Source organism: Semicossyphus pulcher, unplaced genomic scaffold (assembly GCF_022749685.1).
Source record: "Semicossyphus pulcher isolate SPU_LCO1_2020_fin unplaced genomic scaffold, fSemPul1.0.p SCAF_2, whole genome shotgun sequence".
NCBI classification, from domain to species: domain Eukaryota; kingdom Metazoa; phylum Chordata; class Actinopteri; order Labriformes; family Labridae; genus Semicossyphus; species Semicossyphus pulcher.
Genome location: NW_027211693.1, coordinates 29847535 through 29919623, shown reverse-complemented (window position 1 = coordinate 29919623; position 72089 = coordinate 29847535).

The following is a 72089-nucleotide window of genomic DNA, read 5'->3' as shown; positions in this document are numbered from 1 at the left end:
TGGTATCCAAAAACAATCCAAGGTCAAAGCAGAGGTCAAAACACACAAGGTCAAAAACACAAGAGAAAAAGGCTGGAAAGCTTGTTGTAAAAGAACGAAGACAATCTGGCACAACTGAAATGGTGGTGGTTTATATACTGAATGACAAATTGACAACAGGTGTGGCTGATTGCAAGGCAGGAAACTTACAGGAAATGATATAAGAAAATGAGGATGAAACTAAACTTAAAATAATAAAACAGGAAGTACATGTAAAAACAGAGTCCATGAAAACAGATGCTGTGTTCAAAATGCCATACTATACTAGCAGTACGTACTGATTTGGCCAAAATGGAGTATGTAGTATGGAAACACAAGCAAAATGTGCAGTATGCCAAAAATACCCAGATGTCGAACTGATTCGGAAAAAATCTCCATTATGCATCGAACAAGTCTACCTTGCCGACCATATCCCACAATGCAAAGCACTGGAACATCACAACAACAGTTAAAATAGCGGACAACAGCAGCATTCCAGCAGAAGAGGCCGCTGTAGATAAAGAAGCAGCGGTTTGCTTTTGTCCAAAACCGGAGACTGGGGCCTGGCAGCATACTGCAAAATGAATTAAAAAAACCTCCTCCATAATGCTACTGCCGAGCGCAGTATGCAGTATATAGTATGTAGTATGTAGTATATACTAAGTAATATGTAGTTTATAGTATGTAGTATAGAGTGTGTAGTATGTAGTATAGAGTATATAGTGTGTAGTATGTAGTTTAGAGTATAGAGTGTGTAGTATGTAGTATGTAGTAAATAGTACGTAGCATGTAGTATATAGTGTGTAGTATGTAGTATCGAGTGTGTAGTATGTACTATATAGTACGTAGTATGTAGTATATAGTGTGTAGTATATAGTACGTAGTATGTAATATATAGTACGTGGTATTTACTATATAGTACGTAGTATGTAGTTTGGCATTTTGTACACAGCCCAATCATGACAAATGTATCCTTTATTTCTAGATAAAGAAGTGCACCTTGAAGGTATTCCCTCCAACTTCAAGGAGAAAATCATAAAAGTCTTGGGTGCAGAGAATATTTAGAAATGTCAGTAACAGTGACAAACGTCTTATTTATTCAATTTAAGTTGTGTTGGATCAGAACAAATGCTAGCTAATCGACCAACAGTAGACCAGCAACTCCCTGGTCCTGGACGTCAAAATTGTTGTTTTTATCAATGGAGTCTGGTGTCTTTGAAGAGAGCCATGTAATGTCTCTTTCTGGTTAAAAAAACATCTTCCTCTTTAACAGTATGGCCTATCTCTATTATTCAGAGTGTCTAACAACATCACAGAAAGGATCCTTACAATCTGAGCCTGTCAGTGGAAAAAACAAACACATTTGTGGACAAGACCTTGATCAGGCACATTAACAACACCTTTTCCAGAAACACAAAATGCAGGCACTCTATCAGATACATAAAGAAAGCTGTAACTAAATCTTAAAGAGCTCATATATGCATTAGACTCTTGTGTGGGTTTCACAGAGGAAGAGAGGAGGTCTTCTTCACTGAATGATTCATGGATCAAAGGGGCCAAGATGAACACATTAACCTGAATCAGACCTTCAATAACTTAAGATCTGAAACAAGACTTTAAACAGCTGAACACAATAATAACACGCACTTTATCATGTAAAAGCTGCAGAGGAGAAACTCATCAAATCATCTGATGCTCCTCCACTCATCAAAGTAAATTTGTGTCGCCATGGCAACTGCAGGCGTAAATGGGAGGCGATGATTAGAGCGAGCGGGAGGGGAACGAGGCCCGCTCTGCTTTCAGCTCATTGCGTGGGGAATTTGCTGTGTTACGATGAACAATGTGCAGATGTTTCCTCAGCCGGGATCGCTTTCAATGTGTGGGCTGCTGCTTGTAGAACACGTCGGAAAGAAGCACAACTCAGGCTCATTTTGTTTGGCTGATTGGATTCCCCCGGCGACTAATGCACTGCTGCCGAGACATCACACAAGTTCGAAGTTTTGATGTGATCCTCCGATTTCAATATTTGCCCAATGACTGCTGCCGGTCCTCTCCCCTCTCCACAAAGCTCGCTCTTGTCTCAATTTAATTGGTTAAAAATCAAAGCGGGCGCAGAGAATGGGACGTGCTGGAGAAAAAGAAGCTTCGAGGAACGCTCTGCCTCTGATCCTGGGCTTGTAATTGTTTCAGACTTTTCGGAGGAGAAATAGAAAGAGGCCGCCGTTCCTTCAGTGATGCTTTTTAGGGGAAATCAGCGAGGGCGGCTGATAGGATTCTTTGGCATCTTTCTCTCTCCTCTCTTTGTTAATTCATTCTGGCTCCTCGGGCTGAATCTTGTTGTTTTAGGATTTGAACGCCTCTCCACCCACTGTTCATTAGGCCTCGCAGCGCTGTGGCATTAATCTGCTTTTTGTGAATAATGAAGGCCTCCATAATACACTCACTGTACTTTACATCCATCTGTCATTGTGACTAATGGCTTACAACATGCGGCAGCCATGCCTTACAGTGTACAGTGTAACGCACACATGGCAGTGACAAGTGTTGTTTGGACTCCAATTCCCACAAGGCCCTGGGAGAGTCGATGAGGCTGAACCAGGAACAAGACCACACATCATGGTGTCTGTTCTCCACCCGAGGCTGCAGAGACGATGTCCTACGAACATCGCATCGTCTGATTTACATAAGAAACCAAAGCACGAAAGTCTCCTGATGACATTTCAGAATCATCACCCCGCTTCACTTTACGCCAACATTTTTCTTTTCTGACATTCACTTTTTTTCCATTGAAGTGCAATCAAAAGATGGATGTTGAGTGGGAAATCTCCAGAGCCCGCCAGCTCGAGGGCAACTAACTCCACACTTTATGATGATACATGGCTTTAAAAGTTTGCAAGTGTGTTACAAATATGCAGAAACTGTTAGAGAACGAGAAACCTGCCACAATGCAGAGACTAACAAACTGCACAACTACTGAATGTTTGCTGAACATTTTGTCTTCTTTTAACTAATCAATATTTGATTTATAAAACGGATAGTTCAACATTTTGGGATGATTAGAAGATTCATACTGCTCTCATGTGTGTTAAATATGAAGCTTTGTCTGTTTAGCTTAACACAAAGACTGGAACGGGACTCCCTAATAACAATTAGGTTCAGTCTGAAATCAGTTTGCTGTGAAGACCACTGTGAAACTAAATACTGCGGGACGTATTATCTGAGCCCAAACAATTGTCCTCTCTTTAACCAAACCAAACTGTGATTTTATTACAAAAATAAACCGTCTCAGTTTGGTAAGTCTAAAACAATAACCGAGCAGACGAGACGCACACACACACACGGCCTGAGGTTGTGTGTGCTGGCAGGAAGGGGGAGACGGTGAGCTGATCGAGCTAGATTACATACCGTTGAAGTAACGCAACTGCAGCCCACAAGTTTGTGTTTATTTCATAAAGAAAGATGTCGCCCTTCTTGTTCTCTCTCTACATTTTCATGCAGGTGTGAGAGAGTCGTTGTCAGAGGGCTGAAACGAGTGTGGTAAAACAAGGAGGGGGTTTTGTTCTGTTGTAAGAAAATAGACTTAAAATGATACATCAAACATGTTATATATTCACAATCAATCATTGTAATTGTCTCAATAATTATCCCAGAACAAAAAGTTATCACAATGTCTTTATTTTTTTAAATATCGTGCAGGCCACTGTTGAGTTGTACACATTACCCAGGATAACGTTAGCAGTAGTTGGATAGTGAGTTTGAGAATTGCTCAACATAAATCATTGATGATAACATGATTCTAACGTGTAATGTGCAGCCAGCAGTTGGACTAATGTGGGTTTGTGAAGGCAGAAAAAACAAAAAAGATTTCAATCAAAATCTTTAAATATAATTATTTGCATACTAGCCGGGGTTTAACTGCTGCTCTAATTGCCTCTAATGTTATTTTTGGGCTCTGCAGAGGAACAACCGGTCCTGCCTTCATAAGAGACCGATTTTTTAAGGCATTCATCGAACAAAGCTGCAAGTTATTTCTTATAAGGCCGTCCTTCTTTACTCATAGCTTGAAATACCATTTGGAAATGGGAAAATGTTTGATCTGTATATTTCTTAATGTATAAATGCCAAAGTTGTTTTTCCTTGTACTACAACAGAGGTTCATAAACCCAGCGCTTTTAGCTGCATTCAATAACACTGTATTTCACCTGGATGGGCCTGGTTTTTCCATGACGAGCTTCATGTCAGTCAAAGCAAAACTCCAGGAAGTAACTGCCCCAGGCCAAAAAATAGTCTGGAACGTACTCTTTTCTTTATGTCGTGTTAAATCCATGAAAATAAAAGTGTTAGGTATTTAACTTTAGAGTTCCTAGCAGTCGGAATTTATCACCTTTAGATGCACTGTTTCATCCTATTTTCAGTCTTAATGCTAAGCTAAGCTTAGGTCAATATTTAGGCTCTACAGCACATTAGGGGTTTTGGTTCAGCCCTCTCGTTGCTGTTCTTGTTTTTATGACGAATCTAAATGACAAAAACATAACGGACACTTGTGACTGCACCTGTCTAATGACCTTAAGAAGCAGCTAATGTGACAGAGAGGCTGCAGCCGTACAGTCCGGGTCTTTCTGCTGGACGGGGCCGAGAGGATATTTGGTGCTTTGAGTGGGAGCTTTGGGACTGATCCACAGCGGAAGAGCCGGATTGTGAGGATCATCCACCCTCAGGCGAGGTGAAGATCCCCGCTGAGCCACCCAGAGCCTCAGCACACACACACACATACACACACACACACACACTGAGGAACTGATGTGGATATTATGCACTATCATGGGCATTGTTAGACATTCAAAGAGCAAAAGAGTCTCTGCAGGAAACAGACAAAACATAGATCAAAGAGCAGTTTGATTCATGAGACACCTTTAAGGAAAACACATTTATTAAGGCAACATTACAGACATTTTCTCACCACTCTGACTGTCTGCTGGTGTATTTTTTCATGTATTCAGACTACTACATACTATATACTACATACTGCGTTCGGTGGTAGTATTTAGTACGGAGCTGATCAAATTTATTTTGCAGTATGCAACACCAGGCGCCAGTTTCCGGTTTTGGAAAGCGGAAGTAAACAAAAGCCCGCCAATAGCATCCTATAGCGCCCCCTTCTGCTGCCGTCTGCCATTTCAACTGCCGTTGTGACGTCCCAGTGCTTTGCGTTGTGGGTTACAGTAGGCGGGGCAGACTGGTCCGATGCATACTGGAGATTTTTTACAACTCAGTACGACACCTTTTGCTTTTGTTTGCATACCACATACCAGAGATGTGGACTAGAGACTTGGTGACTTGGACTTGAGTTGGCTCGAGTCAGTGTTTTGAAGACCTGCGACTTGACTTGACAGACAGTTAATGACTAGAGACTCGACTTGGACTCGAGGCATGACTACTCGCATGACTTGAGTGTGTTCATAAGTTTGAATGTTAGCTGTTAAATATAAAATGATATAATTCAAAGTTTCTGTCTAACTATCAAGTACGTACGCAGCGCAAACTGGGGACCATGATTGGACGACTCAAAAAGCTCCCAGTATGTGATTGTCATGATTGGATGACTGGCTGTCAGTCAAACTCCTCGCTATGGCAACACGCAACATCAGGGCGCCGGTTTAGCTCAACGGTTAAATCGGCGAACATATACAGAGGCTACAGTCCTTGATGTGGCGGCCCCTTGCTCAACTCCTGCCCTCGGCCCTTTGCAGTGTGTCATCCCCCACTCTCTCTCTCTCTTCCCCTGTTTCCAACACTACCCACTCTCCTTTCTGTCAATAAAGGCATAGAAGGCCAAAAAAAAACAAATAAAAAAACACACAACATCAAAGCCCCCCGCTACCTGATGTTTTTTCCCCAAAGAGAAGCCTCATCAGTCGTACTCGTTACTACTCAATACGGTCTCAGACCAAACCATCATCATGGCTGCGTCTGTGCCAAGATAATACAGATACAATTCACTGTCATACTTTTTGAACAGGTTATATAAATTGGCCAATAATATCATTATTAGACGAGCTGCTAACACCTTGTGTTTTCTCTTTATAAAGGCCGGATACTACAGGTAAGAGTGCTGCATCTTGCGTGGAAAAAAAGTGACTTGACTCGGATTAACTAAGGACTTGACTTGACATGACTTGACTTGACTTGCCCAAGAAAAAATGACTCGAGATTTGCTTGGATGACTTGGTCACAACACTGCACATATGACATTTTGGCCAAATCAGTATGTACTGCTAGTATAGTATAGCATTTCCAACACAGCCATTGTTAAGGTCAAACGCTAGAGCTACCTTGGTTAGCAAGGTGAACCTGTTAACTTTGATAACTGTAATATTATTTGTGATGCAATTTTTGGTTAGAAAATAAATTAAACAAAATTTCAGTTTTTAGTTCAGCCAGTGCTAAAAAAGTCACAGCATAATTGTAGCGACTTGTCACTCACAGGTAGCCCCGCCCTAACTCCTCCCCTGCTTTATGGTCTCTGTGACTCTTAGTGGGAGCATCACTGACTAAATGAACATCATGCTGTATTGAAGAAGACTTGAAACTAGAGACTGAGACCATAAGGTCATTAGGAAAATGTTTACAGAGGGAATAAATCAAGAGAGAAGTAGGACCATTATTCAAACAGTGGAGTCGCCCCCTGCTGGATATTAGAAAGAATGCAGGTTGAAGACACTTCTGCACGGCTTCACATTTAACAACAGGAGATTATGTCCACCTGTCGTATACCGTCTCATATTTCTTTATATTAGTATTCCTACTGCACCTCTGATCAGCTGTATGTGTGTGTGTGTGTGTTTTCTTATTCATAATGGCCTCGTAGGCAGCTTCCTATAAAAACATACATCAAACCTGACATGGAATGCATGCAAACAAATCATGTCATGTGCAGCAAGGGAAAACCTCCTCCTGTTTACATACACACACACACGCACACACACACCCACACACAGGGCAGGAGGGCAGTACCATCTCATTTGCGATGGGCCCACTTGATCACTGGGGGGGGGGGGGGGGCTAACCCTGGTAACCTCCATCTTTATTATCAGCTGCATCATGGGAGCAGTAGAGGGGAAGGAAACACTGAAAGAATAAACACACAGGCACACACTGCCTAGTGAACAACAAATGGACTGGAATACACACACACACACACACACACACACACACAAATCGAGCAGACACTTAATCATTCGTAGATTTGGAGGCTTTTCTATTGGCTCAGTGTCCAGGCGGCGTTCTGCTGTTAAACAGGATAGATGCTACCGTCATAAATCAATAACCAAATATCAGCTTAGTGAGAGGAAGGGCACACACACACACACACACACACTTTGCGCAGCATCTTCTATCAGGAGGGAGATGGGGTTATTTGCTGGCTGCAGTTTCTCGGTGTCAGTGTAAATAACAAACACTGGGTCAGTCTGAGTCCGTGCATTAAAACAAAGACTGATTACTTACACGCCTGTTATTGGCCGGACAAAAGGTGGTGCTACAAAGACGTCAAATCACACGTGTTAAGTTACCGCTTCTTCTCATACAGAGAAAAAACATACTGTCACTGCAAAACAAATGTGGGTGGAGAATTTAAAGGGGTTGTTCCTGCTGTAACCCGTCCACTCAGGCCTCTGGAGGTCGGCGCTGACGGATGCCCAACCTCCTTCTTGCTCCTGCCCTGAACCTTTCGCATCTTCGACTTCTGAAGAAGCAGAGTTCTGGTTCTAGCTCCTATGCTAGCAATGTCGACACGAACACTCCCACCGAGTTCGGATGGAGCAGCTGGAAGACATCAGCTGTAGCTCATAAACTTTGACCTTCACCCGAAATCTGTGGAAAATCTGCGATGTGCTTTAACATTTTGTAACAAGATATGATGAGCAACAAATCAACAAATATAAAAGTTTTAACACAAGCTATAAAGCTTCTGTGTCTTTCTGTTCTTCATGTTTCACACACATCCTGTTTATGAGTTCAAATAGCAGAACTGCTTTCTGTTAAGGCAGGGGTCCCAAACTCATGGCCTGTGAGATAATATAATATGTCTATCATAACCGGCCCGCCGGTATACAGCACGCACCCCACTGACACTACAAATCCCAGAATGCACTGCAACAGCGGGCACGCTAATCAAGACCTGTGACCATCAGCTGTGTGAGTTGGCATTTCTGTGCGACGTAACGGAGCATCTCACTGTGCTAAACCTCCAGCTTCAGGGACCGTGTGATCACAGACCTGTGTGATACAGTGAGAGCTGAACAAGCCAAGCTGCACCTGTGGGAGACTCAGAGGCAGTAAGGAAAGTTGGGTCACTTTTCATGTTGCCAGACAAACCAGGTCTGTACTGCTGTGTTCACAACTGCGTGTTTTGCTGATAAACTGAGCGGACCTGGCAGAGTTCACACGGTGACCTGCCAAAGTTTAAATTTGAAGTGCTCAGTAATCTGTTTGTAGTTGACATGTAACGAGCACCTGTAAACATCCAAACGGAGCTGACAGAACTCTGAAACGATGCCCCAAGCTCCGCCCACAAGCTGCTTGAATGCTCTGCATGTTTGGAAGCACATACCTATGTAAGCAACTGATGCACACCTTCATTCCACCCTGAGAGCGTCCACAGCTCAGAACCTGACCCCAAACATGAATGAACCTGCAGCCAAGAAAAATCTGGCTCGGGCAAATAAGAGCAAATATATGTTTTTGCACCTTTCCCTGTAATCACAGGTAGACTGCTTATGGTAGAAATATTTACACATTTTTACCAGATTGATCACATTTTAAATGTTCTTTTTTTTCATGATGGTGATGTGATAAAAAACAGAATATTTTAGATTTTCTTGAGAAAAAAAAAATTGAAAAAACTGCTGATAGAGAGGGAGACATGAACAAATGAATGATGCTGATGAGTCTTATTTTAAATCAGTCCTTCATTTTTTGAGACCCTTGGTTTGTTCTGAACTCTATAAGATGTCTTCGGAGCAGTAAAGTTCATATTTCTGTATGACTCATTTGTCATTAAACCTCTGATAGAAGCGTGATTTGTTTATGTCTGTTAGGGTTACGGACCCTGTTCGGCCCTCGTCGTAGACCCAGTTTTACATTCCGGCCCCCTTTCTGATTTAACACCACTGACTTAAGGCCTTCGTGTTCCTCGCTCTTCTCTCCTTCATCAGCTGCCTTGCTCGCTAACCTCGCAGTCGCCTTGCATATCTGAGGTGAGCAGACAGCTAGTTTGGTCTTCATCTGATTGGATAATGGCGGCATGCTGAGAGTGAATGCACTGTGATTCAGGCAGTTTTTGTGATGTGTTGATCACATATTTTAATATGCTCTGAAAATAATTTATTCTGCAGCACTTACTTCATGAGAGAGCACCTGCCCAGGAGGATGAGGTTTGATCTTCAACTATCATGTGTCATAGTTTGGTTTGATATCAAACACTTAGAACACGTTGTGGCTTATCGACACTGTCAGGAGATGACTGAGAAAGGTGCGACTTTTTGAATCCCTGAGGCTCATTATGGAACTCTTTTAAGTGTCATCAGATAAACTTATACGTGCACTGGCCTCCAGCTTAAACATGGGAGGGAGATATGAGGTTTCCACCTGACAGCAGTGAAACGCTCGCCTGGAGGAGTCGGCGTTTCTCTCTGTGGCTCCATAAAGTTTGCGCTCACTTCTTCCTCTAAAGTATTTCAAAGGTGATGTGGAAAATCTTTTAGCGCTTCCTGATTTGGATTCGGCATCGAGATCAGAGCGTTGTCTCTCTCACACACGCTGTAGCCTCAGTCTATCTCAGCCCGCCTCTCTCTCTCTCTCTGTTTTCTTCATCTCTGGTTAAAGAATATCTCCGGTACAGAAGACGCGTTCCTGTTTTCGCACGCTGTGTGATGTAGGAGGCTGATAGCCTGCAGGAAGCTGCTCAGGACACACATCACAAACTTCTGTCAGAGCCTAAAAGAGACGAAACACAGATGTGGGTTTGGTGGGAGTTTACTGTACGGAGTGATTACACTGGGAAACACTTTATATCACTAAATACAGACAATTCCTTCAGCAAACTTCATCTCCTGCTTTGCCATAGAAGTTAACAGACATTAAACACAGACTGGAGAGGAGTAAAAATAGATGCTCTCTCTGGGTCTCCACTCACTTCACCTCTGCTCCCCTGTGTCTGCCGGCCACTCCTTCCTCATCAGATCACTCTGCTCACCTGGGCACACAGCTGCTCAGCCTCTCCTGCTCACTCACTCATTGATCTTCATTGTTCTTCGCCTTCATGCAGGACTCTCCAGCACTCTTCCTTGGAATGATTACATGTTGCCGACCTTGCCTCCCTGCGACCGCCGAACCTCGTCTCTATCCCGGTAAACGCCTGTCTCCGACCACAAGTTTTGTCTCTGCATCCTTGGCCTCCATCTGCCTCTCCCCTGGCTGGTTTGCTGTTTCACAGCGTCAGCTCTACAGTGTGTGTGTACTGACCTGTGGGTCCCTGTGGCTCTGTGACTCCTCCTCTGTTGCCATGTTTGCAACAGAATATGTATACCTACAAGCTGGCTTTCCGACCCTCCGCCTGGTTTGTTTCATTCAGCTGCTGTTTATTCATTAAAAGTTAAAGACTTAATGCGAGTGCTGACGCCTTTGTGCTTACAGTATTATCTTCGAGTCGGCACCGATAATCCTTTTGTAGTTTCTGAGTTGAGCACGCTAGCTTTTTTTCTTGGTTTTGGTTTGCTTGTACGGACTGCTGACCTGTAGCTGAACCTGCCGTCTCCTCCACCATGTCCCCTTCCCGTTACCTCCACGCCCCACTCGTCTGTTTCAGGGTTCGGTCTGCTCCGCCCAATCCCTCGGACAATTACAGAGACTTTAACGGCTTCTGCCTACAAGCAGAACTGAACTGTGTTGATAATTACCTGTGTGACTCAGTACCTTTGAAAGACATCACAAGCTCTGTGTTTACATGTGCTGTGTTAGTCTGTTCTTGCTCCAGACTTTTAACTAACTGTATTCTTAAAGATAGTTCCGGAAACCTAAGCCTTTACAGTATTTTTACTTTGGGGTCTAAATGACGAAGCAGTGAAACAGGCTGTAATGGCTGCAACATAATCCTTGATGGATCAAAGTGCGTCCACTAAAAGTTCTTGTTGTTTCCACTGACAGGCTCAGAGTGTTACTCTAACTGTCTGACAACATTACAGAAAGGATCCCTACAGAGAGAGACCTTTTTGTTACAGATGAAGATGATTTTTAACCACAAACAGACGCTACATCGCTCTCTTCAAATACACCAGACTCCATTGACAAAAACAGTGATTTTACCTCACAGAACACAGGAGCTGCTGGTCTACTGCTGTATTGAATTATTTTTTATGCGTTATTTTTTATATCAGAAATATTCTGTTTGATCCAAAATAACAGTTTAAGCCAACATCCATTCTATAAAAGTGTTGTAGTATCCGTACACTGTTTTGTATTGTTTTAAATTCCTACAAAAATGTAGTTATAAAAAATATGTACAAACATAAGACGCATTGACAAATCCTTAGCTTAGCTGAAATATCACTCATGAGAAGCGAGTTTAATATGAAATGAAGACTTCCTGTGAGGGGCAGAAACTCCTCCGGCAGTCTGCTCTTTGCTCTTTGAACTGGAGCACGGCTCTCTCAGCTACACCTGCGCTACACTTATTGAGGGTAAAGACCAGAAAATATATTAAAATCAATTCATTTTCCAACATTTATCCAGCAAACCGTGACAGAGCTTCACTTTTACTTTTTCAGCAGCACCTGCGTTTACACACTGACCCGTGTTGGCTGCTCAGTAACACCGCTGATTTGACTGCTGGGCTCTGGGCGCTGACCTGTGCATCCACAGTCTGCCTGAGGTCAGACAGCAGGTCTGCTGTGGTGGTTTGGGTTAAACGGACGGAGTCAGACTGAAAACAACACTGCGCTGAAGCTACTTAAGGGCCTGTGCTGGTGCATAGTGCCGCTTAGTGCATTAAACTGAGAAACCAAATGTGATCCAGGAAGTCCTGTCTGTCATTTTTACCCTTTATAGTTTAAGTCGACGACAACTCAAAACATTTTAGGCCATGTCTACATGTACACGGGTATTATTGAAGTCATTATTGTTGAATTTTTGCCTCTTTTGTTTCCAAAAAAACCCGCAAAAACAACAGAAATGCTGTCATGAGATCGCCACACCAACAGGCGGAGATTAACCCGGTCATGCAAAGAAGAAGAAGAAGAAGAATCGTGGGCAGTCAAATGTCTGAAAAAATCTATCCCGACGCCTCTGTTCCTCAATATAGTAGACGAGTAACTGTACATATATGTGTAAACATGTAAAAAGTCATGCATCATTGTTTTTGTCACATCCGTCATTTTGCAAGGAATGTGGCCTCATTAGTGATGCGTCACCATGGAAATAACAGCGCACAGCCTGACGTCACAAGCCAAAAACGCTGTTTACCCCGTCTACACATCTCCACGGAAACGGAGTTTCTAAAAGTCTTCACCCTGGCCGGAGTTTTACAAAAGATCAGTTTTCAGTGACCTGAAACGGCGTTTGTGTGGTTCTTTGTCTGTTTAATGTTTAGAGAAATTATTTACCGGTTGTAATTACAGTGCTGAAAATGAATATGTCATGAAATGCATTAAGCAATCAAATAATTTAATTTAATTCATTTATTTTTTACACTTTATTTAAAAGCATTTTCCTTGTTTAAAACAGAAGTTGAGCTTTATTATCCATGCATTTTATTTTAGTGTAAATTAAGCAGTCCAAGCTATAGGGTGACTGAGAGGTCTTTGTATTTTTCTTTTGACACGTACAGAGACACCAGCACAGCTCAAATTAAAGAACAACCACTAGCAGCGTGTGATCCGGATCCTTCCTTCAATCAGCACAACAGAACACAACGCAAATAACGCCCAAGTAACGGACCTGCATCCAGTAAGATCTAGACCTGCTACAGGCCAGGCACGCCCGTTACAGGATCGACAATAGTTTAACCCTCTGCCCTCCTACATTCTGTCTTGTTGCTTCATATATTCTTATTTTTATGAACCTTTTTATCCACCCAAGACTCACAGGATGACTTAGTGTAAATGGAGTTTCACTGGGACACTTGGATACAACACAGACATTGTTAATGTTATTTGTAGAGGTGGTGAGGTGCAGATACTTGTGTAAAAAAGACTTTTTCCCTGCTGTAACAGTTCAGCGTCCAGGCTGTGAAACGTCCTCACGGTATAAAGCAAGACGTGTTTACCTCCCGTTCTTTATGTGACGTCCGTCCTGTGTGAGATGACCTTATGGAGACTCAGAGGAATCAGCTTTTCTGTGTGTCATTTGTTCCATCCTTGTAGGTTTGAAATTGTCTTTATGTTTGAAGGAGACTGAAGTTTGATGTGTTTACCTAAATTTGACTTTTACAAACACACAAATCAAAATAACTTGTTAATTGCAAGTATTTAGTGGTTGGTTTGTATTGGAGGTAATTTGGGCGGCAATCCTGTGTATCTGCTGTCATTTGGAACACTTGGGTTTGGTGAAAGTTTGTTGCTTGAAGTCGTTTTACACACAAACATACAGTACTTCACACCTGCACAGGAGGAGCGCTGTGATCTGATGAGTTTAGATATGACTTGTTTCTGACAGCCTGTCACACAGTCAACTTCTGCACTCCTCTGCTGCTGACAGTACTGAGATCTGAGAGCATCACACACCTACACAAACACACCAAACACCAAACACACCCCGAGTCCTCAAACATCCATGTTAGTAACTAACCCACTGAATGTACAAATCTGGATGTACTTTCTGTACGTACAGGAGCAGACAACTATTATCGACTGTCTCCAATACTGTAAAGGTTTTTTACATTACACAAAAAGGTATAGTCTTTCTTACGCTGCGTCACCGAGAGCACACCTTGTCTCACCTTGCATTATTTGCCCCAGTTTGACCTCCTGATCATTTGTGTTATTCTGACTGGAAAACAAAAACCTCACATCATCTAAACATGATCCTACCTGGGTTAATCTCCCCTCCTCCTCCTGAACTGTGTCTGGATGAACTCTCCTGCTGCTTCCAGCTCCTTGAGGCTGACCAGTGCATAGAGTTACCTTAATAATACCCTGCAGAACACTGGAGCTGCTTGCCTACCGCTGCCTTGGTAAGTGTGTTTGTGTTATTGAATGTTACATAAATTGTGTTGGGTCTGAATGTTACCCAGTCAACTCATTCAGCGCTACAGGGTTCTTACGCACATGTTTTTTCTGCTCTATTCACAAATGTGTGAAATCGTCCTGACATTCAGACACTCTGTAACATCATATTGACAGTTCTGGATCACGGACTGTATAAATAATGGGCGTAGCCACCATGAGGTCACCCATTAGTTTCTCGACTTCCTAAATTAAGCTGAAATATGGCTGCTGCCATGTTAGCTTACTGGAGCCTGAAATGACCATATTTGGGCGAGAGGGTGGAGCTTAGAAAAGCGAGTGGTTAAAAAACAGCAAGTTATCAAAGCTAAACAGTCTGTCTGTGGCTGATCCATGAGCTGGTGAATGAGCTAGTTTAACTTTGTGTTTCCCACAGAGGAGAATCTGTTTGTGGCGCTGACTGACTGCAGCTGTTTATTTATTAGACGAGCGAAGTAGCAGACTCGTCGCTCGCTCACCCAGTGAGATAGTGGCGGATGAACGACACGTAACAGGAAACTTAGAATAACCAGTCTTCTCATCACTACGGTCCGCTGTAATTTCTCAGAGGAAACAACTGACCTCCTGGCTGCTGAAGAAAAAATAAAGTGAGTGCTGCACTGCGTCAAAAAAGTGTCCTAAATGATCTTGTAGTGAAAAATAACAGGTGCTCTACATGTTTTCCTCTAAAGGCTCCAACAACACCCACAGGTGAAGTTAAGCTCAGTGACTGTGTGTCTGTATTGACGTCTAGCAGACAGCAGGATCCACCTGTCAATCAGGTGATAATTCTATAATTTAAGGCTTAATATAATTAAAACGGGTGTGTTATAAAAAAATTCACCCCCCGTACAGTTATCTTGAACAATAAAATGAGCTATTTATAACACAACAGTTTTTTGTACCAGGCTGTAAACATGTTTATTTCTGCTGTAAAAATTGGCATCATCCCATCTGCTGTAATGTTATTTCTTGTTTTCTGGAGCTTCAAGTGGCCGCTCGAGGAACTGCAATTTTTTGCACTTCCGTATTGGCTTCATTTTTCAAAACCGGAGGTCGCCGCTTGTTCTGGATGAGTGTGATGATTGTTTTGCAGACAGTAAACCCTCAACAGGTGATTTAACCTCTCATAAATCAGCATGTAATATATTTCAACAGAGGGAAAGACATCAGGCTGGAAACGTGGCAGAGGCTGCAAAGACAGACGGGGCAGCGAGGTTTTTGATCTCATCACAATCAGGTTGAAATCAGTCCTGGAAATTGTTTGTCTTCTCCTCCTGTCAACCCTCCATCCATGTGTGTGTGTTTGTGAACACGCCGCCCGCTCAGCCTGCTGCTCCCTCAGCTCTGATTGAAATCATGTTGCATTCACTTCTCGTGGGGATTTCACTGTGGATAAAACCTCGACTCCAAGCAGCGGCTGGTGAGCTCATATGAGGCATTCAAGACCTACAGTTGCATCATCTTTTGACTTTTCACTGAGAACACACTCACACCTGAGTTCTTGTTTTACAGAAAACTTAAAGGTGTTTTCCACACATTTTACCCACACCGGTCAGTTCTCTTTGCATGGGGAGGGTTTCTCAGCCTGTGAGAATAGTGTGTGACGTCCTCTGGAGGAAAACTGCAGAACTTTACAACTTTTCTTACTGCATTGAAAAAACTAACTCTCCACCAGCAGGTCATGTTTGGACTGTAGACTCACTGGATAACTTTTAACCCCAAGAAAACATCTGGCGTTATGAGACAAACATTTTAATATGAAGTCCAACCCGATTAATAAAAGTCACAAATGATAATGTTTAGATTAATTCACATGGACACGAATTTCTGCGGCTCTTGTGATATCACGCATTAATTATTTCCTCTGCAGATGATCCAGAACACAGCAGCAAGACTGGTCTTCAATCAACCCAAAACACATATCCCTCCACTGCTTATATCCCTCCACTGCTCATATCCCTCCACAGCTCATATCCCTCCACTGGCTCCCAGTCACAACTCACATCAAATTCAAACCCTGTTGCTCGCTTACAAAACAGCAACAAAAACGTCTCCTGCCTACCTGAACGCCCTCATCCAGGTCTACACTCTGTCCCGCCCACTACGCTCTGCAAATGAAAGGCGCCTGGTGCTCCCATCACAACAGGGCCCTAAGTCTCTAACTAGACTCTTCTCCTCAGTTGTCCTCAGGTGGTGGAACGAGCTACCAAACTCCATTCGGTCCGCAGAGTCCCTTTGACCTTTAAGAAGAAGCTAAAGACCCAGCTCTTGAACACCTCTGACCTTAATGATATCGATGCTGTTGATGATGATGACATCGAGGATGTAGTTTATGCTGACTAGGATTTTCATGATGATGATGATGACAATAATGATCTTGTTGATGTTGCTGATGATGATTATTTAAAAAAAAACGCCCTATACACAGCCTGTTGGCACCAGTGTCCGATCGCACTTGAAGCCGTTTTTTGGCACTGACTCCGTTCCCTCCTGTCTTGATCATTGCTTGTACGTCACTTTGGACAAAAGCGTCTGCTAAATGAAATTGTAACATTGTGTAACATTGTAACATCCGAACCGGGATTCAAACCAGGAACCTTCTAGCTGTGAGGAGACAGCGCTAACAGCACCACCGTACAGCCATCCAAATCCATTTATTTAAAATCCATAAAGTTTTACAAAACCACCTTTAAAAATCAGCCTCAGTGAACACAGAGAGAAGTCACTGAGATGACCCAAAGCATGAACCTGCTGCTTGTGGATTTAAATGCACGGTGAGGAGATGGAGAGGCTGCCAGTCCGGGGTGAAGCCCGGGGGTCCCAGTCCGTCCTCCAAATGTCCCTCCAGGTGGACGATGTGCAGTTTTTTGGTTCCACTCATCTGTTGTTTTATTATCTGTTAGAAACAGCCCGATTACTGCACAGGCCTTGAGGGACACATGACCTTTCCTGAAGCACACACAGTTGTACAAACACACACACACAGATACACACACAGGGCTCATTAGAGGGATTGGCACAGCTGCCCGGAGGTCAACAGGGAGAGGGATTGGGGGAGCATCTCTTTTTTCCCCCCCTCTCGCTCTGCAGGGCAACTGCAGGTTCAAGTCTCATCCTGTGTTTGGGGGGGGGGGGATGCGGTCACTGAGGCAGGAAAGCACAAGTGAGAGGTAGCTTCAGCAACGTAAGAAAATGTACCAATGTAAAATAAATTAGCAGTCACAAGGCACCTGGAGGGCCACTGGTTAAATCATCGTGATACCTGGGTGCTGAACTTTCAACTCACACAAATGCTCCCTTAAACACAACAAACCTCCTGCCCGGAGAAACTACAGCAGTGAATTAGGTCGAAGAGACAAAAACATGGCCCAGCATCAAACAGCAATCTCAGGGCTGAGAAATGAAGCTAATGCAGAAGAGCCAGAAACTGCAGTTCCTCTCGTGTCCACTTCAGGCTGTCTCCAGCAGTGAGTCAGTCCCCATAGAGCCCCATGTTAAACTTTACAGCAGAAATAAACATGCCTGCTACAAAAAACTGTTGTCGGTGCCCCTGGTATGTTTGAGGATTATGATGAATGTACCGTTTTAGTTGCGTGTGTGTGTGTGTGTGTGTGTGTGTGTGTGTGTGTGTGTGTTTCTGCATGTATTAGAGAGAGTGCGCATCAGAATGAATGCACATGATGGAGTACTTGTTGTCCGTCTCCAGCCGAGGATCCACGCTCTGCAGCCACACTCGACACGTGAACTGTGCTGACAGTCTTTGCCAGCTTTGCGCACTCAGAGTAGATTACCCCAAAACCCGGATGATAGTTTCATAGGCCGCGGGGGAAATTCAACCAGCTATAGCCACGCAACGCTGTCATCATCGGCACTGCACCTGGCCGAGTACCGAGATGCAAATGACAGGTCGCACTGTGCCGTTGTTGTCTCCGCTTGTCCATCTCTCCGTGATTTAAGAGTGGAGGCAAAGGCTGCAGAAGTTTAATCTAAGTTCTCTTGGCAACACGTCTTTTAATTCCCTTTACAGGGGAGAACATTTTTCAAGGACCACTTCCTAATCGTCACACTGATTAAGCGTATGCTTACTACCATTTGCACTCTTAGAAGCCATTGCAACTATTTGTATTATGAAACTTATCAACATAAATACTTCAGACCTGTTTCATAGTGATAAACAGAAAAACATTTCATGTTAATATCGCTTATATACTTTAAAACAGAGGCTCATTTTATTCTCAACTCGACAGCATTTATACTTTTCAAGTGATCTTAAAGCTTTCAGAAGATTAACAGCAGCAAGACAGCAGCAGGAACGGTTTGCTGCGACCTGAGTGAGTTGAGTGATTCATGACAGAGTGACGTCATGTGTCACAAACATCAGTTTCCATTGGTCCAAAGCTAACGTAACGTGGGCGGGAGTAATGGACACAATATGCTAGTTGCATTGGCACAAATGGTCCTCATCTATAGACATGCAGTTTTAATGATACATCACACTTTTATGACTTATTATAAATGTAATATAATAATTTTGCCGACCCCCAGGAGTCCTAGGACTGCACTTTGAGAACCACTGTTTTAATTAACACAATAGCCTATTTAATACAGCATTACTCATGAATTCCCATATGACAGTTCAGACTCATGTCGCTTTGCAAAACATCAGACCTGTGCCTGATTTAGGACCACATATGGAAGTGTCCCAAATCAGATTTGAAAAGGTCAGAGTTCATGTGATTCGTGCTGCTCACACTGTCATGAGTCACACATGGACAAAAACGTCTTAGGGCCACATTTGCCTGCAGTGTGAACGTAGCTTTGGATTCTTTAGTCAAATAAAAAACTGAACTTCAACAGCTGCCACCACAAACAGCATCTCATTCTGTAGAGTGATAACTATCTAATTATCCATGAGACTAGACTTAATGACTTTGATAACTAAGCATTTCTACCCCCTCTCTCCTCTCGAGCTCCACTCTTTCATCCTAATACCCTCACTTCTGGCTCCATGAGTTTCCTCGTGTAGTGCTGCATCAGTAATGCTGATCCTGATTTCTCTGGCTCTCAGGCCATGTAACCACTGAAGGTCTGTTTGAACCTGTGTTTGCAGGCTGGTTTCCCCACCAGGACGTGCAGAGCGGAGCAGCCGACGCTGGGCTGTGCTCATGATTTAATCTCCATGGGGTGCACGCTTTGAAAGTGTGACCGAGCCACCGAGCACTCATCTTGCTCTAAATTTCATCAGGGTGTTTGTAATTTTAGGATTAAATGTTACACAATGTTCATTCAGAAGACACCTGAGAGATTTACCTGCTGCACATCCAGAAAGAGAAAATAAAATCATTTAATGCAACGGCAGGAAAAAGAAGAGAATAAGAAGTAAACGCTGCAGGTCCTGACACGGTGGATATACTGAGCATTTGGTTTTAATTTATTTTATCTTATTCTCAAGGACTGCTGCAAAAGAAGGAGCTGCACACACACACACACACACACACACGCACACACACGCACACACAAAGGCCTACAAACAGCTTTGACCGAGCCGAGGGAGAGTGGAGAAAAAATCCTTTCAAAGTTCCAGAAATGTCTTTCAGCGTGGAATCTGTACCGGTCATACACTCACAAAAACATTCATTACTGCACCCATGGGTGGGTCACAGTGTGGCCACAGTAACTATCTCCTCCACCTCTTCAGGGTGGCTCAACGTGTCCAAAACTGTGTGTGTGTGTGCATAATCACAGGGGCTGCTAACTTTGCAGTTTGGCTGTTGTTTGCAGAGCAGTGAAGCCCAGGGGTGTTTCACTATCTGTGTGTGTGTGTGTGTGTGTGTGTGTGTGTGTGTTTGTATGAAAAGTGTGTGTGTGCTGGTGGTTCACACACACAGACACTGATGCCTGTGAAGTGGAGGACTGGGCTGATCCCAGTGTCTGAGAAGGGCTCGCAATGTCAGATGATGCAAAGATGGAAATCAGAGAGAAATACCAGGAGAGCGCAGAGAGCCCTGTGGGAAGAGAGAGAGAGAGAGAGAGAAGGAGAGAGGGATAGAGAGAGAGGGATAGAGAGAGAGAGACAGAGAGATAGAGAGAGAGAGAGAGAAGGAGAGAGAGAGAAGGAGAGAGAGAGAGAGAGGGATAACACATCTGCTCTGATACATCAGCCTGAAACCACAGCAGCGTCTCCTCGTCTGCTCACACTCCTCCTCTACAACACAACACAGGTTTCTGAATTAGAGACTGACAATAAAACCAATATGATTAACTTTTTAAGGTGTGAACTCCTTTGACGGTGAAACCCTTTGATATTCTTCTTCTTACGTGAAGATTGCACATCATTTTCAAATGTCAGAATAAAATCAGGATTTTGCTGTCTTCATCTCTCTTCGTTCTGGGTTGTTTAAATTAACCTGATGGGATTACGGCTTTCAGATTGGATTGAATTAAAAAGAAAAACGTTGTATGACGAAATACAGAATTTTGTTGCCTTTCAATATCAAACAATCAAACACTGAAAAGGCCTTTAATGGTCACAAGCATGCTCAGAACCCAGGACCCCTGCAGGTCTGTGTTTAATGTCAGGTCCATTCTGTTACAACCGGTCATATTATTAACTGTTTGAGAGTTTCTTGTGCGTCCAATAGAGTCTTTAAAATGAAATAAAACATGGAGGAACAACTGAATGGTCCTAAAACTCAGTCCTGATGTTCAGAAAAAAATCAGACATGTTTCGGTAAGTATTTTTCTGTGAGTTAACCTGCACCAGGGGTCATAGGTTTGCAGTGTCATACAAGACCAGGGCCTTTGCACTTCAAAGCTCAGATGATCATTAAACTCTCCTGGTTGTTTTATGAGTACATAAGGTGTTAGAAAATGTTGGCTTTTAATAAATTGAAAAAGATTCACGTTCATCAGTGAGCTCTAAAGGTTTCAGACGGGTCAGTTTGACTGGACAGAACCAGGACAGCAGTTTGCCCTTGCTTCCAGATTTGATGCTATAGATGCTAAGCTAACCACATCCTGACTCCGGCTCTGTGCTGAACAGCAGCATCAGATAGATGTAACCCTCTCATCTCACTTTGGGAAAGTTTAGTGTCTTAACTATAGAAGTCTTCTTTAAGTGGAACCCTTTATCAGTTTGAACTTAAAGCCACAGAAAACACAAATCCACCACCTAACCTTCTAACTCGATCACTTATGGTTATAATTATAAGCATTTTAGAGTTTTAATCCAAATTGTTTGTGTGCGCATTTATTCTGTTTTAAATGTTCTCTTGACGTCATGCTCTCAGTGATTCCTCAAGATTTGAAATGAATGAATGACTAGTTAAATATAACAATAACTAACAGGATTCAGAGGAAGGAAATGTAAAGCTCTTAAACTCTCAGGTAGATACCTCAGATCACAATCAACCACCTGTTTGCTCACCTGAGATGAGCACACTTCCTGGACCAGGTGACACTTTAATAAAGTGACATTATCATCACCCTGGCCATTATAGAAGGAAAACCAAATAACCAGGAAGATTAAATGTGATGAAGCTGGAGGTACAGCGTGACCCTCAGCATCACCTCACAGATCAGAGTCGTCCTGCTCGTGTAATCAGCTCCCGCCCGTGCAGAGCAGCAGCAGCCTCGCCCGCCTGCTCACCGCGGCCTGTCAGAGCCCTGATGTGCTTGAAGTTCAAGCCTGTGGGAGACAGAGGCGGCTGTTGTTTGGTCTCGGTGTTGTTGATGGGCGAGAGACGGAGGGGAAAGGGCACCGAGACCCCAGGAGAGAGAGCGAATAAGAAAAGGCTGGAAGATGAAAAACATCATGTGATGGAAACAGGAGAGATGGAGGTAATGGAGACCTTTGAACAGCAGCACTCTGGGCCCTTGAAAGGTTTCTGGAGTCTCCAGAGTCCTCAGTGACACTCGGCTCACGCACACACACACACACACACACACACATACACACACACAATAAGACAGCAGTCTGATGCTAACAGAGAGAATCGGGGTGAAACCAGTGAATATCAAAGAAAGTCTTTGAAGTGGAGTGAATAAAACTTAAAGATTAAAGATGTTATTGCTTTTCATATCTCATATCGCACATTTTATTCTTTAGACTTTTCGTTTTCTGTTTACAAATCATTTGACTTTAATTACTCCACATTTTAAGTAAAGACCTCAGGGGAGAATAAACTGAGCTGAGAATAACCGACAGTTTAAAGGTCTCCGTCGTACATGTGCAGATGTTGGCGGGTCAGCACAGAAACAAACGTGGGTGTTAAACAGAGCAGCCTCTAATCCAGAGCAGACACGACAGAGGTCAGAGACGTCTGGTGTCCTCGTACAGTCAGCTGCTACTTCTCTCCATCTGAACGCCCCAATAAACACAGGAGTCTGCTTCTATGTTATGATCGCATTAGCATGGTAACAGCCATACATACTACAATTCCCATGAGCCTACACTGCTGTTGTCATGGAGAGAAGCCAGTCAGACCGGAGGGTGTGTCCCAACTATCGGGGTATAACACTACTCAGCCTCCCGGGTAAAGTTTATTCCAGGGTGCTGGAAAGGAGGCTCCGGCCGATTGTCGAACCTCGGATACAGGAGGAACAATGCGGATTCTGACCTGGCCGTGGAACAGTGGACCAGCTCTTTACCCTTGCAGGGCTGCTTAGGGGGGCATGGGAGTTTGCTCATCCAGTCTACATGTGCTTTGTGGACTTGGAGAAGGCTTATGATCGTGTCCCCCGGGTGGTCCTGTGGGGGGTACTGCGGGAGTATGGGGTACCGGGGCCGTTGATACGAGCCATCCGGTCGCTGTATAACCAAAGTGAGAGCTGTGTCCGCATCCTCGGCACAAAGTCAAACACGTTCCCGGTGTGTGTTGGCCTCCTCCAGGGCTATCCCTTGTCACCGATGCTGTTCGTGATTTTCATGGACAGGATCTCAAGGCGCAGCCGGGGGGAGGAGGGTTTCCAGTTTGGGGACCTCAGGATTTCATCTCTGCTTTTTGCAGATGATGTTGTCCTGTTGGCTTCATCAGGCTGGGACCTCCAGCAGGCATTGGGGCGGTTTGCAGCCGAGTGTGACACAGTTGGGATGAGAGTCAGCACCTCCAAGTCTGTGGCCATGGTTCTCTGCCGGAAACCGGTGGATTGCCCCCTCCGGGTGGGGAGTGAGTCTTTGCCTCAAGCGAAGGAGTTCAAGTATCTCAGGGTCTTGGTCACAAGTGAGGGTAAAATGGATCGTGAGATTGACAGGCTGATCGATGCAGCATCAGCAGTAATGCAGGCGTTGTACCGGACTGTGGTGGTGAAGAGGGAGCTGAGCCTGAAGGCAAAGCTTTCGATTTACCAGTCGATCTATGTTCCAACCCTCACATATGGTCACGAGCTTTGGGTAGTGACCGAATGAATAAGATCGCGGATACAAGCGGCCGAAATGAGTTTCCTTCGGAGGGTGTCTGGGCTCAGCCTTAGAGATAGGGTCAGGAGCTCGGAGATCCGGGGAGGGGTTGGAGTAGAGCCGCTTCACGTTGAAAGGAGCCAGTTGAGGTGGTTCGGGCATCTGGTGAGGATGCCTCCTGGGTGCCTCCCTTTGGAGGTTTTCCGGGCACATCCAACTGGGAGGAGACCCAGGTGCAGACCCAGAGCTCGCTGGAGGGATTATATATCCTGTCTGGCCTGGGAATGTCTCGGAATCCCTCAGAAGGAACTGGAAAATGTTGCTGGGGAAAGGGACGCTTGGGTCACCTTGCTGAGTAGGCTGCCACCGCGACCCGGCCCCGGATAAGTGGAAGATAATGGATGGATGGATGGATGGAGAAGCCAGTCAATGTGAATCTGAACTGCAGATAATTGTCGCAGCCATGAACTTCCTCAAAACTTTTCCACAACGAAGATGAGACGTTGACGAGCTAACAGTAGATCTTTGATAATAAAAACTCGACACAATTGTTTTGTTTTTTGTTAACGAGACGAGACGAGACTGTCACAACACAAGCAATGCATTCCTGTAACTGGGTAACATGGTTGGAGATAACGGGTATCATGACGGTGGTTGTGAACTTTCTTCTTCTACACAAAAAGGAGCGATCATCCACTGTCTGCTTCAGTCAGAAGTCAATCAATCAATCAATCAAATTATGTTATCTTGAGACACTTTACAAAAGAGCAGGTCTAGACTGACTCTTTGTTATGTTATTTAAAGAGAGACCCAACATGAATCACCATGAGTAGCACTTAGCAATATTCAGCACATTGGCAGAAAAACTTCCTTTTAACAGGAAGAAACCTCGAGCAGAACCAGACTCATGTTGAACAGCCATCTGCCTCGACTGGATGGGCCGAAAATGGGATAGAAGGAGATGCAGGATATATGATATTGTTACAACAACAACATATGTCCTTAACAACAGGTAATACATACTTATGGTTACAATGCCAATAATAGAGGTACACTAGTGTGAAAGTTAGCAAAAAATAAATTAGTGCGAGAAGCAGAGTAATGATAAAGGCTGTAGTAATCATAATTGTATAAGAAGTAATAAATAATAAAAATAGCAGTGTGCAGACCAGACGCCGTGTCGCACAGAAACATGATCACATTAACATCATGTCAAACTTCAGTTTTTGTGTGTTGTGTGTCTTCAGGGCACATCAGAGCCACATCAGAGCCACAGACGATGTAATCTGCACACATCAGAGTTAAATAAATGCTAACATTAGGACACATTATGGATGAAATAACTCTGAAATATTCAGAGAATATATTGTAGGTCATCATCGTCATTCAAGCATTAGAAGCAGCTAACTTGGGGGGGGGGGCCGAACCTTCTCTTTTGCTCCCTGGGGAACTCCCCATCACCTCGGACACTCTCCCTCACTGCCCTCTTTCAAAACTGGACTCAGAACCACCTGTTCAAATCTGCTTTTAATCTGTGACCCCTCATTATTGTTGGGATTCTGTACTTTGATTGGTATACACTGTTTATTGCTTATTGTCTTTGCTATTGTTTCAACATGTAAAGTGTCTTTGAGTACTTTCTAAAGTACTATACAAATAAAATGTATTATTTTTATTATTATTTTTATTATTAGCCTAAGTTCAAGACCAAAACAACAAAACTAATTAACCCTCAAATACCACAGGATCCGTCTCCACCACGTTCCGTGTACCCCGCAACTTCCGGAGTTGATCGTGTCAGCACGCGCTGCGGTCTGTCTCGTGCCCTGTTCAGCTTGACGCGTGTTTGAAGTGGCCTCCGTCAAAAATAGACCCGCCGCGTATCTTTAGCGGAGCAGAGCGGAGAGACGTTTCTGGAACGCGCCGGGTCTATTTTTTACCGGAGGCCGCTTCAAGCACGCATCAAGCTGAACAGAGCAGATTGTTCCAAACAGGAAGTCACACACGAAAACAGCATACAGCATCCGGTCGTTTCAAAATAAAACACCAGGAGAGGAGGGGGTGATGTGAACGATGAAGAGTCATTTTAAGACTCAGTTTGTGCTCAGTTTTGTAAAAGCCTGCTCTGCTGCTGCTCCTGCATTACTTTGTGTGCAATGACACAGCTATGACGAGGGTAATCTCCTTCACTGTCCAGCTGTGTGTGTGTGTGTGTGCGTCTGTGTGTGTGTGTATGTGTGTGTGTGTGTGTGTGTGGTTACACTTGACAGGAAGTGTCTGTCCTTTCAATCAGTAAAGACGGCAGATCAGAGGAAACCTTCGCACAGATTTCAGAGGTAAGCTCAAATTCCCTCTATCATTCCTTCCTCCTACGCTCTCCCCCCATTTCCTCTTGCCTTTTTTGTCTCCCTTTACCTCCCCCTCCCTCTCTCCCTCCTGCAGCCAAAAAATGTGTTTATCTCATGGTGACTTCAAAAAACACGCCCAGGCTGGAGTCACAACGATGGTGACGACAAGAATCTGTCAAACCCTGGTGTGGCACGCCGTTTTACCCGGCGTAACAAAGGTCTATTTAATGAGGGAGGGAGGAAGAAGACAGGACGGAGGGGACTGAAGAAAAGCAAATGAAAAGAGAAGTTTTCTCTATCAACATGTTTTTATGCGTACATCATAAACTAGGACAGAGCAGGCATCGTCCCAAAGAGCCCCGAACAGAAACCCACCCACCCAGGCAGCCGCCCACCCGTCACCCCGAGGCTGCTCTTCCAATCAGAGAGACAACAAACCAACAGCAGACCTGTGAGAGACTCACATGCAGGGGAGGAGAGGAGGGGGGCTGCAGTCAGAGCTCCAGGGATGGAGGAGGAGAAAGTTTGATAAAAGTTTGGGAATAAAGTGAAACTCATAACCAAACATCCTCTCAGTACATTCATTTAAAGGGAAACACACACGCACATATACACCGATCAGCCATAACATTATGACCACCTGCCTAATATTGTGTAGGTCTCCTTTTGCCACCAAATCAGCCCTTACCTGTCGAGCCATGGACTCCACTAGACCTCTGAAGGTGTGCTGAGGTATCTGGCACCAAGACGTGAGCAGCAGATCCTTTCAGTCCTGTAAGTTAGAGGTGGGGCCTCAATGGATCGGACTTGGAGGCCGAGTCAACACCTTCAACCATTCCTGAAGCATGTCTGCAGTGTGGCAGGGCGCATCATCCTGCTGAAAGAGGCCACTGCCATTAGGGAATACTCTTTCCATGAAGGGGTGTACTTGGTCTGCAACAATGTTTAGGTAGGTGGTACGTGTCACAGTAACATCCACGTGAATGGTTTCCCAGCAGAACATTGCCCAAAGCATCACACTGCCTCCGCCGGCTCGCCTTCTTCCCATAATGCATCCTGGTGCCATGTCTTCCCCAGGTAAGAGACGCACCTGGCCATCCACATGATGTAAAAGAAAACATCAGGCCTTCTTCCTGCATCGCTCTGTGGTCCAGTTCTGATGCTCACGTGCACATTGTAGGCCCTTTCAGCGGTGGACAGGGGTCAGCATGGGATCCCTGACCGGTCTGCAGCTACGCAGCCCCATACACAACAAATTCTGATGCTCTGTGTGTTAAACCAGCTTTAACTTGTTCAGCTGTTTGAGCTTCAGTAGCTCTTCTGTTGGATCGGACCACATGGGCCAGCCTTCACTCACCACATGCATCAATGAGCCTTGTCCCCCCATGACCCTGTCTCAGGTTCACCTGTTTTCCTTCCTTGGAGCACTTTTGGTCGGTCCTGACCTCTGCAGAGCAGGAACATTGCACAAGAGCTGCAGGTTTGGAGATCCTCTGACCCAGTCATCTCGCCATCACAGTTTGGTCCTGTCAAAATCACTCACATTCTTACACTTGACCATTTTTCCTGCTTCCAACACATAAACTCCAAAGACAAAATGTTCACTTGCTGCCTGACATATCCCACCTACTGACAGGAGCCATTGTTATGAGATAATCAATGTTATTCACTGGACCTGCCAGTGGTCAGAATGCAATGGCTGATCTGTGTGTATCTTCTGTTCAAACTCAAGACAAAAGATCACCACACATCAGTGCATACTGAACAGAAACAACATAATTCAGTTGTAAAATGTGAGATTAAAGCATCAATGCAGCAACATAAAGTAATACTAATAAGTTGAATTTGAATTAATGAACCACAAAAGGTAGAGGAAGCTCAGTCTGTAGACTTGGCTTTGAAACTGGAGGGTTTTTGGGTTTTTGGAGACTGAAAGCTGAAGAGGTGTCTATTCATTTCTGCCGAAGGCTTCTTAAGCAAGGCATCGCATCCCAAACGTCTCAGGGTGCTTGTCTGACACCTCTCCATCAGTGCAGGTCCATAGGGTCCTGTTTGTGTATGTGTGTATTTCAGGCCTGTGGTGTAGCATGTTTCTAATAAACGGGTGATAACTTGATAATGTCATTTTTTATGTTTAATTTTCTTTCTTCCTTCCTTTCTTCTCTTTCTTTCTGTCTGACTTTCTTCCTTCTATTCTTCTTTCCTTTCTTTCTTCTCTCTACCTTCCTTTCTTTCTGTCTTCTGTGTTTTTCTGTCTGTCATGTTTTGTCTCTCTTTTGTCTGTCTTTCTGTATATCTCTTCCTTTTTTCAGTCCCTCTGTCTTTCTTGCTGTCTTCCGTCTGTCTTTTTTCTCTTTGTATCACTGTTTTTAGTGTCTGTCTCTCTTACTTTCTGCGTCTTTTGTTACTCTCTTTCTTCTTGTCTTTCCTTTTGTCTTTCTGTCTCTTCTTTGACGTGATTCCTCGATGAGCCTATTTTTAATCTATCACCACTAATTCCTTGTTTAAAAAACGTTTTTAGAAATACACTCCTTTGCTTTCTTTTTTAGAGTCAAATAAAAAGATGGATATAAATACATGACTGTGTGTTGTGCACAGAGCTGGAATCAGGCCGGGGTTAGCCTAGCGTAGCATACAATACAGTTAGCTGAACTTTTTCTGTTGTTTTTTCAATTCAGAGCATTTGCTACATGTGCCACACTACTCGGCTGTTTCTGAGGCGCTGAAAGAGAGACTTTAGAAACACTGCTGCAGACGTCTTCACTCCGGGGTCGTGTTTTGGAAAGGATGACCTCGACACCAACATTCACTTATCATTCACGAAGACGTCGTGACTCCAGCTCTGTACTAAACACACAGACATGAGATAAAACTCGCCCCTGATCCAGACAGAATCCTCTCCGACATCATGATTATGTCTGTTTGTACGGTGAGCTGTAGAGTTGCACTGAGGCGCTCTCTGTGCTATTGAGAAGTGTTGATCTGTTTGTTTGTATGCATTATTAACAGCTCTACTCACAAAGTAGCTCATGTGTTACAAGTTTAAGTCAGCACATAATGAAAGTGTGCTGCTCGGCCGCAATGAAACAGACACCAAACCCTCCTCATCATTAAGCCGAGGAGGAGGCACAGGATGATTTAAACCCAGAGTTCCCCTCTAACAGAGATCCTGTTAGAGTCATCGTGCATCTTATCTGCAGAAAACAAACGGTGAAGTGATGAGCTCTCAGTCTTTGAGCAGCCAGACAGACATGCGGGATTTGTCCTGAGGGTGATGTCGAGCACAAAAACAGTCATTTGTCACATTTTTATTTGTTAAGCGTCGTCAGCCGGAACAGAAGAAAAAAAGAATCCGAACAATAAAGCGGTTTCAGAGGTTTCTCTCTGGTGGTGCCGAGATTATTACAAATGTGATTCTGAGATAAATGATTCATATACAAGTGCAAATTCAATTCACGCACACACACATAAGTTAATCAACAGCACAAACAGAGATCAGAGGCGTGTTGAATATGCAGTGATGTTTCTGTTTCATCCGTCACCCGCTGCTTTCAGCTCAACTGGCACAACTTCAGAAACGGGAACAACTTAGATTCAGCTCTTTCCTCTGCGCTGTCCCTGATTGTGAGAGTTTATAACAGAATCTAGTTTGTTGGAGGACAGTTCATGTAAGGAAGGATCTTACACTTTTTATCTGCAGCAGAACGAGGAAGACTCTTAAATCTACATGAAGGTTGATGCTGATCCTCTTCTTCCAAAAACACCTCATCAATGTCAGATCCTCCTCATTCAGTTCATGAAACAGCTGAATTCTTCAAAAAGCAGGAGGAAAATGAACCGTAGGATTTCCTCTTATCATAGAAATTAACATGTTAGCAAGTACAAACGCTCTGCACCGCTTAGAAGATTTCCAGAACACAAACAAAAATCCAAGACAGAGACAACAACAGAAACATGCAGTAAATTACATCAACGCTGGAGGGACGGAAACACACCAAACCAGGAAACAAAGCGGGAAACATCTCAGTAATCCTCTTTAAAGATTATTCATCATTTTGTGGCTGTAAAATAAAAGGTAGTGACTGTTCACGGGCAGCAGAGGGGTGTACTACGAGAGGCTAAGTCGGGTCTGTTGAGACTAAACCCAGAGTTTTCTGTGTCTCTCTTTTAACCTAGCTCGATTACCATGGTAACCTCCTCTGCAAAGCTAAGTCCAGAGTTTCGGCTTAAAATCATCTGTAAAGCACCGCCCTTTCATTAATACTGTCCTGACGATGTTGCTTATTGTTTGCTTGCCTATGGACTCCTACGGATCCTATGGATAAAGTTGTTTTGCCTTTTGTGTTTATTTTAATCAGGAGAGGCAACTAAATAGAGAGAATACAAATGATGATGTGGTTATGAATCATGGTGAGAAGTCTTTGGCGGACATGTGGTGATCGAAGGGCGTTGGCTCTGAGCAGCCGCGAGATATATCCCCCAAAGAGTCCGGACACTGGTGGTGGAGGTGTTGGCTGATGATGTCATCTGAGGCTGATGAGATGATGAGCTGATGATGAAGACTGGGCGGAGATGAGGAGGTGGAGGGTCGCACATAATGACGGCATCAACGAACTGGAGGCAGAGAAGAGCCATATTTAAAAAGACAGCAACAAAAAGATAGACAGTGAGGGTGTGCTGCAGTGCTATTGGACAGGTGTGACCAGGTGATGAGGACAGCTGCTTATTGTTAATGATAGCTAGTTTATTAGCCGTTTGCATTATGGTAGCTTCACCAGAGCTAATGATAGTTAGTTATATCAGTAGTAATAGTTATTAGCTGTGTGCGCTACAGCAGCTTTGTTCGGGGAAGCTCGGGGGGGCTGCTGCTGTGGGGTGCTAAAGCTGACAGGTTGCCGTGTGCTCGGGAGCATCCCCGCGGTGTGGACCCACTGCCCGCGACTTTTTAACTGCTTTTCTCCCTTGTTATGTCATAATCATGCATTTAAAGAAAACGGCAATAGACTTTGACTCAAAGAACCTTGTAACTCCTCATTTCACACCAATAAGGGACCGGCGAGGCTGGGCGGATGCGAGTGGCAGCAAATTGGTCGCGTGCAGTGGGTCTGAACTGTCCGTCGCTTGTGGTCAAGCAGGGAATCCCTGACAGCCCCCCGTAACAGCGGCAAGTCGTTGACACCCCACCACAATGGCAATCAGTTAGTTTTAGGTCCCTGTTACAGCGGCAGCCGCCCCCAGAGCTCCCTGAGCGCAGCTAACGTAGCGCAAACAGCTAATAAACTAGCTATCATTAGCTATAATAGTCCGCGGAAGCTCTAGCAGGTCTCGGTAGCCACCAAAAGTAATAATATAATATGCTTCACAGTCACACAGGCCGGGAACATCAGAGCAGCTCAACGAGTCAGACTAATATAATAACTCCCTCCATTTCTGTGTAATATGGCTTTAATGTGCAGCGTCTTTCAACAACACCCTCTGGAAGAGATGATTATTGCGATGATTAAAAAATGGCGTCTGCTTTGATGCTAAAGAGGAAGTGGATGCCCCCAGGTGAGACGTGTAGCTGAGGCGTAAATAAAGTTGTAAATAGAGTCGTGTGTTTTAATCGTCCCCACTGGAAGAGCGGGGGCAGAACATATGCAACGCTGATCTGACCATCTGTTGAACACACACACACACACACACACACAGGGAGACGGCGCTTCCCCGCATATCATAGGTGCAACAGATTGTGTGTGTGTGTATGTGTGTGTTCAGGTGTGGTCAGACACTCTGCTAATCTGCTAATTGTAGCATATTGTGCAGTGATGAGTGCAGACGATTATGCTGACCCCTGAGGGCTTTTCAGTGACACACACACACACACACACACACACACCTTGCTGTAATTTGGTGGATTGATAACATAACGATCATTATCTGCTGAGTAATCTGTCCATCGGGGCCGATAAAGAAATGATTATGGATATGAATATAAGCACCTCATGAGCCATTAGCTGCGTCTGCAGTGAGGTAATGACATCACACACTCTTCTCACAGTTTATTGTCGCACACACATAAAATGATAATCTTGCACAAAGATTCCACAACAGCTGAATCATTCAGAAATGCTCGTCAGCTCAGCTCAAAAAAATCATTAACATCTCTGCTGAAAGTGTAATGGATTTACTGGATACAAACGAAGAAAATTATTATTTTTTTAACACTTTATTTATAAACAGATTAAACAGAAGTAAATAAAAACACTATTGACATGGGTCATATCTTGGAGGTAGAAGTCATCATAATTGACTAACTTATTACAATGGTTACATTTAAATTTATCAGACGCTTTTGTCCAAAGCGACGTACATCTGAGAGTTAATACAACAAAAGCAAAGATCAAGACAGGAGGGAACGAAGTCGGTAAGTGCCAACAAACAGCCTCAAGCATGATCAGACACAGGTGCTGACAGGCAGTGCACAGGGCGTAAAGAAATACTTATTAGCGAGTTAACAACAGCTTTTCCCCATAAAATGTGATTCTATTTGTCTTCCTAGCTGACCGGGGCTTTTTAAGATAGCTCATATCAGCTTCAGGAGAGAGGGGCAGGTGAACAAAACTGACAGGGTGACTGAAAACAACCGGCCTTTGTATCACTACAACCCGCCGTCTTCTCTGAGGGGAAAAGCCAACAACAGTCCTGACTCTCCTGCACGGGCCGCCACAAATACATCAATGTATGACAAACACAGACTGAGCTAACAAACCAGGTATGGTGAGCACAGACACAGGTAGCTGCTAATTAGTGCTAACATATAAATATAGTTAAAGTGTAATGTGACTGAGTGTAAAAACTGTTGGTAGCTCTTTTAGTCCAATAAATACATATTTACATGAAGAAATCTCCAAAAGGCTCCAACAGCACAAACACGGCCCAGAGGTTACGTTCAGTGACTGAATTAGCTGAGGGACACCTAGCAGACAGCTAGCAGCTCTCACCTGTCACTCAAAGAGGCCACGCCCCTAATGATGCATCACTTTAATATAATGTAAACAGGTGAGTTATATAAAGATTCTCCCCGTACAGTTGTCATGAAGAGAGAAATGAGCTATAGAGACCCAAACTGTTTTTTGTACCAGGCTGTAAACATGTTTATTTCTGCTGTAAAGTTTAACATGGGGCTCAATGTGGACTGACTCACTGCTGGAGACAGCCTCAAGTGGACACGAGAGGAACTGCAGCTTTTGGCACTTATGAATTGTCGTCAACCCTGAACAAAAGTTTGGCCAAACACCCAACAGACCACCACAGTCATTTCTACAGACACATCTTCAGGGAGGCTGCAACTCTCCAGAGTTTTCAGCCTCATAAATAATTCCAACATTTCCTCACAGGCTGGAAAACACAGGAGGCAGCTTTAAGCCCAGAGGACGTGAAAGCTCTGACACAAAGGGAGGATGATAATTATAAAATATAGAGTTCACTTTGGTGGAATGAATTGTCTAGACATCCTGACGTCCGATTCATGCGTCAGTCTGCTTAATGAAAGCTCCATTAAATGTCCATTTTGATTAAAGGCCATTGCTGTACGGTCTGTACGGTGTCTCTGAAGGGACGGGAGGATGAGCGGCTGCACGTTGCTCCACTGACCTGAGGATTAAACTCTGAACCCCAGCGTCGTCTCCACTCTGGCAGATTAGAGGAAGCAGCTGTAAGCACGTCTGCATTAATGTTACATCTGCAGCACCTTACACTCACCATTACTAATTAATCCAAATCATGTTCCACTGTGCCCCAGCGCCTAGGCACCTCGCCTCCCCCACGACCAGACGTCCTTAGCGGGGGGAGACGAGGCAGCTCCGGCATCTTCCTGAATAAAACATCCTAATAATTCAACTTAAGCATTTAAGCGATACATAATGCATGAGAGTGAAATCAGTCCAGAGGGCAACTGAATCAGGATGTTGACAGTGTGTCTTTCCTGTTTCTGTGTGTGTGCATGACCGTGTGTGTGTGTGTGTGTGCACTGATTTATTTATCAGGAATATTTAATGGAAGTGTGTGAGGCAGCGTGGAGCAGAGCAGCATCAAGGAAACACTAACGGTGAGTAATGTAGCTCACGTTTCACGGCCTGTTTTGCGGTCTGCCATGGTTTCTCTTCTTCTTATTCCCACAGGTGAGAGCAGACAACACGATTTCATGCAGACATGTTTCCTTCACGGCTACAAGAGAGAATTTAAGTGTCAGTGCCTCAAGAATCAAAATAAAGTTATAAAGCAAAGTGTGATTGCTACAACCAGAAGAATAAACATGTTAACCCTTAGAACAACAGATAGATCGACAAAAGAATGTCAGTCTAACATACTTTCAGGTGGTTTGGCTCCAGGCACCTTTGGACTGACTCAGTCTTAACCGCTGTGTCTTAATTCACCTTGTCACTGTTTTCCCTGTCCTCAAACTGCTCTGCATCAGTCCAGATCTCACCTGAAGGATGCTGAGTGTGGTTTCCTTCTGCTGCTGCTTCCCACCTGTTCCCCTTCCACCCAAACCAGGCCTTAAAACCTCCTCCTTTTGGCCATCCACAGCCCCTGTGCTGGGGATGTAAACACTCCCCCGGTGATCTGAGCCTCGAGTCTGGGAGCTTCAACAAGTAAACGATCTTTCCATCAGTGAACGCCATAAATCACAGATTGAGCACCTGGAGGACATCAGAAGGAAAACAGGAAACATTTGATCCATATTATATCCATATACTACCACAGGCAGTGAACAAAGTTATACAAGTATGTTTTTGTTCAGTAATCAGTGAGGCTCAACCCCCAGAAACATGCCGATAAAGTTCATGAACTTTGACCTCAACCATAGATAAGAGCAGCCTCGTTTGGCTGAATGACCACGCCCCCTTTTGGGTGAAAACAAGCGTTGTCACAGCGATCGCCTTGATTATAACAACAGGAGCTGTCGTCTGCCTCTGACACCAGAGTCTTCACACATTTGCAAACATTATTCTGGCGATTTTCATGTCGCATTTTATAATCATTGTGTAAGTGAGCACTTAACCACAAATCTAAAACATTTTTTTGCAAGCCTAAGTGAGCTGGATTTGATCTGGCCTGTGTACAAGGATACACACCCTCCTCTCAGAGCTCATTTACAGTCTGCAGTGTCTGTTGTCATGTCATCAATGTTGGAAACAGGTTAATTTTCTTTGAGCACAAAATGAAGTTTTTGTCACAAAAAATGATGAACACTGTGGCTAAAACTGTGAGGACATTACATGAAATATGGAAGGGAAAATATACTGGAGCTGGGCCTCACATATAGTTTACTAACAATTCATTTTGTTGAACTGACAACTGAAAAATCATTCTTTTGTCACAGTAATCGCTGGTATTTCAACGTCTTATAGGTAAAATCACCTATAAGTCTTAGCTCAATGCATCTTCACTAAGGTGAAACTCAGTGTGTGTGTGTGTGTGTGTGTGTGTGTGTGTGTGTGTGTGTGTGTGTGTGATGTCCTGCTGTCACAGTAGGTCAGAGATCCTCAGACTAATGCCATCTGGTCTTGTCCGCACCTCTTGGGATCACAGCCCCGCCCCCCTCTGCCCCCCCCTCACCATCATTTTGCCATCTCTCCATCTATCCATCCATTCATCCCCTCCTCCGGTCCGCTGTCCCCGCTCTATGTGGCCATTATCAACATGTTTTTGTCAGAGCGGTCCATCTGAATGAGTCCCTGTGGAAGTTTGGCTTGATAAAAGGCTTCACAAACCTCTGAGGGTACATCTGTCGCCCCATTTCTAGAGTTACAGTAGATCTGTGTGTGTGTGTGTGTGTGTGTCTGTGTGTGTGTGTGTGTGGATAGTGGTGAGGAAAGGGAGAGTCTAATTTGTTGGAGTACATCCAAGACACAACCCATCATGGGAGTTGGTGCATGCGTGTGCATGCTGTGATTATATGCAGACATGCCCATGGGTGCAGGCTCTTTCTGTGCATTTGTTTTTCTGTCAGCGTGCAGATATCTGCAGAACCATGTGAGAAACCAGGAGGAAATCCACCCGAGTGAGCAAATGTTACTCAGTGTGTTCCAGTGCATTAAGTGCATATATTCTGTCGCTCCCATAGAAGTCAGCATCTGTCAAGGTTTGACACAGTTTTTTATCTTATTTATTTAGACCATTAAAGGTCGCCATATTTCACTCTTTTCATTGACAATCATTGCAGAAATTAAATAGCAAGGTCAAGTTAGCAGCTTGATCTGCACAGAAGTGAATAAAAGGGTAAAACAGGCCATTCAACAAAGTCACATAGCAATTTATTCATACAGCAAATTTCATTTGAAACGACTCAATGTGCATCAAAAACAAAACAATGAATAATCATGATCGCCCTCAGAGCAAGGTTATCTCTTGTGTGTATAATCTATAGAGAAATCTATAAAAAATTACATATTCACTGTAAAACACTAAAAAATGTAATGAAAGTAAGTCGACTCGTCGGGATCAAACCTGGCATTAAAAACATAAAACTCATGCTGCTCTTGTCGGTCATATAAGCCCTTTTCACACATGCAGTCCTGGGAGGGGTCAACAAGATCGTCATCCACGATCGGCTCTCCCCTCGCTCTCTGTCTCTCCCACCTGGACTCACGCTATGGCTCAGGGACAAGGACAAAATTAAGACTATTGAGAGGCAGAAGGAGGCTATATTCTTGCCAAAGCCAGCTACTGATCTGGTCAATGATGAGCCAGCACTGGTAACTGAGAGGCCGGCGGTTGTAAATGAGAAGCCATCTATTCATTCGAACAGGGCAGCAAGTCATGCGTCTAACATAGCAACCCATTGGATCGGCTACTGGCTAGGCTGGTTGTTACCTTCAGAGGGTGGCAACTAACACGCCGAAGCACACAGACGTCCGCTGGTCCCTCCTGTGAATGCATTTATGGAGATGCAACGTCTTCTGTTAAAAACTGACTTTCTTATTCTGTTTTAAAAGATTTGAAGTGCAGCTGTAGCTGTGTCCCAATCAACGGGCTGCAGCCTTCGAAGGAGGCGGTCCACGAAGGATGCTCCATTCATAGCCTGCGTAGACCGTTAAAGCCGAACTGATATGAGGCGGTCTGGTCTACCCTTGTGTCACCGAACGCTGCTCCTTTCGCCTAACAACAGGTAGCTAGAGGGCTAATTAGCTAGCATAACTAACGTTAAGTAAATAAACCTATTATTTTAAAGAGAATTTGTTTCAAGGGCCCTTTCGTTTTCTGAAACATGTGTAACACTAGCTATTTGATTGAGTTGAAACCATAACTTTTACATTTTAAAGTGTATTCCTCTTCCGTTTAAAACTCCACCATCTTGTTTGAATTGGCGCGCAATGCATCTGGGGATACGCTGGGCCGCGAAGGATGCACCCGATGGATCTTTCGTGGCCCAGGAAACAGAGGACGGGTTTGTCGGCCGCATCTGAAGGAGCCTTCGAATTGGGACAGCCTTTGACACGCTTCTGTGACGCAAGTCGGTTTTGATGGTTTTGACACGTAACATCTCCAACGACGAGCCTCCTTCACGTGCGGCTCACCTGCTGCTGTGGAAACAAGATTGCGGGTGAAAAGATACACATGGAGTACACGTGGAGTAAAGTAACATGCGGAGGAGATGAATGAAGCACAGCTATAATGGTTTGACGATATAACTTTCTTTAAATAGAGTGACCTACTGTTTGTTGCACTACCCCCCGTCACTCTCTGTTCCTGTTCCTGAGTATTTCCAGCTGCGTTCACACATCGGCTGACCCTGACTTCTTCCCAACATGTAACTAGGAGGCAGGAAAGGTCTGCATAAAGTCGGGGTGAAGGTATGATTTGGCCGTTTGCAGCCCACCCGGACAACGTTCATGAGTGCAGAGCATTAGTGAGTCATAATAAAGATTTCGTATCTCTGTGAATATTTCTCGGCTGCAGTACATTCATCAGCATGTGATGGGTTTCCTACTTTCCCTTACTGTAACTTTGCTCCAGAAATACACATGCAGTGATTGTTCCCAATATTTTTAAACCAAGTGAGTTCTGTGTGAAACTCTGCAGTCAGACGTGCTGCTGGGAACTAAAATTAGAATATGAGGTGTGGTTAAAGGTGAGGCCCGGGCATGAGGTAGTGAGGAAGGTGTAAAGGTTGGAGGGAGTGCAACTAACAGAAGGCCCTCATAACTGTAGAAATATAAACTGTGTGCGTGTGTGTAGAAGTGACAGTCACAAAGAGCCTCCGTCAACCCGCTGCAGTCAATTAGAGGCTCAGAGCCCCGGGGGCGACACTCCACGACTTGAGTTCACATCTCCACCTCCGCTCCTCCCTCTCTCCCCTCCACCTCAAACCTTTCTTCCTCTGGTTCCTTCACTTCTCCGCGAGCGCCGTGACAGCCGCTGGAGTCAGGGACTTTCATCCACAGCGTCACCTGTCACCGCCATGCACTGGGTTTCTGTTGTTCTACCAGAACGAGGGAGGAGAGGAGGAGGCGCGGAGGGCAGGGTGGAGAGGAAGAGTGTAAGGGGGGAGGCTGACATGTTGGGTGATGATAAAGAACATGAAGAGGAGCACAGTGACACTGAGTAAAAGAATATGTGATTTGAGGTTACATTTACATTTTACATTGTAGACATTCAGCTGACGCTTCTCTTCTGTTGACAGAACTAGAATGAATGCAGCAGAAAAACAAGCTTCAGCTGCTCCGTCGACAGAGTCACAGCAACAAGGAGCACAAAGTCAGGCCTTACAGGTCTATGAGGGGAAGAAGGTGTAAGAGAGCAGGAAGATGGAGGTTATAAGTTAGCAGGGATCTTCTCTAAATGACAAGGATTACATTCATCTTTTGTTCAGCCCTTTTATGTCTGATTGACGTTCAAACTTTTAGTGCTGCTGTGTGAATACAGACAATGCACATGTACAATTCATGAGGAACCACATTTCTGTTAGCTGCAGGTCACAGGTTAAACCTTCATTAGCAGGAGACACACAACGCAGACAGGTTAGCACAGCCTCCAGCACACAGACAGGCTGCGGTCGAATAGGAGGGTTCCTAACAGAGTGAGATGACTTGGAAGTGTCAGCCAGGATGAGAGCGGTTCATTCGGTGAATGATAAGGAAAGGAGCTTCACTGCTTCCTTTATTGTCTCCTTTAGGAAACACTGGAGCATCCTTTACCAAAGGAGAGGAGAAAATAATGACCCATAATTCCTTGCGGCAGCAACATTTAAAGTGACGCACCTCTCAGCGGTCATGGAAACACTCATCAACATGACAGAAGATGGATTTAGATTTAAATGCCAACTTGATGAAATAAACAAATTATTTTCAAACACTCAAACTGAAACTGATGCTTCATGTGGATCAATACAAGAGGAGGTGAGAAATGTTCTAAATATGACAACATTTCACTTCACCTTCGGTAACTTATTTTCCTTTTTTATTTAATCCCCACCTCCAAATAATCAATCAATCAATCAATCAATCAATCTAACTGTATTTGTGTCTCTACTATAGGATAATACAGATTAAACCCACTTTGATGAGCTTCAGTTCTCTATGTTTTTATGACTGCATGAAACAACACAGTAAGCACCGGGCGATAGATGCGCTCTTTGTTTTTTTACACGGCAGAACCTTGTGACATCATCAACATCCGCCAGTGTAAGAGCAGTCACTTCTCTGAGCTTGGCCGTCATCTTTTTCTTACTCCTTCTGAATTCTCCTCACACCTTTCCTTGACCACCTGACGTTGTCCATCGTGGTCCAGGAAAAGGTGAAAAGACAGAGGGGGTCATTTTTTGCACTTTTCATCTGCAGCTATACTCTGAGGCAAAAGGAGTTTTAAAATCATAACCTGAATCAGGTTGCATCGCACACAAGCAGAAGCTTCAGACATTCTTCTCTCTAATCTCAAACATGAGCCTCCTGCAGTCTGAGTCAGGCCTGAGGGCGAGTTTGAAAATCCTTCCTCATTTTGAAGTCGTGTTACTTCACAAAATAATTAAGTTATATCACCTGAGAGGAAGTGATGTCACAGCCTATGACAGAATCACAGCTGTGCTGATATTCAGAACAACAGCACAACGCTGAGTGTGATACTGCTTTTACACAACAGTGCTACAAGTTGTTTAAATCAGTAAACAGGGCGAAGCAACAACAGATAACTATGACTGGTTTACTTAATGATACATTCTGATCCACCAACATAACTAGTTCTGCCACTTAACTGGATCAGGTTTATTGCCAAGCAACACAACAACATTTTCCTGCACACTTTTATGTATGTTTAGCGCAGCCATTTATTTGTATGTTTTCAGGTACCGTTGACAGTTTTTTAGTTGCATGTGTGATTGATTGATCTTTGGTCGTTACGTTAATGAGCGGTTTTCACCTCGAGTGGAGGGATACACACAGTTAAAAGTCCCAGTGCTGTTGCACTCTATACCAGAACTCATGGAATTCCTCTTGTCCAATTAGATTACCTGGTCAGGACGATCTGTTGTATAACTTTGTAGATGTTCTTCTCTCTTGTCTCAAACTTGCAAACACAACAATTTTTATATAATATAAACAGTATGCATGCTAATGTGGCTGGCGATGGACTTCTCTCTCATAGGCTGTCGCGGTCTCGCTCTGAAAGTACTTGCATAATCATCCAGATTTTAGATCCTTAATGTGAAACATTGCTGGCCAGTGGCCCAAATGAGTGTATGAGCAGTTTGGAAGGTTTATGAACCGATCTGTTGCCTCCTCACATTACCAGAAAATCTGGACTGAACATCGGTACCGACCAAGGTCACTGACCAAATTTCCCCACTGAATGTCGGGAGAGTGAATTAGATATGAAGTCAAATAATGGTCAAAAAGATGAATCAATCAATTAATCAATCAGTCAATCAAATTGTATTTGTATAGCGCCAAATCATAACCAAAGTTATCTCAAGACACTTTACAAAAAGAGAAGGTCGTCGCCATAGCACGGACATCCTAACTGCATCTGCATGTGTGAACCTGAAGCTACGAGCTACGAGTTAGAATTCTGACCATTTCTTTACACCTCAGCCAACCAGCCAATCAGCTCGCCTCCACAATGTCAACTGACCATCCTATCAGAGGAAGCTAAACTGTCCAATCAGGGCGCAATTGATGAACATGTTAGGCCTCTTTTACATATTGATGAAAATGGATTAAGTATTTGACGGCTTAGAGACATGACAAACATATTTTAAGATATTTTAACTCTGGATCAGTCGGCCCTCAGGCTTCCTCTGTTAATGACAGCGTTCACATTTGCTTTCAAAGGAAATATGAGACGAGGATTTCTCCTATGAGCTTTAACGTACGCAGAGATTTGTTTTCATGATTGCACCAATTACAGCACGCTGATCACATTACTGCCTCGGAGCTTCGTCACAGCTGTCAGACGTTCAGCATATTGGATTATCACAGGTAATCCAGCTTGCATTATGCAATTATTTAAAGGCTTTTGTCTTAAAGTGAGATACTGAATCCACTGTAGGAAAATATGACGCCTACACTGACAAAACCAATGGTGCCATGGCAGTAAAATCCTTTAGTGGAGAGAGAAAGTGATTAGCTTCCCCGAGGGATTTGCTCATTAAATTGATTGCATGGATTGGATGGATTTACATTGAAACACTATAATGATAAACTTCACATTTACTCTAAAACGGCTGCAGAAAAAACTAATTGGAAAATCAGAACTGACATTTTGAACACAGCTGGCAGGAGCATCATTAAGAACTTGAGGTGCAATTTGCAGATTTTATGTCCGTTTTCTAAAGAATTACAATAAAACATAAAATAATGCAGTGTAGCTTCTTTCTATTGCAGTAGAAAAGTCATAAAAATGCTTCCTTGCAGACTCCCAACAGGACTGTCAGAGGTCCTGCGGTGGTACGAGCCGGATGTCTCGGCCTTGTGACCACTTTGACAGGTTCTGTCCGTGTATCTGTGCAATGTGTCGCACTGATAGAGCCGCTCTCCAGCCACTACGTCGGCCTGCCGACTCTCTGTTCCTCCTGACTGAGAAAGATGTAAAAGGTGACAGCGAGGGCATCTTCTCCACACACAGCAAGCTGAACTCGTTGCCTACAGCATCCTCTGACTGCCGAACATTTCTACACGGCTGTCGCTTTGCCCCTGTGTGCAACACCTGATGGGAGAGTGTTTACAATATTAAAATGTCAGAATGTCTCCGAGCAGCACATGATGACAGACTGGCCGGCCACATGCTCATGGCTGCTCCGTCACAACACAAGCACGCTTTGAATTAGTGACGGCTCAGGCAAAAGCATTGTCCTGCACTATAACTGCACTGTTATCTCCAGCATGATCACTGTCAGCCCTGCAGAAATATGAAGCAATGAGGAATAATCAGTTCATTCCCTTAATATACAGTAGAAACCCTTTCCAGACCCGGACAGATGTGTCTGACAGCTATCACAGATGTATTTGTGTGGGCAAACATGTTTTCCAATTTGTGCCGATATGAAAACAATTTCACAAACATATGATGCAGGAAACGAAGCTTGGCATTGGTTGAAAATGTATAATAACATTTCATATTGTTCAGCTAAGTTATTTAAGACAGTAGCCTTCTGGTTTTCATTCCAGTTGACTTTAGCGTCTTATTTTTTTAAACCAGAAGTGACTTGGTTGACATAAAGTAGTTATATTATTAGCTAATGCTAGCACTAGCTAACTTAGTAAGGTAAATCAATAATTTCAAGGTAACCCTGACATTCATAAGGATGCTAATTTTGTCTAGCTAAAAACAGGCTGTAAATAAAAATATTTACAGCCTGTTGACAGGAGCAATACTTTAATGTGGCCGCCATATTGGAGAGGGGGAGCCGCACTTCCTAATGTACGTGGAGCGGTGACGGCAGGAGGACTTTCCACTATTAAAATATTCATAACCCACAAAATTGTGAATCCATTTTTAAGCGGTTTGTTTTGTCACAAACGTCAGACATGTATTTGTGATCCACGATACTAGGTTCAATTAAAAATGCAGGTTTTCATACCAAAATACTTTTTCTTATATAGAGAATATAGAGATCATATATAGAGAATGACAGTAACATTTCTATTATATAGGCCATTCAAAAAACACTTGCCCAGCGTAAGTTATTTTTCTTATTGCATGTAAAATGGTTACCATGGTGTAATTTTGTTTACAAATTTGGGAATAAATGTTTATTCAAGTCACACACTATGTAGAAAGATACCCTACAATGTAATATAGCAGATTGTGCAAAGTCGCAGAGTAAAAGTTACACATACTGATTAACAAATGTTTTGTGAAAGAGAACATGAATGACTATAAATAACCACAGAAGTAATTAACTGCATGGTGTCACTCACAGGCAAACAAGTTTACCTGTGAGTGACAACATGTTTTTTTTTTACATTTAGGTCTGATGTTTTACAATATTTTACTATTACTATTACGTTTTTTATGTAATATATACTGTATGTATGTTCAGGTCACCATGGTAGCGACTTGTCAATCACAGGTAGCCCCACCCTAAACCCTCCCCTGCTTTACCGTCTGTGTGACTCTAAATAGAAGCGTCACTGACTAAATGAACATCATGCTGGATTGAAGAAGACTTGAAACTAGAGACTGAGACCATAAACTTTTTCGGAAAATGTTTACTGAGGGAATAAATGAAGACGGAAGTAGGCTCGCAGTGGAGTCGCCCCTATGGTCTGGTCCTGGTCCTGGTCCTGGGGTATGTACTGATGTCTGGTGCTGGATGTATTGGACCCCCCCACCCCACCGTCCACCACACCACCCTCTCTGATTGGGAGACACAGCTCTCCTTATCAGCCCTCTGGGAGCCATTAATGGAGAGGGCCAGAGAGCTGACATATTGATTTCAGACTTTTTCTTTCTCTCCCTCCTCATCAGGTAGTGAAGCTGTGCAGACGGACTGCCACAGGTCGTCTTATCGCTCAGACTGGAAGGCCGTTTTTCAGTCCACAGCAATCAACATCTCTGACAGTTTAGTGTCTGTGTTTTCATCTTCTTTAAGCTGTAAGCCTGTTCCTGACAATGGGTCTGCACACTTTGGGACGGTATGCGCTAGAACGTGAATTCTCCATCAACTAAAATGACAATATTTTCCCCCTGAATTTCACTCTATTCTACACTCAGTTTCCTCCATCATGTTGTCATTTAAGGCTCCTCTCTGGGCTGAACTTGATTCCTTTCATGTCCACATGCTACAGCTAACAACTGCTTTTTGGTAGAATGTTGTGACAAAGTCAGCAGATATAAAAATCACCATTGTCCTCATGTTCTTGCACAAGATACAAACCAATGCAACTTAGGATGGTAATGTTGCACAACCACTTTGGACCACATTGCTGTTGGATTGATTCATTACATTTGTGTTTGACATTAATGCTGGGTTGGTCAGGACAGGTAAAAGGCAAGCTTGTAGACCGGTAACAGAAGCTCATAAGCAAACCAACCTGGAGAGAGAGCAGACAGGAAGAACTGGCCGAGTGTAGCAAGAGGCTACCTAAGAATGAGGTAGGAAGGGAGACGATCGAGGATGCACAAGTATGAATGAGGTCATTTCAGGGCAGTTTTGCAACACAGACAGACTAGCGAAAGACGCATCGCAAGAGTTTTGCCAAAGGTCGGACTGGCATTTGTGTGCTGGACTCCGCTCATTCTCCTGCACTCCCCCCGGCCACACACACAGAGCCTGAAGAAGAAAGCCTGGGTAACACAGCCTATTGTTACTGATACTCCATATCTCTCAAATGTCCATCATACAATTTGGTTCCTTATAATAACATAAATCCTCACAGAGACCGTGACTTCCCCTTTGAGCAGATCTCTGCATAATGAGCAGCATATGTTTACATAACTCTGCTACTGTATTTTTTATGGCGTATAATTACTTCTAATGTTTCGTTTGCTTTTATCGTTTGTTTTTATTGCCCACTTTATACTTTGTTCAGGGCTTATATTACGGTTTTCTATTTCCCTGTTGAACCCTCCAACCGGCTGCAAGAAAGCCAATTTCCCCGCAGGGATCAATAAAGTTTTATCTTATCTTTAAAAATGGTGAACTCTATTCTCCAAATGAAAAGGGAGGTGGACTCTCCGGTCCATCTCTCAGCCTGAACTGTGGTTGTTTTCCATTTTCCTCCTATTTCTCTCCCTCTTTCTCTGCTGCTCGGTCGTTCTCAGCTTCTCTAATGAGGACAATAATGAGGCATTATCATCAGCTTCGACAACAGATGCTCTGAATATTCTCTCTCTAAATCTCTCCCTCTGTCTCTGTCTTCCTCCTGCTTAATCTTCACTTTCTCGCTCTCACTCGCTGTTGTGATTCGTTTTTCTTATCAGACGAGCCGTTCTTCAACAAATCGGAACCTCATTATAATCCATGAGCATCTTTTTCACTGCGCCTGACTTTCACAAGTTTTGGGAAGTCCATTTGGCTGTTTGTTTGGTCTTCTGTAAAAAATGCTTCTGCTGTTTATGAAAAAGGGATCACAGGTTTTATTATTATGCAAAAATAATGTGAAAACCCAGCTTGAGCTGTAAAAACATCAACAACATTTATTTTATCTTAGTTGTTGACCACTTTCTGCTTTCTAAGTGAATCAGTGTTTTCACATTTAACCTATTCATTTGATATGTCGAGTATCATTATTACGCGGCTGTGTTAAATAGCCTACTTGATTCTGTTAATTCTGTTCAGTTAATCACGGCTTTCCGTGGTCTGCTCCGTTGCTATGAAGAACAGACCGTTGCTAGGGATTTGGCTCTAATCACACAATCTGGAGGGCAAACTGTAATCATATCAATCCGCCGAGAGAAGTGTTTACAGAGGCGGAAAAAACAGACAAAACAGCAGAGCAATAAAGGTTAAACAATGCAAAAACTGAAGGCTACTACGAGATTTACGAAACTGCAGACGGCACATGAAGTAAATATTAAACTGAACACAGTACGGGATACGGCAATGTTTAAAGACAGTCAAGGGAAAGGAAAATGTCAACTCTAACGAGACAGAAAACTTCACTGCTGCACTGATTTCCATTTTAATGTGAGTAATAACAGCTAGCTTAGCTCATTTTAGCTAATTTAGCTCATTTTAATGTGAGTAATAACAGCTAGGTTAGCTGATTTTATCTAGCTTAGCTCATTGTAATGTGAGTATAATAACAGCTAGCTTAGCTTATTGTAATGTGAGTAATAACAGCTAGGTTAGCTCATTTTAAGAAGGCTGCAGAGTTAACCGCTTCAATGGACGCATCTCTCACTGTGCATCCAACGCACTATTTTTAAACAAAATTATAATCATTTTTAAATTAATAAAATCATTTCTAAATCAATATTTTGTTTCAAATAAATGAATTTATACGTAAATAACTGTGTAATGAGCGGGATAGTAATAGTGAACAGGTTGTTATTGTGGAGGAAACCCTTCAGAGTGAGACAAGGTGCTGTTGACCGTCTCAGGTTCCATTCTGCTACCATACCTGTTTTCCACTTGTAAAACAATTTGACCAGTTTAATGAAATTTTGGAAAAATGGTAGATTGAGAAATAAAGAATCCAGAATGTGATGCCAAGGGATTTCACCTGAGTTTTTTTTAGTCAAGGGAGTCCTGCCATGTCCAGTCAGTGTCAATCGGCCAGAACCACAGCATACGCTCTAACTTCCAAAGAGGTCCATTCGGACTAAACTCAAGAAATGACAGCAGACGAGCTCCAGCAATCAACTCTATAAGCTCCAACATAAGGGACTTGCTGATTCCTTGTAGTCTGTGCCATCTTGGATTTGAGCGTCACAGCCAGTTTAGGATAAGTGAATAGACTTTGCAAACCTGGAATACAGTAATTAGTCACCGTCAGCATTCAACCACTTCTTTGATAACACAACAAATTGATGGTTAGCCTATAGGAAAGGCTTACATTCTTCAACAACTGTTATATTAACTTGCTAACATTGTTTGCTAGGAATTGGTTGAGTGCTAATATTAGCTGTTATGCTATCAATAGCTAATGGCAATTCAAAATTGTAATATAACTTAAAATATTGAACAATTCTTCTGAGCTAACATGAACACAGTATAAGCTACATAAGAATACAATTACTTGTTAAGGCTTTTCCTGGAATATTATGTTACACTCTAAAACAGACATGTTAGCTTAGAAGCAGCCACACGCTATTAGACAAGAGACTTGAGATATGGCCTCATGTCCCTCTAGGTTTTTTAACAATCCATTGTCTTACTAGTTGCAGATAAAGTGAACAAAGACAGAATTTGGTGAACACATCAGTTTGTTCTGGAATGATTTAAAGGTGAATTCATTTATAATTTCACTGTCACAAAATGAGGGCTAAAAACTGCATCACTCACCAGCAACATGTCACCTCTACACACCAGGATCTCCTGAAAACTGAAAACACGAGCCTACACAAACCTTTTGAAGTTGACTGGTTGCCTTCATATTTGTCAGTGAGCCGCTGATTCAATCTTTTCATCTTAGTCTGCGGTTTCCTCTGCCCCTTTATCTCTTCATGGCCACCAGATGTGAACCAGCTCACCCATGAAGTGCCATCACCCATCGTAAATGAGCAGAGTAAACCGGGCTAATCAGGGCGGCGAGGTGACAGGCCATTAATCCCCCCCAAAATAGAAATGATGAAAACCTGTCGCTCCATCTCTCACACTTGACCCCCTCTCTTTCATCTAGTCTTCCCCCTTTCATTTCACCACACATCCATCCGTCCTTTCATCTTTCTATCCGTCTGTTGCTGCCAGGAGAAGCAGGGCGCCTGGGGAGTTTTTATCCAGGATCCACAATCACCTCAGTACCTGGGGGGTGCTGTGTGTCTGTGTGTGTGTGTGTGGCTGCTGTTTTCTGTTATTTTACACTCCATTTAGCTATTTCTTCCTCATTTTTCATCACAGGGTCTCGCTCAGTAATCAGCCTGCAGTCTGATAAGGCAGCGATAAGCCCAGTGGAGAAATCACATAATAGATCTGAAATTTTGGGCCGGTTTGGAGGTAATTACCAGATCTTACCTTTTAATTCTGCTGGCAGTTCCCTGTGATCTGTGGAAATGAGGAGGAATGTAGCGTGAACCTGTTTTAATTGGTTTTTAGATGACTTTCACATGAACTGTGAAATTGTGGTAATCAACAGAAAGGACTGCATCTAGATGGATTTCAACCAGCCCAGCTTTACACCTTCTTATAAGTCCAAGGAAAACAGTCCATGTTTTTAGGTCACCTTAATACCTCGATGCTTAGTAAGTCATGTCAAGCTTCCATGTTTAGCATAGACAAGGTTTTACTAGCTTATAGGTTATAATACTGAAGACTTGGCTGCATGAAATACAGTGGCCGTGTTTATTAACTGGGTAATTCTGGTGTTTTTAAAAGTTTTTCCTATTTTAAGGTCTAAATGACAAATAGGTACAAACAGTTTTAGATTAGCTTTAGTAGATTTATTCAGCCTGCAGCGGTGAAACAGGCTGTAATGGCTGCAATACTTTGGGGCAAATGCACCCAAACAAAGTGCATCCACTTAATAATGTTTTCTGTTAAGACCAGCCGTCGAAAACGTTAAAACAAAGACCCGAAACTACCCCTGGATATGGCAAACAGCCAGGTAAAGTGAAGAGTGATTAATGTATATTTTTATTAGCCTAATTATTATTTACAGTTACACAGATGCCTTTTCATTCTTTCCTGTATATAATAAATCTTAATGCAATTTATAAAGCGATCATATTTTAATTAATTATGGCCTTTATTAGGGTAAAACTCATGTAGACAGACAGGGCTGGCAGGATCAGCCCAGGTGAAGCCGTAGCTTGGTCTGCTGGTAAAAGCTGCCGCGTGAACACAAACCAAACTCAAGGCAAAATGCAACTTTGTAACAATTTAGTCTTTGTTCTGTATCAAACAAACAGACTTCAGGTGTGAATGCGCCCTGAATTTAGTGTTGTTGTACATGTATCAAGAGTCCAACATGTAAAATTTGACCATCGCTGTTCACCTTTGCTGCAGTTACACCTCCATCATCTTTTAAGTGCAGGTAGTCAGTGCACCAAAATAAGTGCAAGTAAACCTTTTTTTTGGTCGCATTGGTGACCCTGAAATTAAGCAGGGCAACATTTTAATTTACAACCTGAGAAATGTCTTAAGAAGCTAGCTGAAGAGAGTAGCATCTAAATATGTGGGTTAATCCCCAAAACCATCACTATTTATAAGTTGTTTATGTAGTGAAATAAAAATCTGACTCTGCAAAGTTGGTAGTCTCTAGAGCTTCGAAAATAAACAGTTGAAACAGTATTTGTTTTCCAAATGTAGGCTAGTGGAGTAGAAGTGTAAAGTCACAAGTAAAAACACTTGAGGAAAGCACCTCAAAACTGTTCTAGAGTGAAGTTCTTTCATAAAAAGTACAGGATTACTTTCCACCACTGTTTTTTAATGACATTGTATCTTTTGTGCTCACTTGAAGGATATTTTGGCCAGTACATGTTTAAGGTTTACCATCAATTGGCAGAGACCTGTGCACTTTGTTTAACCAAAAACTGCACTTTATATTAAGCTTTAAATTTGTACAGGTAGGAAGTGTTTTTCTCTTTTGCATGGGCTACCTTTCTTTCTTTTTTTTGGTAGGCTATTTCTTAATATGTATCTTTTATGAAATATATTTAATAAAGGTGTAATAACCATGCTCATATGCTGCTGCTCATTGACACCTGTCTATCTAAGTTTAAATTTATTGACAAACTGACAAAAAACGCCTACAATGCCACACATACAAGGTTGCTTCGCTTAGGACACAATGGCAATCACAGCGTATAGGTGAGTGTGGGAGTGGTTCAAAGTAGCAACTGGACCCCATTCAGACTGGCGAACATGGTCAAAGAGTGATGCAGAGTTGGCCTTCTTTCTGTTGGACAGGTAGGTGCAAGCTAACCGGCGGTTAACATACTAATGCAAAAGTAACTCTGCGGTTAGCATGTTAGTGCAACGGTAATCAGTGATTAGCATGCTAGCGCAAAGTTAACTGTGATGCTCTCAGTGTTAACTCAGCGTGGTGGGCATGTTCTCCAGAGATGTGGACTTGAGACTTGGTGACTTGGATTCGAGTCGACTTGAGTCACTGTTTTGATGACTTGTGACTTGACAAAAATAAATGACTTGAGACTCGACTTGACATGAGGCTTGATGACTCGGATGACTTGCGTGTGCTCATAAGTTTGAATGTTATCTGTTAAATATAAAATGATAAAATTCAATGTTGTCAAGTTTCTAACCATCAGGTATGTACGCAGCGCAAACTGGGAATCATGATTGGACGACGCAAAAAGAGCAGACCATCATCATGGCTGCGTCTGTGGAAAAAAGTGACTTGACTTGGGACTTGACTGGCCTTAACTAAAGACTCGACTTGACTTGACTTGACATAACCTGTGACTTGACTTGAGTGAAACATGATTTTAACCATGAAGAAGAACTTTGGCTGCTCAGTCTCTGCTGTTTGATGGCCTTTCTATTTCTAACGACTAATTACAGTTGATATAAACAGTGTCTGATGTGCGATTCAGTCTCTCTAATGTTAGAAACACTTATTTAAAACAAGATGTGGAACCCTTAATATGGCAAAATATAGTATTAGCCCGCCTCCACCCCCCTCGCTGCGAGTGCTCCCCTCGGTGTGCGTTTACACTGAGCCAACTGCCGAGCATCTCCGTGAAATCTGCTCCTCGGTGTGAGCCGGCTGTTTGTCAATATCAGATGGTTGGAGGGCCCGGGGCTTGGCATCACAGTGGGCATCAGTGCTATCTCTGGCACAGTTTTTATTGAATTGTTTACCCTGAGCGAGGGTGAGAGGAGGTGGAGGGGGGGATGACTGTGTGGGCGTTTGATGCCCTCCATCTTTCTCTGTCAGCATGGCTTCTCCTCTGTATCTAATCCTGCCAGGGCACCAGCTGCTCCCAGAATGGCATCTCCTCGGGCACAAGACACTTCCTCTCTGCACCCCCCCTCCCGCCCAGCCTGCTCTCTGCTGGGTGCCCCTGTGGCCGGGCTGTGGTCTGTGGAGCCAAGTTCACACTGTTGGAATGATTGCAGTGACAGTGGTGTGTTTCTGCTCGTCCGCAGGGACTCGCTCTGATCCGGTCCGCATCACTGAGCCGCAGCTGCAGACGGGAGCTCTGACAGGCTGACGGGCCGATCGACTGATTGATTGACTGGACGAATCACAAGAGGCGCGGAAAACAGCGTTCAGAGTGTGTCTCTTATTCTATAAGGCGTGTGGGGCTGCATTCATTGGAAAAAAGTAGTCCCTTATCTTTGTGAAAAGTGACACAAATCTGGTACGATGATAGCCCTTGTTTTGGAATGAAATGTGTGGTTACATTTTGGAATAAGTACTATTATTCTTTTTTTAATAATAGCTTTGTATCTAATTTGATTTAATTGTAATCCCTCTTGTCTTTTTAATCCTCTTATTTGTTTTTATTCAAACAATACTTTTCTTATCTCATAGTTTTTGTCATGTATGATCTTTGCCTTTAATCATTTTCTGTTGTTACACATTTCTTTTTTGACTCAAAACGCTGTGTTCGTTCATTTAAAAACAAATCAAGTCAAATGTGTTGATACTTGTTGGTCTTCAGTCTCTTGTTTTGATGAGAGAACATGTTGAAGTGAAGGAACAGGATGACACACTCATTCTTTAAAAGGTTTGGAAGCGATTGAATGTTCAATTAGTTCTGACGCTCACATCCAAAATCCTCTCACCGAGCTGGAAGAAGCTCTGTTTTCATCCCGATCCATCTGTTTGTTTGCCTGTTAGCAGGAGAAGCATGTGATCATTCATCTATCAAACCTCAATTAAAAAAAATATAGACATAATTATCTTTTTTTTTTTGGCCAGTCAAAACTTTATGTGCCTTTATTCCTCTTCATTTTGAATAGGAAGAAAGGCCTCTGTGCTCCTCTGAGCTGCTTTACAGATGATGAGAGCAAAAGCATCAGTTGAGACAAGTCCAAGGAAAGTTTCCCGTCAAGTCTGAATTCGTTTGAAACAACTCCGTGTCCACTGTTCCTTTAAACAATAGACTGTAAAAAGATGGATGACACATCTCCACTACTCTCACCGTACTTATTACAAGCCAAAATACCCCTGAGGCCGGCGCTGATGTCTGCCGCTGGTGCCGTCATTTGTATCCAGAGACTGCGCAGTAGAGATCCGCGTGTGGAGCCGCGGTAATGATGTCTCGCCCCTTAACCCGTTAACCAAAACACATATTAAACTTACAGAAATAAAAGTCAAAGATCTGTCAGGTCGACGTGTTTCACAGCAGAACAGCTTCTTGTGTCGGTCTGAAGCAGATATTCACGGTGATGGAAAGTTCAATGACTGTAGTGTTAGTGTTAGTTACGTCTCCTCTCACCGTTCCTCCTCTACTCTGCTGCTCGGGAACAGAACGCTGCAGGAGCCAATTTGTCAACAGAGCTGTCAATCATGAGGTCACACCCCCTTTTTATAGCACAGGTTCACATGTATAAATACTTGGGTGTCTTGATTAATGACTCCCTCACTTTCAAGCAGCATGTGGAGAAACTTGTGAAGACTCTGAGGCTAAAATTGGGTTTTTATTTCCGAAACAAATTGTGTTTCTCTTTCAATGCAAAAAAGCGGCTTGTCGCTTCAACTTTTTTGTCTGTGTTGGATTTTGGAGATCTTCTGTATAAGGATGCTTCTGCTCAATGTCTACGAAAGGTTGACACTGTTTACCATGCTTCTCTGAGGTTTATTACCAACTGTAAAGTGTGGTTGGTATACTTTTATTTATAAGGCAATACTCGGGCTACTGCCCACCTACATTTGTCTTGTAATTGCACAAAAAAATGCTGATCTTTACTCTTTCTGTTCACAAGACCAATTGTTGCTTTCTGTTCCATATGCCCATATTGAATTGGGTAAAAAGGCTTTTGTTCACTCTGCACCTTTTGCATGGAATATGTTGCAGAAAGACTGGAAACTAACTGAGTTAATCTCATTGAGCGCTTTTACATCCAAACTGAGAGTTCTTGAGGCCAACTCCACAACATGCACTTGTTTTTCATAATTTGCTTGTAAATTTAATCTTTTTATTTGTTTTTTTGTTTTGTAACTGTGTTTTGTATTTGCTGCTGCCTATCTTGGCCAGGACTCCCTTGAAAAAGAGGTTCTTAATCTCAATGGGATTTCTCCTGGTTAAAAAAAGTAAAAAAAAAAAAAAAAAAAAAGAAAGAAAAGCAAATTAAAAGTAAACTTGTCAGAAAAATAAACACTTGGACATAAATCAGCATGATAAGAACTAACTATAATGACAGAAACCACGTTTGAGAAAAATGTATTTGATGTGTATTTTGATTTTATAGTTTGACTCATGTCCCGTCTGTTAACATGGAGGAGGCGGGCTTTATGACCTATACTGCAGCCAGTCAGCAGGGGGCGATAGAGAGGGTTTGGACTCACTTATAGGGCGCTGTCATGTCAAAGACCTAAAGTAAAGTCTCAAGTCAGTTCAGGAAAATCCAAAGTCAGTCAAGAAAGGTCCAAGTCAAGTCCCAGTAAGTCTCAGGTCATGCAGGGCAATATCAAGTTCATGCATGCCAAACAAGTCTTGAGTCATTTGAAACAAGTAAACTTTTAAACTCTTGTCCCCATCATTCTTAACTTTGCCAGAACAAATCAAGTCAAGTCAAGTCTCAGAGTCGTAGAGAAAAATCTGATTCATGCTGCTACGCTAGTCAAAAGACAGTCCTGTCTCAAGTCTCTAAAAATCCATGACGTCTCATCTTTTGTCAAAGTGCTTCTTTAAGTCTCGGCAGAGCAGATTTTGAAGTCGAGTTTCCTGTCAAAACAAGGCCAGGTAAGACAATTTTAAGTAAAGTCTCAAATATTGGTCACACAAATCTCAAGTCATTCTCCAGTCACTCAAAGGAAGTGTCAGGTCCAGTCTCGAGTCTTGCCATAGCAGGTGAAACCTCAAAGCGGTCCCTGCAGGCCTGAGTCATATTAATTAATATTATATAAGTGAACTTTCAAGTCTTATTAAATAAACTCGAGTCAAGTCTGAAGTCAGTCAAAACATCCTCATGTTTCACGTCTTGTCAAAGAAAGTCTCAAGTCTTGTGAAACATTTTCAGGTAAAGTCTAGAGTTTCTTTTCAGAGTAATCATGTAAACTTAAAATGCAGGTAAAAGTCAAGTCCCAAGTTTTTCAAAACAAGTCTCGAGTCAGTCAGTCAGGGTTTCTAGTAATTTTTGCTCTTTTGCTCGAGTCACAAGAGACAAGTCTGTGGCAGGTCCCAACCCTGGTGCCTGGAATGTTAGTATTAGAATTACAATTATAGTCGTATCAGATTAATGCGACCATATGGCAACTTCACCAAACTATTTTCTTAATTGTTTATTTCTATCATTGCACTAATTAACCGTTAAAAAACCATCTGGCTGCAGACTGTGTTCACATCCTGTTGCTGTGCACCATCCAGAAAACAATATGATCCCATGGAGAAGCTGATTGGTTGAGCTTTCTGTTGATATGCTTCAGTAGGATTGGCTCAGCTCTGTCAGAGTGATGAGTTACTGATCACCACACCTTCCTTCATACCTTCTTCAATGAGCCCGTTTGGACTTCTGCACATACAAGAACCAATAATGTGCTTTCAGACGCCAACATAGTCCAAGCGCCCAAACCCTAAATCTTACAGTTTGTCGCTGTTTGACAAAAATATGTGTTTAGTGTCTCTTCAGTTTCTGACTCAACTCCAAGGGCCCTTTTTACATGGTACACATGCACAGTCTAAGGGCGCATTCACACCTAAAGTCCGCTTGTTTGATCCGAATCGAAGACCACATTGTTACAAAGTTTAATTTTGCCTTGAGTTTGGTTTGTGTTCACACTGCAGCTTTTACCAGCGGACCAAAAGCTTTGATGCGTGAGGAAACTGCTCTCTGATTGGTCAGAATTACCATGTAGGAAAACTCCCTGAAGTAAATAGATTGGGAGAGCACACTGATCAATCACACTCAACACAATCACAGACTTTAGTGTTTTGTTGTCAGAGTTTTTTTTTTACTGTTAACTGACTTTGTTCCACAGATTGATCAGCTCCTTTAGTTTTCACTGAACACTTTGAACACCTCTGTGTTCTTGTGCGTTTCCACAAGCATTTGAGAAAGTGTTTGATCAGCCCATATTTATATTTCCTCGTCACTCCCCCACGTCTGTCCTCTCCTCATCCTGCTGCCTGGCTGCGTGGCTGCAAGTGTCAAAATCTGTTAACAACCCACAATGCACAGTGCTTTGGTTTGCTTCCTGTATTAGGTCCTACTTTAAGTCCGTTTATCTTCACACCGGAATCAAACCGGACCATGATTCGTTTGGAAACCGAACGAGACCCGTCTTTTCTAGCGGACCATGATCCGGTGGTACCAGAGTTCGATTCCGGCATTCACACCTCCACATGTCCACCTAAACGAACCGCACCAAGGGGACAAACGCGCCAGGGTTCGGTTCAATCGGATTAAACAAGGCTGGTGTGAACCCGCCCTTAAGCGCATGGCGCTAAGTGATTAAGTGATTTAGTCAGACGGCGCACAATCTGAGCGCAAAGATTTTCGCTTAAGTCCCCGGATTATTTGTAGTTGTGTTTTGGGCATAACATGAATCAAACCAATCAGAGTGTCAGCTATCAGTCCCTTTAAGAGTCCGGTGCGTGTTGCTATTGTCATGGCGGATTTCAGTCATTCTTCTTATATAAACCGGGCTTGGACCAGCATATTTAAATACTTTCCTTCCACTGTGCCCCTGCACACGCAGAACACACGCAGGTCACTGTACTGTACGATACGTGTCGAGGCACGGATTGATGTTAAAGCCATCAGAGAACACGCATGATGGAGAGCTTGGCATATTAACATTAATGTGTATTGCTGATAGGTTGATGAATGTGCACTTTCCTAATTATATAAATTAATTAAGATTAAATTAAAGCATTTAAAAATGCTCCAAGAAATGTCACAAAAAATACCAATTTAGGCCCTGACGGACCATTTTTGTTGAGTTTTTGGGGTTAACTGAGATACAATGAAGTGTTTGCTGCACTTAAATTCAAGCAATGTTACGTTCACTCAAATAAACTCTGTTGACTGTATCAGTGTGTCTGCCGACAGCACAGACAGGCAGAGTAAAGGGTGGCAGATCCACAGTGGCATCATGTTTGTCTGCCCTCCAACCGCGCGCCGTGACTGGATGCTGCTGGATGTCGCCTCCGCCACTCTGACGCTGTGATCTCCTGTCACTGTCCTCTTTGAGACCCATCTGTCTCTTAACTTAGCAGAATCAATACGCTGCTGCTCAAGGCGACGGCCGGGTGGAGGAGAGGAGGAGGAGGGGCGTGAAGGGTCGTGGCTGATGTATTGGCTTGGTGTTTTATGAACAGTGTGGAGCGGATAGAGAAATAGTCGTTCCAATATTAACACAGTCAAAAACAGGGAACTTACATCTACTTAATCAAAGACAAACAACTGCGAGCCGCTCTGAAGAGGAACAAACTCATATTTTTGTAGATGAGCAGAGCGAGGGAGGGCGTGTGTGCTGTGTTATCAGTGTCTGCGCTGTGTGTGTCCTGTCTTACATTTCTACACGCTCATTTTAGAACTGTTAAGTATTTTTCCCCCCTTTTGTTATTCTCTTGTTTTGTCTCTCCTCGTCTTTTCTTCCCTCTGTCATTTCCTCTCTTTGTTGTTGGCTCATTCTCCTCCTCGCCCCCTCTCGCCCTCTCTCCAGCCCCCTCCTAAATCTCAGATTAAAGGAATGATGCAAACTCCTCGCCTCTTTCTCATGCTTGATCCTTTCTGAGCGACTCAACTTGCCAGCGGCCACGGGAAGTCGAGAAAAGCGTCTTTTTATAGAAGATGTAAAAAACAAGCAGCGCCACACATGCTTTTAATATCCAAGTGCAAAACAAAATGTGGCATTAAGCTATGCATACAACCCACCCTGGAGTATTAGGTCACAGTGTGCCATCAAAGACGTTCCACCAGTTTGAGCTTTAAAAACATTCAGCTTCGCGATTATCCTTTCACTGTTTCCATCATAAACACCTGCCTTTTATGTTTTAATGATGCACACACACACACAGAGTCCAAAAATGCTCTCATTACATCACAAACGTTGCATGCTGGGAAGCTTTCTGTGTCTACCCACCTTGTTTGTCTGACAGAAGCAGCGTCGACCTGCTCGTGTGTTTGATAGAGGGAGAGGAGGAGCAGACACAAAGTGAAACACTCCAGCTGTTAGGTTATCTGCCACTAATCAACTCTTGGTCATCTTTTAATTGGAAATTATCTTGGAATTAATTGTAAAGAATTGTCTTTTCTTTTCCCTTTTTATAAGAAACAAACTGGATCTCTGTCCCAAAATCTACAGGTGACCCTAAAGGAGGAGGAGGTCTTTGAAGAGAGCGATGTAACGTCTGTGTCTGGTTTTAAAATATCATCTTCCTCTGTAACAAAAAGGTCTACCTCTGCAGGGATCCTTTCTGTAATGTTGTCAGACACTTCAATCTGAGCCTGTCAGTGGTACAAACAAGAACCCTTAGAGGACCTACTTTACTGTACATGTACTAGAACATTACATGTCAGCCATTGCAGTCTGTTTTACTGCTGCAGGCTGAGTAAGTCCGGAAACTTTGGTACCTACAATTAATTTAGACTCCAAAACAGGTCAAAAATAGGGCCCATGTTTTAAAATGCTAAAATTATCAATGTTGTTGTCATCATGTTAGCATCCTGATTTTAGCATTTAGCTTTAAGTGCATCCTCAGAGACACAAGCACTCGCTCTATGTACTTGCCTGTCTTCTGTAATGTGATGTGATTTTTGTTGTGATGTCTGAATAATTTGTGCTGGTTGTGTGTGTGACGTCCTTCGCAGTGTGATTTTAAGTGTTATGTTTTAACAATTTACACTTCCTGTCTGCTTATGCCATGTCTTTAGTAATGTAATTTTATGTGTCATGCTTTAACTACTGGTGCTGATTTGTCTGCTTAACATTGGCTTGTATTTACTGTTGCTTTGTTTATATGTTTTAATGGTCAAATTTACACCAGGCCGAGGGACAGCAGTTGAAAATTAGCCTTTTGGCTAACACTGGCACTTTTACAGTGATGTTGATTCATTGTCCCTGAGAAGAAACCAATGAAAAAAACAACTTTATAGCTCTCATCGTGTTTCTACCAAGCGGCATCCACACACAAAACTGCAGTTCCATAAGTGTCCACTTGAGGCTCCAGAAGCCAATAAAATAACATTACAGCAGATGGGAAAATGTCTGTTACAGCCTGGTACAAAAACATTTTTTATTTATAAATAGCTAATTTTATTGTTCAAGATAACTGTACGGGGGGTGAGTTTTTATATAACTCACCTGTTTACATTATATGAAGCCTTAAATCACAGGGGCGGGGTCACTTGATTGACAGGTGGATCCTGCTGGCTGTCAGCCAGACGTCAACACAGACACACAGACACTGAACTTTGCCTTCACGCAGAAATTGAACAAGTAATCAGTCTCTGTGTGGGATTAATGGAAGTATCGGGCTGTGCAAGAAGTCCAGCTTTCCTGTGAGTTAAATGCTAGTATTATTGTATTGATATATTTTTGCACTAAGCAGCAGGTATACTGTGCTCACCATACCAGGTCAGTGTGTTTTTAAAACAGTTATTTATTCATCAGCCGGTTCATGGGAGTCAGGAGTTGTTGGCTTTCCCCCGGAGAGATTACGGTGGCTTCGTGGATTATTCATACAGTCTATGGTTTCTACAACAGAAACACCAGCCAGAGGAGCAGCAGCACATTCACAATGCTTTATGTTGACATTAAAAAGAAAAAAGTTACTGAATTAATTTGGCACTTGACCAAAGGTGAACTGATCAAGCTGTTCCCTGCATTAACAGGTTTCTAGGAGACATAAACTTTAGTTTCCACTCACAATAATCAGTGAACACAACGGCATTTTAAGCTGAGCTGTTAGCTGTGTCTGAGAGAGCGGCTCAGAGGGACATGAGACACAGTATTTTCTGGTTTTGTGAGGATGACTCAAAACCAAAACAACAGTAATTCATCCAGTTTTGCAGCTGTAAATGTGTGGATGTCACATGACACCAAAGCTGCAGGCTTTAAAGCTTCGGCCGTTTCATCTGTATCTTCATATGACTGTCAGAGCGAGTAGAGAAGCACCGGCAGCTTCTCGGCTTCTTGTTGACCATCAGATTTAAACATATCAACACTTTGCCCTTGCCTCACTCTGTCACCACCATTTGTGTGTGTACACTGCTGTCGATCCTGGCTCGCTCCTGCACGCTGTCATCCTCGAAACACCAGCCGAGAACAGTGGAGGTGTCGTTTATGAGAAAGAATCTACAGCGAGAAAGAAAAGATAATCTGGGGGATAGAGAGTCACAGACGGGCAATAAGAGAGAGAGAGAGAGATGTTTGTTATGGCAGGGGGAGATCCAGCCTGCGGGTGGATGAAGATTAAAAATTCCTCGTCCTGAGTCTTCTATGATTTGCGGAGATTTAAGTATCAATTTGAGAGCCTTCAGAAGAGCTTTTGTACGCCTTTCAGACGGGGGTTTGACGAGAGATGGCAAGAAGGAGATAGAGAGGCTTCCACTTTGCATCAGATTTGGTTAAATCGCACGAGGCAGGCAGAACGCTGAAGAGGGATCGATGAAGAAGAAGAAAAAACAACAAAGACGAGAGGATTGTTGGAATATTATATGAGGAGATGTTCAGGAAAGTTTTTACACTGTGTGAGATTACATATGAAACATACTGCACAGCTCTGTTTGTCTCTGTGAGTGTACTTCCTGTAAAATGTCCAGAGCTTTCAGTCACATCTTTTAGCCTTCATCAGCAGGTAAGTTGTCATGGAGATGTTTCAGCTGTTATCACATTACCTTAAGAAAACAGTTGTAGCCAACTTCTGGGCCTGGAAATGAAGCGTCTTAAACTGCAGTTCCTCTCGTGTCCACTTGAGGCTGTCTCCAGCAGTGAGTCAGTCCCCATAGAGCCCTATGTTAAACTTTACAGCAGAAATAAACATGTTTACAGTCTGGTACAAAAACAGTTTGGGTCTCTATAGCTCATTTCTCTCTTCATGACAACTGTACGGGAGAATCTTTATATAACTCACCTGTTTATATTATATTAAAGTGATGCATCATTAGGGGCGTGGCCTCTTTGAGTGACAGGTGGGAGCTGCTAGCTGTCTGCTAGGTGTCACCTCAGCTAATTCAGTCATTGTACGTGACCTCTGGGCCGTGTTTGTGCTGTTGGAGCCTTTAGGAGTCTCACTGAGTGCTTTATTGGACTAACAGACCGTGCAACAAGTCTGACACACAGTTTTTACACTTGTGTCACTGCTCACCATACCTAGCTTGTTAGCGCGTCCAGTGTTTGTCATACAGTGATTTATTAGTGCCGGCCCGTGCAGGGAGGCAGGACTGTTGTCGGATTTTCCTTTAGCAGAGACGGCGGGCCAAAGTGAGGAGAAGACCGACGCCATCAAGGGCCAGCACGCTACATTTCACAAACTCTTTTAGCCTTTTTAGCCTCATAAATAAACAGCTCCAGTCAGCAACCAAAACAGTTAGAATTTAATTAGAACTTCTAATTAATTCTGTACGTTAACTTGCTATTTAGCTACCTAATCAATTAGGCTTGGGCGTAAAGCTATGCAAACCCCTCGCTCCTCTCCAGCTCCACTCTGTCATCCAATGGTCACTTCTGGTTCTTAAAAAACAAAACATGGCGACGATCTTATTCCTTACACACGGTTTAAAACCACACTCCACTAAATAATAAGTGATGTCACAGAGCGTCTGTCCACTACTTACATTAAGTCTATAAATTAAAGGTATATAAATTTAAGAAAGATGCTGATCACACAACGAGATGCGGCTGAAGAACTTTGTCAAACTGATTTTAAGGTCAGTATTGAGTATTTGTCGCTCAATGCAATAGAAATCTTTACCGCGCCAGAAAATTGACATCAAATGTTGAAAGTGTTTGGATCAGATTTGGATTTGTGGCAATGATGGTACAAAACTGCTTTCACGTTTTATGGAACAACAGCTTGCATTTTTTGACTAGTGTTATATCTGTGTGTGTGTGTGTGTGTGTGTGTGTGCGTGCGTGCGTGTGTCACAGCCTGCAGTTTTTGACAGGAGTGGCATCAGTGTGACTTGAGGAGGGGAATTGTCCCGACACCACGGGGCCTCATAGACACAGTGGAGTTAATCACCTGAAGGCATTTTCACATCTCTGTCTCTCTTTTCGTTCTCCTGCCATCATTTATTTTTTCTTCCTTCACCTCTGTCTTTCAATCACATCTTCCTCTTCTTCCTCCCTCTCTCTCCCCCTTCCTCCCCCCCCTCACTCTCCCTCTCTAATGAGGTACTATGGAGGGGGGAGCATATGCTCAATTAGCAGTTGAAGCCTGGCAGAAGGGAACGAGACGCTACCAATTTCCTGTTTTCTCGTCTCTGCACAGCATAAGCACGCACAAGACTCCAGCTGAACATGGAAATCTCTGTGTGGATTTGTATGTGCGCCGCTTTGAAATCCCAGCTGATGTAAAAATATGCAGGTGTGTGTGTGTGTTTGCGTATGTGCGTGTGTGTGTGTGTGGACCAGAAAGTAGATGGAAAGTTTTTACATTAGTCTGATTCAGGCTATTAAATGTGTTTGCTTTGGCGTCACAGCAGAGAAGCGTGTGTGGCGCCTGAGAGCGAAGGTAAAGAAAGCGAAACAAAAACAAAGAATAAAGAGAGAGAGAGAGAGAGACACAGCCGGGTCATCTCTTTGTCTCATTGAACTCAGGCCTTGCAGCTGGTTTGGAGGAAACCCGATCCACCTCCTCACCAACCCTCCCCAAACACACACACAAAGAAGAAGAAAAAGAGAAAGGCGGGGATTATTCTTTGAACAGGAAGCGATGAATCAAAGTGTCCCAAAAAGTTATCCTCCCGCCAATAGAAAGCTGGACTCGCTGATAATAACACTGTCATGAAGGAATGTAACTTCAGTAGAGACACTAAAGCTGCACTAAAGGTTTATCCAAAGCCAAGCATATTAATAATCCAGCGTGATTACATGCAAAGTCAATGTCAGGTCATGAATGGAATAGTTGAATGGGTGTTAAAAAATGTAATTTGAGTAACAAACTGGCTTCACTCTGTGCCGTCTGCGTCAGAAATATTAAACCTGAACTCCTTCAGATGTGGCTGACAAATGCGTCCCCCTTTTTCCCAGGCCACAAAGATTCCCAAGATTCCTTCCAATTCATACAAACTCTAAAGCAGCCAAAGAATACACTTTAAACGTAAACGTTTTTGGTTTCAACACAATCGAATAGCTAGAGATACAAATGTTAACAAGACTAGGCAACCTATCATGTGGCTGACCACATCAGGTCAATGTGCGCTTTTGTGGGTAACACTGGAAGCGTGGCATGACGGCTGTGGGACGAGAGAGTCTTCACGCTGCTGGCATGACACGCACATGTCTCAAGCAACTCACGTGCCGAAATGTAGAGAATAGGAGGCTCACCTATTTTTACCACAAGCGGTTCTCGGCCAAAATACACAGTGAAAATGAATTGTGATGAGTCCTATTGATCTCTCACAGCAATGTTAACATCTCTTCCGGTAGTAAAAGTCACTGAGTCAGTCAGTCACTCAGCCAGAAAACACTACAGGGGCCTTGAAACAAATGATCTTTAAGAATAATAGGTAAAGTTACGTGAGTAAGTTATTGTAGCTAGTTAGCCAGCTAGCTAGCAAAGCTCCTGGGACGCTCCGCAGTGTGTGACCCAGCAGCCTACCTAGCCGTTTTTGGTTGTTTTTAGCTGCGTTTTTTTTTAAACTTTATCTGTTATTTAATTCCTTGTGTCTGTTTTGCGTGGTCTTCTGCACCTCTTCTCCTGTCACGCTGTGGAAGGACATGTTACGCATCTGGGAGAGTCACTCACAGCTGTGAGTTTCTCCTCTCCTTACGGGCGTGGTACCGGTGAGCATACCAGCTGAGCTCCGCAGGTCGGTTAAGAAGTCTGGTGTTCGAAAGAGAGAAAGAAGAGGCGATCTACGCCCAAGACTAAAGAATCTTGGGCTAGACAACATTGGTGATTAAGGGCAGGAACAGCTGGTGATGCAGACAGGAAATCCTCCGTTGACCAGAACGTCTAATATCAGTTCAGTCAGCGTCTACAGGCTACAAAGGACTCATCCTTAGCCTGAGTCCTGCTTTGGATGCAGCCCCTGAATTGAGACACAGCTAATATCAGGATTTGGATATCTTTTCTATCAGTGTATTTGCATCAAATGAATGAAACATCTGTATATTTATGCTCATACAGCCGCATCAAGGCAGATTTCAGCCAGTTAGTTTTTTTGTGTGACTTTAGTGTTTTAAAGGGTTTGGCTCAAATCCAACCAAACACAATATCACTTACAAACTATCTGATTGAGGCAGTAGTAGAATAGCTGCTTTAGTGTTCTGCAAGGTGAAATCACTGTTCACACAAAAAGGTCTATCTCTGTAGGGAACCTAAAGATAATTAGTCAATGCAGCAGTAAACCAGCAGCTCCTGTGTTCTGTGAAAATCACTGTTTTTGTCAGTGGAGTCTGGTGTGTTTGCAGAGAGCGATGTAACGTCTGTTTGTGGTTAAAAAATCATCTTCTTCCTAACAAAAGGTCTCTCTCTGTAGGGATCCTTTCTGTAATGATGTCAGACACTTAGAGTAACAATCTGAGCCTGTCAGTGGAAACAACAAGAACTTTTATTGGACGCACTTTGACCCATCAAAGACTATGTTGCAGCCATTATAGCCTGTTTCACTGCTGCAGGATGAACACATCTACAGGAGACATTACAACGCTGATATTTCTCTCACAAGCAGGATTGTGATTGTGTAACTTCTACTTGTAACTTCAGCATTTTTTTTTAAGTTCTATGACCGCCTCTACAGAAAGGTCAAAGGTCAGTGTCACCTCTGGAGCTGGCAGGAATCCAGTGTCTCAATCAAAAATGGAACGTTTGACTTGTGAGACCACTGTAGTGGTCACACATGTAGATACATACATGTGAACATATACTACATAAATATACTAGTATAGCAAAGAGGCAGAGATGGAACAAGGGGGCAGATGGAAAGATAAACAGTCCTTCTATCAAGTCCCAGACAGACAGTTAGCCAGTGTCCCCAGGTGAGGGGGCTGAGGACTCATATGTCGGAGGTCTGAACGGAGTGTGTAGGGGGCGGTGGTGTTTGGAAGAAGTGGGAATAACCATAAGGTCAACTGTCAAACTTTCCTCCACCTCATTGCTAACCTTCCCATCCCCATTTACCTTGCCTCCTTTTTTAATGAGCACATCCATTTCCTGCCACAGGCTGTGTTTGACCGGAGCACGGCCTAAGTGATGGAGACAGTGGCCAAATGACTTATTTGGTGTGAACTAACAGGGAAGGAGAGGCAACAAACCAGATAGAGCTCACCGAGACAACAAGGTTTATCTTCCCTCGTTGTCTTCACTGTTTTGCTGGGTGGATTTTCTATATTGTTACTGTATTTATTGCAGTATATACACACCTCTGACCACATTAACGTCCTCTTCTTATTAAGGTCTAGTTTTATTTTAGAAAAATTAAGATGTAGTCACACTTTTAAAAGGATCAGTGGTGATATAGCAGCTCGTTCTCATTCCAGACTTGTCAAAGTGCCCAGTGCTTCAACATGTGACACTGTAGGTACGCTTCTGGTGGCATTTCTAGACAGATGTCAGGGATATGAAGCATTTAAAAATACTCCATTAAATGATCTCAAAACAAGCAAACATGAAGCTAGACTAAACACTTCCTGAATGAGGGAAAGGTCAGGCTAAACAGAGACTCACAAACCAATGGCAGTGAGCTTAAATGCACGGTTAATGGCCTATTTATTGGATTCAGTGGTCTACCTGGGGACATTTCATAACCACTGACCCTGTATTCTGTGGACATCTGGCGTTTTCACATTAGGTACGATTGCTTCGTACTGTGCCTGAGTACGGTTGCCCCCCAACTACCCCCCCCCCCCCGTCGGTCAGCTTTCACATTTATAATTTCGTTCCGTACCCGAGAACACTTGCGGTAGGACTCTGAAGCAGAAGGTGGCGGTAATGCACCTCAAAAACAAGGAGAAGAAGAAGAGGAGTATCATCGGAAAACTGTTTATGTTGTCATTTAATCTCATGATCCCAAGCCCGTACAATGGAGCCAACCTTCGCACTATGCCTACAATTATTCATGTTTTGGAGAAAACCTCAAGAACGACCCTCTCACCTACACTCCTACGGTATCAGCCCCGGCCGTGCAGTTCAGAGCGGTGCTGTGCGCATACGCAGATTTTTGAGGAGACATTATAAAAAGCAGTCCACTTCTGTGGTTTGGTACAGTTAGCTTTCAAACCCGATGCGCACCGTACCCGAGCACACATGTACCGTACTCGAGACCACCTTTTCAAGTGGACCCGGGTACGGATCAATGAACAGTGCTTGAATACGGTACGCATTGTTCACACTAATCAAATGAACCAGACTTTGGGGTACCTGGATCCGGGCCTGGGTCCCTAATGGGAAAGCCCCTTTAAGCCGCGGCCACCAAGAACACACAACTTGGTTCTATATTTGTATTGGATGCACAGAGGTCAAAGAATGTATTTAAGATGTGCATTTGAACATCTGGAATGATGCACATTTCCTTTGTTCAGTTTTACAGGACTGGAATCAACCTTCCATTTTTCATGTGTATTAAATGGTTTAAAATCAGCCTTGTTGTCTGATGTCAAAGTAAACCCACCTGACTGGGTTAAAGGTGAACTAATCTGGTGTAAAATGAAGTTAAGCCATTTCCACGTGGTGACACTACTTCCCAGCAGTGCAGACAAAGCTGCCCTGATAAACATCTAATGTTGTCCTTCCTCCTCCTCCTCCTCTGACCAGGAGATCATGTGTCCTGTGGAATGCAAGGTTCTTTTTTCCCCCTTTCCCCCCGCTGCACCTAGAAAATAAACACATGAAACGTGAGGTCTGGGGCCCAGCAGACTGTTCCAAGTGTGTGTGTGTGTGTGTGTGTTGGGGTGGTGGGATCGCTGGGAGGGTGGGATGGGGTACGGTTGGCTGGAGTGCTTGGAGTGTGTGTGAGGGTGGGTGGGGGGAGCTGGGGAAAGATAGAGAACAGCTGTGACCTATTTTTTCCTCTCCTCTCTCAATCATCCTCTCCTCTTCCCTGAGCCTCCTCCAGGAGCTCAGGAGTTTGCAGAGTGAAGCCGCGGCCTCCTCGACGCTTTGTAGAGTCGCCACCGCCAGCAGAAGAGTCATTAAAAGGCTGCTGGCAGACCTGCAGGATCACACACACACATACACACACCGTCCTCTAGCAGATGGTTGTGAGACTTTCTGAAGACTATTGGATAGTTTTTTGGAAACTTTACTGCTAGCAGTTTGAAGGTCAGAGCCATTGTTTGCTGTTACTGTCAAATAGCAAGAATTCTCCAGTTATTCACATAAAACACACACACACACACACACATTCAGAGGCCGTATTGGTCCCACAGCCACATCAACATCTGGATTTAGTAGAGCTGCACACTGGAAGGAATGTGCCGTGCGTGTGTGTGTGTGTGTGTGTGTGTGTGTGTGTGTGTGTGTGTGTGTGGGTGTGTGTGTGTGTGTTTATCCACACACAACAGTCATAGTTTGGCATCTCCAGCAGGCATGTAAATACACTTAAAGTCCCACTGCAGACTATGTTTCTAACTGTTTTTCGGTTTTGAAACAGAGGATGTGGGTGTGGTTAAACGTCAGATATAGTCAGCTGAACATAAATCAAAGTGGAGGATTTTTGCAGAACAGAGGTGGATTTCTTGCTGGGTTTCGGTCCCAGCTGAACCTGAAGTCTTCATCGTCTGGGATCAGAGATTTCGGTTAAGAGTCATCGCTGTAAATCACCTCTCTAATGTTCCCTGTCGTCAAACTGGCCTTTATCAGTCCCAGTCCGGTTTGTTTACTGGGAGGCTGCTAGCGCCGTAAACACCAATTCTCCCCTGATGCCACAAGTTTTCAGCTAACTGACTAAAATAGCTGACCACGAACAAAATGCATCATTCCCAATCCCCTTTCACACAGCCAGTTGTTGCTGCTACGCCGTTATTTCTCCTTGATGTTCAGTGAAAAAGGTACCGAAATGGTAGCAGCAGGACGGGACGGTGCTGCGCCCGACATGCTGAGTAAAATCTTACACTAGAGCATTAACCTGACAGCTTTGTTAGGGGCTGCCTGTAAAAAGGCAAATGTAGTGAACAGTGAAGCTTCTTACAGAATCTCTGTACCAAAAGGACTACAGAGAGTCCGGACACAGCGGCCAGAGGACAACAGAAAAGATTTCATCCATACAAATATGATCCACATCACCCATAATCAGAGAATAAAGGTATAAAGATGTGCTTCAGTACAGCAGGGGTGGACAGTAACAAAGTCAATTTACCTGTGTACTGTACTTAAGTTCATGTTTGAGTCTCTGTACTTTACTTGAATATTATTTTGGGGGGAATTTGACTCATTTCTATGAATGTTCTCGTTACTCGCTTCTTTTGCTCTGAAGTCAGCTGATTAATTTTCTTTTCTAAAATCCCAAAGACAATAAACTGTGTTCGTGTAGTTCTGCGTGTGGTTTGTCTAAGTGGTGTTGCCGTACCTGTACCTCACGCGTCTCCATGGTTGAACGCAGAGCAAACGCAGAGCAATCGTCACAAAGATCAGGTAGTTCATTTAGTGCTGGTAATGATGGTAACGGCAGAGAAAGATGACGATTTTCGACCTGAGCAGCCATGGCTGTATCATAAGCCCGTATTTGAGGGTTTTGAAATGAAGAATGATTTGTATCGTTTTCAATGTTCGCTCTGTTTCATCACGGCCAATTATTATGGAGCTAAAAAATCTGCAGCATATGCGTTAAAAATGTAAATAATATTTTCTAAATAAACATAACATAGCAGAAAATATCTAATATCTAAAATATGTTTTGACTTTAAATACTTGCTTTAACTCAAGTAATACTTTGACTGATCAACTTTCACTTGTATTGGAGTAATATTTGACCAGGAGGATCTTTGACTCAAGTAATGAAGCTGTGTACTTTGTCCACCACTGCTGTACAGTAATCAGTGAACAGGAACACGGCACAAACTAAATGACCATCATCATCAGGAAATTACATCATCAGTGCCTGTTCTGTTGTGACTTCTCTGGAGGCCATTCTGCTTTGTTTTTAAAAAACTACAGTTCTGTTAAGTTTTATGTCAGCATTCATCGTGCCTGTGAAGTTGAATCATTTTGACCTATCAAACCTGCAGACCCCAATATTTGTGATTCACGACAAAACAAAAGTTTCTGAAAGGGATATTTCAGGAGGGAATATCTTCACGTCTGACACGAGCGTCAACTTGGACTCAACGCTGAACTGATCAGAATTTGGTGCAAATAATGCAAATAATGATACAATTTCACAATTTTAAATACTATAACACAATGAAGTGGTGACATTTTTTATCCAAAAGGTCAAAGCTTAACAGTGGTCTCGCCTCAGGACCCACAACCACCTCCTTAGAGACCAATCATGACCACAATGTCAGATTTTTTTAACCACTTAATTTATTTTTTTAAATGGTGCAGTTTGGACTTGAGAAAGGACGGAACATCACAGTATGTCAACTTCACAAAGTACAGCAGTAACAGTCAAGCAGAATGGTGGCAGTGCATAAGGGGAAATATTCCCTCTACAGAAATGTGCTAAAAACTGCAACATAAATGCAACAACTGTCAGGCTCATCAAGTTTCATGAATGTATCCGTAGCTGGATTTACCCGATCAGTGAGTACATGAAGTGTGACGAAACTACACTACTACTGCACGCAGATCAAAGGAAACCCATGTCCTTCAAAATAAAAGCACAGCTTGAACTTTTTGCCACACCTTTTTTTTCCAAGCACACATCCGTGACCCACTGAAAACAGCTCCACGACCTATTTTTGGGTCCTGACCCACCAGTTGAGAACCACTGCACTATAGGACATCCTGAAAAAAAAATAATTCTGGTCATTATTCCATTTTTGTGGAGGTGCTTTCTAATCCTAACTCTTGGAGGAAAGATCTTTGGTGCAAACCCACTTACATTTTGGAGGTCAAAGGTAAAAAATAAGGTCACTGTAACCTCATGTCGGTTCTATTCTTGTAAATGCCTAAAGGAAATTTTAGTAATTGTATTTTAAAATCCATCCGCGATTGCTGAGTGGACAATGTCCCCTCACTTAACCCCTAACGTACCTGTTAATTCTACTGTGGGAAGGATGTACTGACGATCACATGCTCTGCAGAGAAACACGGAGAGAGAGAGAGAGATGTGGTCTGTATTATGTAAATGACTGTGGTGTGACCTCTCCTGTTTAAAGTAGGCATACTTTCTCTGTTGTTTGGTTTTAAGGGTAATTTATTCTTTTGGAAATACAAACATCCCCGTTCATTCGGTCATTCTGTGGGAAACACTAACGGACGTAGTCTTTAACTTGACTAGTTGGCTGAGACGTACAGCTTCTTTTATAAGACATTTACAGAGTGTACTTTGGCAGCGTTTACCTCAGTGTACCAAACATTTACAACAACGAATGAGCCGCTTTTTATGAACTAAATATAGATTGTAAGAATATTGGGTTACATCCAACTCCGCATTAAGGTTTGATGAGACCGGGCCTGCGCTGATGGCCCATTTTAATCAATACAGAACGCAGGTCGTGAGTGGTGTAGTCTGTTGTTAGACCAAAACTGGAATCAGAGACATAAAAACATTAACCTCACTGTCCTTATTGTCCTTCTTCTGCAGCGGGTCATGATGCAGTGACATGGGAGTGAAACGGCTGGGATGATTCTGACCTGTGGTCGACCTTCGGCACGTCTTCATCCATCACAGGAAGCTGGAGAAAGTCTGTCGTCCACATCAGGAGAGACTCTCTGCGGCTCCTGCTCTCTCTCACCAGCAGGCTCTATTTCTGTTTCAATTCCAACTGTCTGCCCAGATTTATACTCATATAAAGACGGAGCACTGAATCATATAAACAACCAGGCTTTTACAAGGTGAGAGGTGACATAGTTTTCACAGAATCACTGGTGTGCTGAGATTCTGTAGGAAAAAGCTGTTTCAGGTCAATTATTTTATTACTAATATGTTTTCTTTTGCAATAAATAAAAGAAGTTTCTATTTTACCAGCATGATAAAAAAAACTTGAAGGTGATCAGCAACATTATTGATCATGTCCAAACTGAAATAGGCAGCACAACTGAATCCAGAAAAAGAAAGATTTAGTTATTTAAATGTTTTAGAGTTGAGCATGAGTTTCTGAAGATTGTTGATAATTGAAGACAACAAAACACCAGAAACGCCGCCACTCGATTTATGGATGCTCTTCAGCTGCGTCCCAATCCAGGGGCTGCATCCTTCGAAGGATGTGACGCTGTCCCATTGCGAAGGCTCCTTCAGATGCGGCCGACAAATGCGTCCTACTTTTCCCCGGTCCACGAAGCATCCATCAGGTGCATCCTTTATTGCCCAACATATCCCAAGATTCGTTGCGTGCCAATTCAAACGAGATGGCGGACTCTTAAGCGGCCGAGGAATACAACTTTAAATGTACACTTTTTGGTTGAACTCAATCAAATAGCGAGAGATGCAAATGTTAAAACAAGAAAGTGCCTTGGTAGTTTAAATTATCTTTAAAATAATAAGTAAAGTTTTGTGACGTTAGTTATGCTAGCTAGTAAGCCAGCTAGCTACCTGTTGCTAGGCAATAGGAGCCGTCCATTGTGACAAAAGGGTAAGGATGGGAACAGGAAATCCTCCATAGACCAGACTTAGAGACCAGACCAGAGTCTCATTTCAGTTCGGCCTTAGAGCAACACAGGCTACGAACGACGCATGTCTAGCGTGTCAAGTATCATGAGATAACTTGTGTTGTGATTTGATCGACAGAGCCAGGGCTGTGTACAAAAACCAATTTTATTTTCAGTGTGCACACAGAGCAGAGTAGTATCAGACAACAAAAAGATATTCTCTGAATTTCACAAAAAGAACATGAAACTTTGATTACACAGCACACCTTAAACTGATTCATTAGCGCTCGATAATTCAACCTTTAGGACGAGATAACAATTTATCTCGCTGACAAAAAGGTTGAATTCATAAAAATTAAATATCTAAGGTTAAGACATGCTAGCAGAATCTTCTTCCTTCAAAGTAAAAGTCTGCGCTTTAATTCCTATTAAACTCTTTCTGCGTGAACAATGTCCTGTTTATAATAGTAAACTCACATTATCACACTACTACAACAGCAACACACTGAATACTTCATAATCAGCTGGGCTTTTAGTGATAGAAATCCTCCTCCAATGGAATATCAGCACAACGTATTGGCTGCATGCACCTCCAAACTCAAGTATCAGCATTAGCTCTGCCTGCTAAGGTGCATATCACTTAAATCCAGAGGCACAGTCTGAGTCTATGGATGCTTAGCGAGGCCCGGGGCAGTGACGGGGGGGTTTATCCCGCCTGACGCCCAATCAGGAGGGACAAATGGCGAGCAATCTTCCTTTATCCCGACTGCTGAGATAAGAATAGCATCCAGTCATGTTGGAGGGTTTGGTGGGAGGAAATCAAACCCCAGCTCTGATCCCTCGGAGCAGCACACACACACACACAAACACACACACACACACACACACACACGGGGTGACACAAGCAAGCATATGTGTCATAGAGCATGCTCAGTGTTTTCACACCACCACCCTCCTGCCTTTGCTCCCAGTGGGCGATGGATG